Source organism: Lathyrus oleraceus, chromosome 6 (genome assembly GCF_024323335.1).
Source record: "Lathyrus oleraceus cultivar Zhongwan6 chromosome 6, CAAS_Psat_ZW6_1.0, whole genome shotgun sequence".
Lineage (NCBI taxonomy): Eukaryota > Viridiplantae > Streptophyta > Magnoliopsida > Fabales > Fabaceae > Lathyrus > Lathyrus oleraceus.
The window spans coordinates 355,786,142-355,858,230 of record NC_066584.1 but is presented as its reverse complement, the minus strand read 5'-3'; the positions used below and the strand labels follow the sequence as shown (position 1 = coordinate 355,858,230).

The 72,089-nt window shown below is 38.0% G+C and overlaps 4 protein-coding genes across 5 annotated transcripts; 2 read left to right on the top strand and 2 right to left on the bottom strand.

Annotated features, from left to right (window-relative positions):
* Window positions 1-13,334: 13,334 nt before the first annotated feature.
* LOC127097803 (beta-carotene isomerase D27, chloroplastic) lies at window positions 13,335-15,681 on the bottom strand. 2 transcript variants are annotated; one of them, XM_051036288.1, is made up of 8 exons: window positions 15,411-15,681; window positions 15,237-15,323; window positions 14,986-15,090; window positions 14,561-14,660; window positions 14,352-14,443; window positions 14,175-14,255; window positions 13,808-13,876; window positions 13,335-13,720 (listed from the first exon to the last, which is right to left on the bottom strand). In XM_051036288.1, the coding sequence occupies exons 1-8, from the start codon at window positions 15,522-15,524 to the stop codon at window positions 13,583-13,585; spliced, it is 786 nt and encodes a 261-aa protein (XP_050892245.1). In that variant the 5' UTR covers window positions 15,525-15,681; the 3' UTR covers window positions 13,335-13,582. The 2 variants fall into 2 exon arrangements, with proteins under 2 accessions (XP_050892245.1, XP_050892246.1); XM_051036289.1 differs by having other exon boundaries at window positions 13,335-13,715.
* A 9,928-nt stretch (window positions 15,682-25,609) lies between these two features.
* On the top strand, window positions 25,610-27,652 carry LOC127097802 (pentatricopeptide repeat-containing protein At1g02370, mitochondrial). The gene is made up of 2 exons (XM_051036287.1): window positions 25,610-25,999; window positions 26,168-27,652. Exons 1-2 carry the CDS (start codon window positions 25,739-25,741, stop codon window positions 27,350-27,352), a joined length of 1,446 nt encoding a protein of 481 aa, XP_050892244.1. The 5' UTR covers window positions 25,610-25,738; the 3' UTR covers window positions 27,353-27,652.
* Window positions 27,653-28,624: 972 nt separating this feature from the next.
* On the bottom strand, window positions 28,625-36,519 carry LOC127097801 (uncharacterized). Its single transcript, XM_051036286.1, has 8 exons — window positions 35,993-36,519; window positions 35,849-35,916; window positions 34,798-34,864; window positions 33,403-33,557; window positions 33,201-33,277; window positions 31,470-31,538; window positions 29,225-29,325; window positions 28,625-29,028 (listed from the first exon to the last, which is right to left on the bottom strand). The coding sequence occupies exons 1-8, from the start codon at window positions 36,251-36,253 to the stop codon at window positions 28,720-28,722; spliced, it is 1,107 nt and encodes a 368-aa protein (XP_050892243.1). The 5' UTR covers window positions 36,254-36,519; the 3' UTR covers window positions 28,625-28,719.
* A 28,460-nt stretch (window positions 36,520-64,979) lies between these two features.
* LOC127095612 (uncharacterized) lies at window positions 64,980-66,146 on the top strand. Its single transcript, XM_051034282.1, has 4 exons — window positions 64,980-65,177; window positions 65,273-65,302; window positions 65,574-65,626; window positions 65,750-66,146. The coding sequence occupies exons 1-4, from the start codon at window positions 64,980-64,982 to the stop codon at window positions 66,144-66,146; spliced, it is 678 nt and encodes a 225-aa protein (XP_050890239.1).
* The last annotated feature ends 5,943 nt before the right edge of the window (window positions 66,147-72,089 follow it).

The following is a 72,089-nucleotide window of genomic DNA, read 5'->3' as shown; positions in this document are numbered from 1 at the left end:
GGACAAAGAAAGAAAGTCCAGGCAAAAAAAAGGGGGCATCCCGGCGAACCAAGAGAAAAAGAAAAGAAAAAGGTTCGGGCAAAAGTTAGGGATAAAGAATAAAAATAATATGTACACCCGGTAAGTCGAAAACCTGCAAAGGCGACTTAGGCAAAAATGGGTATCCCAGTGGATTGAAAACCTGAAAAGGCGGTCCAGGCAAAAAAGGGATTAAAGCGAAGACTACAGTCTGAGTTATCTGTACTTCATCGCGTTTCAGCGTCTACCATCTTGAAGGATATGATCGGGCCAATCACTCTTCTCAGAAAGCAAAGAATTTGGAGGAAAGTGAAGATCTATGAGTCATAATAGAATTGGAAAATAGTGGAATGTCGTGTTCACATTGCTAATAGGATAGTCTATTTTCTCTTTTGGCGCAATTACCTCTTCCTAGGAATTTCTTCCTGATGTATTTGCCTTTATAGGCCACGTTCAATCAATAAAAGTCATTATTCAGTCAAATTGCTCTCTTGTTTTTTTATTTCTACTGTTTTGTTTGCAAAAACGTCCAAATTTTTGATAAACATTGCATCTAAAAACATGAAGGCTAGACAATGACGTGCGGAAGGATAAAACATCTGAAAATCATTTTGAATGTTGAGTACACTTGAGTATATTTTGTCCATACGATCCCCTGGGGCATGTATGTCTTGCCGTTTTGCAGGTTACTATCTTTGATTGATGGCTAAAGCAGATGAGCCAAAGTTTGTTCGAAGAAAGACCCTGTTGTTTCAACACTGTCCAGTCGTGTAAGAAGTTGGGTCGTCTAAGCTGAGTTCAGAATTCGTTTCCCCAGCATGGTCGAGAGGTTGGTGTTTTCCCAACAAGTGACTCCCCAGTTGAGTTGGTTTCTCTACCGTTCCGAGAATGTCAGATCAGTAAGTATCCTCAGCAGAATTGTTGTATATCCCCACAGAGTTGGAAGATCGAATCAGGAATTGTGTGCTCAATAAAGTGATCATTTGCTTTCCCAGCAGGAGTTTTCCTCCCTTTGTATCTTGCATGTAGTAATCATCATTTGCATTCGCATTCTCAAATCACGTAGCGTTTCCATTCAGTATGGAGCATTACGCCATGGAAAACTCAAACGTATGCATACATGTATTAAACCAGACTGGATCATATCCCCAGAAGAGACGAATCATTTTTCAACATCGGTGTAGCACATTTGCAGCAGTTGCTCTTGGCAACATTCAGAATCGATAATCCCAGTGAAATTTATTTTCTCACCAGTCCGTAAAAGGAAAGCTTGATTCTCTCCCCAGTGTAGTCACCAATAAGTGTCTGCCTTATTTTGGCCTGTGTAAATATCGTCCTTGCGATACTGGTAAGTGTCGTGTTGATCCCCGTAAATGTCCTTTCTTTTTTTGGTGTCGGTAAACATCATTGTTCGATGTCGGTAAACGTCGAATTCCAATCGTTGGCCATCAGTAAATGGCATGTCTCTCATAGTATCTACAAAAAAAAATCGTTCTGTCAACACCCGTGTGTGTCCTTTCCCTTTTTGGTGTCGGTAAACATCATCGTTCGATGTCAGTAAACATCAGCCGCTTGTTAACCATCGGTAAATGGTTTTGTCGTTTAAGATTCCCAAGCAGATTCGCTATCCGTAAATATCGAGTATTTCATTTTTTCCATCGGTAAATGGTGTCGTTTCATAAATGTATTCTTTTCTTGATGTCGGTAAACATCGAGTTCCTTCCCAGTCATCGGTAAGTGTCTGGTCTTGTTTCACTTATAAACATCTTTGTTCGATGTCGGTAAACATCGAGTTCCTTCCCAGTCATCGGTAAATGTCTGGTCGTGTAGCGCTTTCCTTGGTGTCGGTAAACATCATTGTTCGATGTCGGTAAACATCGAATTCCTTCCCAGTCATCGGTAAATGTCTGGTCTTGTTTCACTTGTAAACATCTTTTTCCTCCCCAGTGAAGCCGCCATCGGTAAATGGCCTCACTTTCCTTGATATCGGTAAATATCAAATTTTGTTTTGAAGCCGCCATCGGTAAATGGCCTCGCTTTCCTTGATATCGGTAAATATCAAATTTTGTTTTGAAGCCGCCATCGGGAAATGGCCTCGCTTTCCTTGATATCGGTAAATATCAAATTTTGTTTTGAAGCTGCCATCGGTAAATGGCCTCGCTTTCCTTGATATCGGTAAATATCAAATTTTGTTTTGAAGCCGCCATCGGTCAATGGCCTCGCTTTCCTTTATATCGGTAAATATCAACAAAAAAATTGAAGCCGCCATCGGTAAATGGCCGTGCTTTCCTCGCTTCGTCACCTACAGAGTGCAAATTCACTGGTTCTTTTGGTATTCATTCCCTGTTTACCTTGAAGGTCTGATAGCCGCTGCTTTCATCCGTTCAGGTTCACAGTTGATTGAATAGGGGCAGCTGTAGCACCTCAAGTTTGCCCCCTCATTCATGCATTCATTTTAGGTCATTTAACAATTCATATTGCATTTCATCATGTCAATCTGAATTAGCTCCAACAGTTTATCTTCCAAGAAGCTTGGATATCATCCAAGTCAATTGGTTTCATTTTCAGAGGTTTTCTTCAAAAGATCAAGCTTAACAGGCTCAATACAGTTCAAAATTCAACTACGAAATCGAAAGTCAACTATTGGTCAACTGAAAGTCAAATGGCTAGAGGATGACTTGAGTTACTTCCAACATGTTCAAATGAGGCCTATTCATCATTCGACATATTACTCTTGAAGGAACAAAGGTCCAACGCACAGGTTACAAATTTGGAAAGATGACTTGAACTGTCATGCTCGCTAGGCGAGCAGAATGGTTCGCCTAGCGAGCCACCAGAGTCTGAACTGTCATGCTCGCTAGACGAACCCCACGCGTTTTGAAAATAAAAATATATAACAGAAAAATCTTGGACTTAGACCTCTCTCATTTGAGCCCACCAAGCCACGAAAATCAGGTTATAAATTCTAAAAATTCAGTGGAAAAACCCTAGAGAGTGAGAACTAATTCAGAGCAGCCTCCAGAGACTGAAGGGAACTCATCTGCAAAGAACCCATTCCATCTCATATAAACCCTAAGATTGTTCTGCAAACCCAACCGTGCAATTGAATTTCATTCGATCTCTCCAATCAGGTTTGTCTTATTCCCATTACTTTATGCTTTCAATCTGAAATTTCTGAAGCATGAGGTGTTATGGTTGAATCCGGGAGAGTGGGTATAGTTAGGTTTTGCATGTGGGTTTAGATGTGTATGAATGTGTAGAACAATGCCTTGAATGTTTAATCCCTTCGCTTATGAAATGGGTACCATAGGGTTTAGGGTTTTCTGGAATTAGACATGTTATCAATGGAGAACTCAGAATCCCGCAGGCATTCGCTAGCCCCTCGCTAAGCGAACCTGTAGCGAAGCTTCGCTAAGCGAAGCAGTAGCGATCGTGACAGTAGTTGGTTTTTTTGTTTTTGCTCTCTGTTTTGTGTTTGTTCTGACATGCTTTCTATTGCATCCGTGCACTGTTTACCTGACACTGTTGTTGCTATGATTCTTTTGTTTAGTGCAACTCTTGATTGCTCCCCATCTTGTTATTCTAACCTGTTTGTTGAGTTTTTGTGAGGGCTCACATGACTCTTGAGGAGATAGCTTGCTTTGTATTCCATTTTATTTGTGGGATACCATTTGGAGATTTATTCTGATTGCTTTGTTGACTTGCTTTCTTTGATGGTGCTAGCTTGAGAGATCTCCGGGTTTCTTGTTTCTTTAGTTGCTGTTACTTCGGATCTTTATCCGTGTGATAGATCTCTTGATACCTTTTACATCTTTCCCGCATTTTACCGTTTTCTTAGCTGGAAGACCTCGGTAGGAGGCAATGTTCTTGTTTATTTACTTTTGTGCCCAAAGACCTCCAAGAGGAGGCACCAGTGCTAAAGACCTCCATGAAGAGGCAATTGACGGATAAAAGGGATTAGTAGTCAATCCCCCGTTATTCAGTGTGTCGTTCTTTAAGCTCACACTACGTGTCGATGCTTCAGAGCAAAAGCCCAAGATCTTTTGTCTGGTCAGTCAGTGGAGAGGGTTCCATCTTTCTGAACCCCCACGCTTTGTCAGGAGCTCACCCTGTCCAGGGTTAAGAGCTATGAGGTCTTATCCTCATTACCCTTTTGATCTGCTCACCATGACGTTCAATGTCAGTGGTTAAGAGCCCATTTGATTACCTTTCCATGGCTTGTTTGTCGAGGTTGATATGACCCCTCTTGGCTAAAGCCCTACCCACGTATGTTTGAGCCCCCTTGTTGGCGTGTTTACTTTATGCATGTTTGTTTTGTATGGCGTGATCGTCTCCCCATAGGATTGTTAGGCTTCGTATAGTCTCTCGTTTGCATGTCAATTAAGGTAGCACGGTTCCTTCGTCTAGGACTTCCTTTTTGCATGAGCATTCCTAAAACACAAACAAACATCTTTGATTTTTATTCTCCTAAGAACACGTTAACTCTTTCTACTACAGGTGAGTAAGTCTCCAAAGGTCGAGCATCCGGTAGATTGCGTAGTAACGTCGTTCATCTAAAAAACCCAAAACAAACAAATAGGTCAGCCGAGCTACGAAGACTCTGATTCTCATATTCAGATGAGATACGTATGCAGTGGATGCGACATCCGTGCGAGTCATTTTCTCTTGACCCCTCTTTTAGTAAACAGTACATTAGATAAACCCACACCCTTTAGACAAGAACAACAAGAGTGGATCCCGTAGAGTACTACGGATGCGTAGGGGTGCTAATACCTTCCCTTCGCATAATCGACTCCCGAACCCAAGATTTGGTTGCGAGACCTTGTCTTTTCCTTTCCTTTTTCCAGGTTTACTTCGAGCGTTTCCTTTCCCTTCTTTGAGATAAATAACGCACGGTGGCGACTCTTCTGTCATTTCCTTTTTTCGCCGGTTATTTTTTTCGCAGGTTGCGACAAACACATTCTACTCATGTAACTACTATACTACTTCGATCTGATTTATAAGCAAAAAATACAATTTTCACGTTTATTAAGAATAATAATTAAGTGTATTTAATTTTTTTGATTTCATGTAAAATAAATAACACAATTACTAATATAACATTAATTAAATTGTCATCCATAACAATATAAATTAATTAATACAGAGATAATTTTGGGATAAAGATATTAAATTCAACTAGATTTGTTGATATTTTCTTATATTTAAGGTCAATTTTTTTTGAAAACATGTGCTTATAAATAAGGTTGGAGGGAGCATTATTCCTTCCTTATTACATACTAATTAATTTTCCTATCATTTTGTAATATCCCGACTTGAAATACTGATTGGAAATCAACTTCGTTCATTAACTGGATTTAAAAGGCCTAATGGTAAAATAGTAATTTTACCACCAAAGCGTGTTACTGTAAAAATCCAATAGTATCACATTACATATTAAGTCAGGTAGAGACTTAATGTAGCAATAATCATGTTTAAAACTCAAATCAACTCATTAGAGCAAGAAGGATAAAACATATATTTCACAAGTCAAGTCAAGGGCATTATGGTCTTTAAGGGATTTGCATGACCTATTTGTATATTTATTTTTCTCTAGGAGGAATTACAAATTTATTCATCTCCTTTAAGATTAAAGGAACTCACGTAAGAGAGGGAGAAAATATCCCTCAAGTCCACTACCATCTTCACCCATTCTCACACCATACTTGAAAAGGAACAAAGAAATTCATCATGCTTCATCCTATAACTCAAAAATGGTAAGTTTTATGGTTCATCATCCTTATCTTCTCCTAGCTTCATTCCTCTAACAACTTATTTCCATCTCCATCGCATGATTAACCATTAATTAGAAGGGAAGCTCTCACCCAAGATTTGAAGGAGGTCAAGAAGAGTTGGATTGTAGGCTTGCATGTGGCTGGAAAAGGAAGGTGATTCATCATTCAAGTTCATCACCTTCATGTTTTTATAATATGTGGATTCTCCCCTCCCTTAAGATACGATTTTTCCTTATTCCATGAACCCTTGTTTAAATATTGTTCAGTGCATGTTGGCTCTTTCGAAATTTGATTGTAATATAATCAGTGTGGTAATGAAGTCAAATTTATGTCTAGTGAGTTAGATGAGGTTAGGAATTGGAAGTGAGCTGAGCTTTATTGTGAAATTATAAGAATTCACATGAGGTATTAGGCCTATTATGACTATAGCATGTGCTATGGCCTGGCTGTAATACTGCATGAATTTTGTACCAAGAAAGGGCAAGGCATGTTTTGGGGGTTGTAAGCCTATTACGACCATACCATGTGCTATGAATAGGCTATAATTCATCCACTAATGGGTTAAAAATCATTATTTTTCATGCTATATGCCCTAATTCATGTTGGCTCTTGATCCCTTAAATGTTAGGACAAGTTTTAGGCTTAAACATCATGAAGATTGGATTACAAACCTAAAGGTACATGTGTTTATCAAGTAGAGTGATTAAGTATATAACCGTGTGAAGATCAAGGGATGATAGGTTAGGATCCACTGAATATTCTTTGTTTAGGATTTAAACTAAGTGAAAAGAGACCAAGTGCAATATGTCATGGCGCAAAAAATACCAGGGCGTAACTAACGTGCCGCGAAAAATACCTGAGCGGATCGCACACTCAAAGATACAACAGAGTCCTCACTGAAATTTATTTATTCCAAAGAAAAAGGGAAATATCGATAAAACCCAAGGGGAAGAGAAATAAGGTAAGGAAGTCGGTTATGCAAGGGGGAGATATTAACACCCCTCATATCAGTTGTACTCAACGAGAGCCATTTTGATTGTTCTTTGCGCAGATGTGTGTTATTACCTAAAGGTTACTGTAGCGGTAAATTCATGACCACTGAGCTATTGGTTAGCTCAACGTTAATAAAACCAGAGTCGCCAAAGGAAAAGGGAAAAAGTACGAACAAAATCCAAAGATAAAAAGTTTTCAAATCAAAACTAAGAAAATGTCAGAGATTACATGTAAGGGGGTTGGTTACACAGAGGGGAGGTATTAGCACCCAAAGTATCCTAGGTATTCCTTGGAATCCCTTTTTGCTATGCTAATTGGATTTAAGGAACAAGTTACACTGGAAAGTCAATTGTTTAAAAAGTCAAAGTACCTTCAAATACTAAAAAAATACATTACAAAGGAATCGGAATTGAAATTACACACAAAGATCAAGTTTGACCAATAGTTGACTTTTTGTCAACTGTTGTCTTTTGGTCAAACAATTGACCAAAGTGAGACCTCTAACCCTAGACTTATTCTTATTCATTTTCATCATCTCCATGACCATTCTAATTTCCAAACTCCATGTCCAAACCTTCATACCATGCCAACTTCCATGTCCAAGCTTGAATTGCCAAACTTCATGCCAAACATGTCTAACTTGCATCATCATGATATGCTACTTGTACTTGCCAAACCTACATAACAAGCCTGCAACATCAAATAACATGAGCATCATGACAGTTCCAAGCATAGTACAAGCCAATGCAAAAATTAAACATACATAAGTCATCTCCATCATGAGTCTAATACAACATGTAATGCAAACTTGTTAACAAGCTTCAACTCAAATACAAACCACACAATACACATCATGTTATGCCATTCAAAACATACACAGTCCAAGCCAATGCAATGCATACATTATCACAACTATCATAACATTTTGACAACCAAGCTATGACATGAAATTTAAGCACACACCATGAACTCAATGCAATGATCCAAGTCATGCTATCCAAACATCAACTTTCACCAAGTCCAATCTTACATTATACCAACCATGAAAATACAACACATACATTATCCAAACCAGTTACAATTCATCATGTAAACCAAGAGCAAGACAAAACATCCTAACTGTCATGATAATGTTTAGTAGCATACACATAATCATCCACACATGACAGTTATGACAAACATACACTCTTCATAATTCAATCATACATGTACATCAATATAGCCATGCTTACATAACCATTCAAAACATTGTCCAACTGTAAAATTCAGTTAACCATTAATTACCTTGAACTAACCTTAACATTTAAAAAAACCTAACTACTAACATAACTAACTACCTCAAGTTATTTGCAAACTAATTTCCTAATTATCTCAAGTCAATTAGTTGTTAACACCCAAACTAATTCACAACTAACCTTGCAACAAATCTCAACTGCTCTAGAAAACTAAAAGTCATGTGTCCTAGATCAATTACTAAGTTCCCCCTAGGTAGTTATTTCCCTCCAAAGCTAGGTTTCAAATCCTAACAACCTAACCTCTAAACAAACACACTTTTTCATCCAATTTTCAACTAAATTCAGTGTAAAACAAACATAATCATCTCAAATTCCTCACGTCCAACTAAACCAAATTCTAACCAATTTTTGAGCAATCCTCAACCAATGATAAACCCTAGCCTAGGATCACTATCCAAGGGCTAAAAATTGAGTCAAGCCCTAACTAACTTTTCCCTCTCAAAATTTCACCAACACTTGTTCTATATAAACCTAGCTCATTGCTTCATCCTTAAGCTTCAAATATCCTAAGAAAACTCTGCCAAATTCTCATCCCAAACTTCTCAACACAACAATCGGAAGCTCAAGGAAAAATCAAAGAGGAAGAAATAAGAAGAAGGAATTTGAATCAGAAAGCAAGGAAGTAGGGAAATACATTACCTAGGAATCAAGAAGCTCTGGTTTTCTTTATTATCTTTTTTAACTCCTACTTTGACAAGAGTAATCCTTAGCTCTGTGAGTAAGCACGGTTCTTCATTTTTCTTACAAATTGTTGTTACCACCTTGTAGAGCTTGTCTTGATAAAGCATAACCCTAACGTCTCACTCTGAATTCATGAATGTTTGTCATTTAATTTTTGTTTAAATTTTCTAGGGTTCTATGTGATTAGGGTAGAACGAAGGGATTAGGTTGAGTTGCGGGATAATCAAGGTTTAGATTTTGAAAGAGGGAGATGAGACGAGTTTTATGGTGTTTGTATGGTTAGGTTCTGGGCTCCACCGCCACCGGAGGCGATTTCCGATGCGGCAGAGCAATTTCATGTGAACTTTAGAGGGTGAGAGAGAGATAGGATAGAGTCAGACTGAGTGAGTGAATGGAGTTCATCTCCCTTTCCCTCATTATGAGATTCTCTCTTAGGCTAGGAATCAAAGGCCCAAAGGCTTTGCTTCACACGCACCTTTGCATTATTGGTACACCATCATCAACAAAATAAAATAACTTTGGGCTTCACACTTGGGCCCAATGCCCCTTATACTTTCTACACATCATTTCCTTGTCACGCCCTTGGCAGAGTTTTCTTTTGTTTACTTATTTATTTTTAGTATTTTCTTTTAAATTTTTTTGTTATATCAAAATAACACTTCAAGTGGAAAATAGGCTTAGTCTTAATTAAAGGTTAATATGAAAATTTACTAATTAAAATTAGATTAGAATTAGTTACAAAATCAGGGTAACATATCACAAACTTTTGTTCTTTCATTTATTTGACCTTTCTTCATAATTTCATGGTTTTTTATGTATATAGTTCAACCTAATTTTTGCATGATCCCTATTTGTCTTGATTTAAATGATTGATTAAACTTATTTTGGTCAATTAATTGATTTAATAACTTTAGGACTATTTAGTTACTCCTTTGAAACAAATTAGATGATCCCTTAAGAACTTTTTCAATTAAATGATTAAAGATCCTTTGATCATTTAATTTGAATTAAAAAAATTTAGGACTTGTACCATACATGTTCCCTTTGGTCAAATACAATCCCTCATTCTAAAATCCTAGAAGATATGACAATCAATGCATGACAACATCAAGCTTCATTCCCCATCTTTGGTATCATATCTCATTCTTTCAATCATATCTCTCTCTTTGTCCATTCAACACTAAACCATTTTTTCAAATAAACTTGATTCAACATCAAGTCTAAACCATAAGACACTTAACAAATATGATATGAATTGTGCGTCACGAGCCTTAAGAAATGGAGAATAATTAGAGGGAGAATTCCTATCCTTATTCTGGATACCTTTGGATACGGGACGTATGACCCAGTTGTTCAAAGTGTTCATATCCATTCATAGACTTTAGTGCAATTCAAATTAAGACAATTTTCAACATTCGTCTTCAGACTAAAATCAATCTCTACCCGCATCAAAAATATTCCATAATCATTCTATCTTGGTTTAAACACCATTTCATTGGTTTTAACACCACTTCATTGGTTTAAACACCACTTCCTTGGTTAAGACACCACTTTCAATTCAATTCTTAGTTAAGACACCATTTTTACAATTTCCGTCCTTGGTTATGACACCACTTTTACAATTTATGTCCTTGGTTAAGACGCGACTTTCAATTCAGTTCTTGGTTAAGACGCCACTTTTACAATTTATGTACTTGGTTATGACACCATTTTACAATTTATGTCCTTGATTAAGACATCACTTTCAATTCAGTTCTTGGTTAAGACACCACATTAAATTCAGTTCTTGGTTTAGACACCACTTTTATAATTCATGTCCTTGATTCAGACACCACCTTTGCAATTATTTGTCCTTGGTTCAGACACCACCTTTTACAATTATTCGCCTGTCATTCAATCCAAACATCAATTTCTTTTCATAAAATAATTATTATAATCCATTCCTTAGAAGTTAGACTAACAACTTAGAGCATTTGAACCAGGATCAAACAGCTAACATCAAACACTTCTAGGATACAATTATAACACTTCTAGGATCAAACAGCTAACATCAAACACTTATAGGATACTATATACTACTGCACTATTATGTATGTCGGACTACATCTCCTCTTCCTCATCTGCCTCTTAGGGCTCCTCGGCCATCAATTCCCCCCGCCCCCGACGTTGTCTTAAGTACATCAATGCCCCACATGCCTTCATCGTGATGGCATCTAGGGACTGTCTCACATCATACCCATCAGGAAATATACCTATGTCAATATCTGCATATGCAATCTCTACAATATGACGGAATCTAGGCAAGACACCCTCAACATGATCTAATTATGACTGCTCCTCCTCTAGTATTTTCTGATGAGCTGGCCTTGGTGGGTCTCTTGGAACAGCATGCACCATATATGGATGTGACACCCTGAAGAACCACCTGATGTACCCGTCCACGTAACTCCATTCGCTCAGGGCTATGGTACTATGTGCTTCCTCCGATACCAGATGACTCTCATAATCATCAAACATGACATCCACATGTCTACGTGTCAAAGCAAGAGAAGTAGAGAACACATGGTGTCTAGGAATGGTCTGAGTATAGTTGAACTGTCGCATGACTCGCTCGGGAAGATGAGGAACAGTGAGACGTGATCCACATGCCAACCATCTATAGTATAGAATTATCTCGTCAAATGGTCGCGTCTCCCAGTGGTCGACACAGTTGTTGAAGTGTATGTCATCAATAACCAAGCGGTCAAGATACACTCTGAACAACTCAGTTGCCAGGTTCCTTATGAGCGGGGCAGATGCAGTAGCACGTGGCATATCCTTAGTGTAAATCGGTACACTCGTCCAACTGGAGATGCGCGGGAAGTACTGGAGGATCCAAGCCTAAAAAGCTTGGAACACACGAATCATAAGTAATGGCGTTGTAAAGATGAAATGTAAATGACATAGAAAGATTAAAAGACCAATAAATATTATCGTCGGTGGTGTGATACTTCCTGTGACCTACTTAGTTTTCCACCTACAGCCCTCTAATAACTTCCAGTACAAGTAGACCAAACAAGCGGTCACTCACTTGTACTCATTGATCCGCTCGAAATCCTAGAAGTACCGTAGGTAGACGATATTTGTATAAGTGGCACTCTTGTCCATAAAAATGACAGTGCCAACCAAATATAGCAGGTATTCTCTCACAGCATGGGCTCTGTGGAGTCCCACCTGCTCGTCATCACTTGTACCCTGATGTGCTCTCTGGAGCTCATATGTATATACCTTTTTTCAGGTATTCAAATCCATCATGAGCCCTTTGGTCCTATCCAACTCCTCATTCGCCTCCCCTGGGTCAGTCCCTAGATAGTCTACCATCATCTTGAGTGTCTCGTCTTAGGTAATCCTCTCATGATCTAGAAGTCTCCCCCTGATCGAAAGATGTAGCAAACACGACACATCGTCGAGAGTGATAGACATCTCACTAAGCGAAAGGTGAAATGACGAGGTCTCTGAGTGTCATCTTTCCATGAATGCATTAATCATCTCGTGGTTGACCGTAGTATAACCGATCATGCACAACTCTTTCATCCCAGATATGGACAAAGCTACCTGAAATCAATCCTCGTTTAGTTAAGGCAAGTCAGTAATCTTTTGCCCGTGGTTGATAAACTCCAGTGGATCACGGTCCTGCAGAATAGGTGAATCAGGTACCTCCGATACCACCGGTGAATCAGGTACCTCTAGCGCCTGAATAGATGAAACCTGGCGCCTGCGTGAGGGTGGAGGAAGTAATGCGTCCGTAGGTGAAACCAGTCTCCTATGGGAATAAGAAGATGGAGAAGCATGGGCCCCTAAAGTAGATGTCTCAGCATGGACAGAGGGAACATGAGCCTCTAAAACCTAACTATTCTCCTGCCGCATTGATGCATGAGCCCCAGATGTTGATTGAAGTTCCCTTGAGCTTGGTTGTTTGTTTTTGGACTTATTGATGAGAAAAAATTTGAGAGTTTGAAGTGTTTTTGAGAATTTCATAAATAAGGAAAGAGAAAGGTTCTGGTGTGATTTAAGCTCCAAAACATTCTAGAGATGCATCTCCCAAATATGTTCGAAGATGCATCTCCAAAATATTTTAACATTAACTGATACTTGGATGCGTCCGGAGACGCATCTTCGAAATCTTGAGTATTTAAGTATTTTCGCATGGTGGCTAAGAAACATATAGAGTGCATTAAGAAATTCCTCCAATTTTATTGTCCACTTATGGGTATGGATTTGACCTAATACATAAATTGTTTGCACCTAATAGAATTCAAATCTTAAATCTTTAGAAAAACACACTCTCTCAATGCCATGTCTTCACCACTAAGACAACCTCGGGTTTTTATTTGGTCCTGGTTAATGTGGGCTAGTAAGCCAAGCTTGTTTATGTGGTCAATGTGTATATTCCTCTCTAATGCTTGCCAAGAGCATGTCAAATCTGTCTAGCTCCGGTTGCCATTTCCAATGAGCGAGTGTTGACTCATTGACTATGACATAGATTCCCGCTCCCTGTTTGATAGTACAAAGCAATTCTGATGCTATCAATGTATACATTCAGAAAAAACATTCATAATTCATAAAAATATATAAGTCCAAAGTTAATTTAGCTATCTAATTACACAGATGAGTTACATTGATAATTTCAAATATGACCTTAGCCAAAACAGAATTATCTTTATGATGAAAGCTCGTGCATTCAGCTCCATCTCCAACCACAAGTTGGGGCTAAAAATGTGCAGGATGTAATGGAAAGTGTATATCAATACTCTCAAAGCTCTATGCCTAAGAAAAATATGTTCATGTCTTTGGGCAAGCAATGGCACCTATGTTTTTGGCAGCCATTCTTCGTTGGGAAGCAATTGGGCATGCTTCCAAGCAAGGCTCCTTCACGACCGCGTCATCTTCAGGTAGTGGGGGAAGCACTCCAAATCTGAACTGCAATTTGAAAACGTCAAAGAAAATAGTAACCGTAGCAACTTCATCGAACAAATTTAGACTCTCGAAGAGATTACTCGATATTACCTGACAGCTGTAATCAGCAAAGTTGGGCTCCATTAGTAAAGGAACTCCCATATGATCCTTGAAGAAGGTCTAAATTGAAAATAGAGTCAGAACCAATCATCCATAAATGCAATAGCTTTAAAGCTGGCACAATATTTTCAACTCTTATACTAACATGAAAACTAAGATCGGTCACAAGTGATTAATGAGATTTAGTTAATGACGAATTGTTCAGAAGAATCCGAGTTCAAATTCTGACTGAAACAATCATTGGCTGGAATACAGTTACACAATGGAACTCTAGTACCTTCCCTTGAAAACCGGCTGGCTATTAAGATTAAAAAGATAACATGAGAAGAAAATGATAGGAATTTGAAGAATCACTAACCTGTGTCGGAAACTTACAAGTGTTAATGCATATACCAACACACTTGCTTTCCTCTAGATACTTGCATCTTTCAACATACACCTAAAACATTTTATGAATATACATCACTCTCAAGAATACAATGATGTTACTATTTAGTCATACAGATCAAACACGGCGAAAGGTATAAGTGATCACCCCGCTATTGCAGGAGGTTCCATCTGGTAGGTCTACAGAATTGACTTTGCAGGGTCCCATGAGCCATTGGCATGTAAGTGCAGTAACCCTTGCTTCAAAACATAAATATTTTTAGGATATCTCCAAAAGAGTTTCTCACTAGCTTGTTACATTCAGGGGAACATCATCTTGAAGAATTGAAAAATGAGATGTAAAATTATCAAACTCACCAACCATTACAGCAGCAACTTTGCCTCCTCCTAGAGGAGCTATGAGCAATTTATAGAGCTCCAAAAGAAACGGAGGAAATAGAGACCTCAAAATTCGTACCTGTCACAACACCTCAGAGCTATCTAATTCTCTTGAAATCATGAAACTATAAATCACAAAGATTTTACCAAGCAATATATGTTGTTAAACTAAGGAGGAAAATAGTTTGAACATAAACATTTTGAAACCATGCTTTTTATTTGTGATAAACACTTGGGAAGAGAAATGTCAAGGTATGTTATAGAGATCAGGCCGTCTTTGAGAGCATACAAGGCAGCCTATGTCACGATTAAAACGTGGTTAATTAGAGCCTATGTGGAAAGCCTACACAGAGCCTCCAAAAACTCAAGACGACTCAGATAGATATTGTCAAAGAAGAAATTACCGTAGCTTCTATGGTATGGGAATTTGTAGTGCCTTTCATCATTAAACGGTTTGCAACTTCAATTAGTCCATCATATCCGGGTTTCTTCGAGTCCCATCCTACCTCCTAGCCACCACATTAACCAATATCCATATATTTTCCAAAACATCCAAAATAGTGATAACAATAAATAAATAAATAATGCAGCTATGCCATCAAAAACTAGAGAAAACAAACAGTGTTGATGAGGAGAAACTGGAGGGTTTGGTTACCTGTACCAATTTGTTGCGGAACAAATTGAGGAACAAATTATCCAAGACTCCGGGCTTGTATTCGATCTTCGGAGCGGTAACTCCCACCTGATTCAATCCACACAATTGAAGCAAACTTTTCATACTAATTAACTAGCAGCAAGAATAAGAAAAAGAAAATCAGAAAATACCAACAGTTTTGGGGCCTGATGGCGAAGTAGAAGCGAATGAAACAGACAATCGACGGTTACGAATTCCAGTGGAATAAAGGTTTGGGAGACCACCAACAGTAATACCTAACGCCTTCATTTCTTCCCAACAGTAACAACTAAACTGACTAACAACGGTTCACTTTAACTCTATGCATTCGGTAAGGTTACCGGTTACTGGTTATTTCAATTTTCAAGTGAAAGATAAAGAGAGATATTATTTTAACATTTTATTTTAAAACTGTACTTTAGGAGAATTGGGGTGGTGATTGTTTTTAGTTTTAATCTATCATATAAGAAAGAAAAAAAATGTTAGAAACTACCTTCCTACCCTTTCCTGCCACATGTTCTTTTTAAGGGGAAAAACAATCTAAAGTAATTATTTATCAACCAATTGTACCGTATGGTTTCAAATAAACCGAACAATTTGCATTGGATCTACTAAATTTATTATTTTTTATTATAATATCCTAAATTGGTATTTCAGTATACTTATTTTTTTTCAAAATACAGTTGAATCTTTTCCTCTTTTAATAAATTTTTATTTTTCATTTTTCATTTTTCAATTAAACAATGTCGCAGCATTATGTCTTTCTATTGTCGCCTATTGCACATTTCCTTCCATTTCTCTTCCTTTTGCAAATGCATCATATCTATGCTCTCACGGATCTCTTCCTTCTATCAACTTTGCTTTCAAACCCCATATCTCATCATTTTCGTCCAATTTTTCTTCAACATGCCAAGAACTTTTGAGATGATCAAGGACATTAATGGTCGTAAAGAACTTTGGAAGATTGTTGTCAAAGTCCACCACAAATGGAAGGTTATTTCTTATACAAAAGACCATTTTGAGCTTATTGTTATAGACAAATATGTGAATTGGTGTTGTCCCTGTTAGTTTGGTTTTACCTTTCGATGTCTGTTTCATTTTTATGGTTGTCTTTCTTTCCTTTTACCTATTTATGTTTCATTCATTTTTAGGATTGTGTATGTTTCGTGTTTTCTGGATTTTTCCATTTTTCCGTCTGAAAGTCATGGTTTTTAATGGTTTTTTCCTTGTATTCTATTTCGTTTTGGTTTTTACTGGTTTGTGATTTTTATGATAGATGTTTTTACAATTGATGTCGAGTTTATGGTTCACATTTTTTATGGTTTATAGTTTACCATCAAGGTTATTAGTGGTTTATGTTACACCTGTCAATACGTGAGGTTGCATCTGGTAATTTCTGGTTTAGGTTTTCGCATCAACTAATTTTTAGGGTTTACCATTTACAAGGTATTGATATTCATGTTATTGTTTCGATAATGTTTAAGCAAGCATTTGATTCAGTTTTATCGTTTAACAAGACTTGCATCATTACAAACTTCCAAGTTCAACTGAATGATTTAATGTTCAATGTGACTGATCATAAATATTTGTTGAAATTGATTGGTGGAACAACTGTAGGAGACAACAACAAACATGAAATCTCTGACAAAGTTATTAACTTCATCTCTTTTCCTAAGATGATTTTAGGCAAATGGAAGAAAAATCTCCTTATATGTGTACTTTTTAGGTCTCATTCTTTCAGATCCATGGATCACTTTGGCATATGCATTCTAATCATTGTTTCAAATATAAATACATATGTAATAAGGTTGGTTGACGAAATAGGATACACACGATCACATTTGGGGAGTAAGAAAACGCATGTTAATTTGGTCTTGAAAGATTTAGGGTATGTTATGTAACAACTTAACATTAATTTTGGTTCTCTTTCTTACTTTTGTTTGAATGACAGTGTTTTTTGTCTCCGTTTCTCGACACATAGAAACAACACCATCAACTATACCCTATGGGAGTCGTAGCAATTCTTCACTTACAAACAAAAACAGATAGATGCTTCTTTGCCAACTATTATTATATTGTAGTACGCCAATATCAAGGAAGAAGGTTGTTACATATATGATGATGGGATCCATTTTCCTTTCCTTAATGTTTTGACATCCATAACCATGTTAATTTATAATTATCGTACACAACTTAATGATATTTTATTTTTGCAGGTAAGTATCCACTTTCTATTTCAAACACTTACGATGTTACCAAAATGCATATCAATGAGGATTTACCTCAGATCGTCGATATATATATATATATATATATATATATATATATAATATATAATATATATATATATATATATATATATATATATATATATATATATAATATATATATATACACCATTATGATTTGAAATGTTATATACTTTTAGTCATATCTAATTCCTTCTTGATTCATGGTTTATAATTCCTAAGGACTATTTGGTAGAAACTTCGGGCCAAATTATGAGCATACAGTCCCATGTTTGGTTACATAACTCTTCGATATCTCAACTCACTCCTTATGACAAATTCCTGGCAAAGGCTATCCAATTTCCTCAGTTTCTCATTATAAAACTACCTGATGTGTATCAATCTTATTTCTTTATAATCAAATTCTCATTTTATGCTACTTTTTAGATTACATTCTGTAATACGGTCGCCACCACTGACAAACTCAGAACTTCACAATACGAATGGTATTCTAAAGAACATTGTCAATGCCCAAAGGTTGCTAAGGGGGAAAATTCACTCTTTATATACACATATGGGCATGCCACTGAAGTTGAAATATGGAGGTTGATTTTTCCTACCTTTCACATTGGAACACTTAACTTTTACTATACATTATACATCTAACATTTACGTTTAAATTGAAGGTTTAAAATTGAAATTGAAGTTGTTTAGTCTGGATGTCATTCTAACTTTGTCTTTTGGGACCGAGAATGTGTACATATTTTAGGAGTATTTGCTGCTCAACTACGCAACACAATGATTCAGATTATAAAACCAGTTTGTCCTTCATATGTTACTAACCAGTTTGTCCTATTATTTTTTTTGTTCTACTTATATATTTGGCTTTATTGTATTTAGTTATTAAGGCCAAATTTTATGATCCACTTGAATTTCCTTTAGCATTGGACTCATTGTTGGATTTGAAAATGGCATTTAAAGTCAAGTGGTGACCATGCTAGGGTAGTTCTTTTGTTGTCTCAATCCTTCAAGTTGAACACTTAATCAAACAAATTGAAAGTTTATATGAGTGTGATAAGGTAGTTGTTCTAATAACTATTTCAAATTTATATCATGATCCTACTGATGAATATGTTTTCTTCTTTTTATAAATAAAAGACTATTTCTCAGTCTGCTATCACACCACAAGTCTTGCAGGTAGATCAACAATAATATATTTGTCATTTTTCTTACTTCAAGTATTCAACAACTTTATGGCATTGTCTTAAATTGTAATATACTGTGTTTTGTAGAATAAGGAAAGCGTTGACGAGGAAAATGTTGTTGATGATTAGGAAGTTGACACAGTAATTTTACAAGATATAAATTTCATAAAAACGGGCTAATAATCGCACTTGCATTTCTTTTATCTAATTCCAACCAACTTTGTTCCAGGACCTAAAAATAACATTTAAGCACAACCCAGAACCGTGACACCAACCGCAAGTGTAAAAAGACTTGCTCCTGACAATTCAAATGAATCAACAATCTTGAAGGACTTATCTAATGGAGAACTGTGCTCAACCAAGCTAAACGAAATCATCAAATTAGAGAAAAAATAGTCATTTAGCTACAACATTGTTTCCGTTTATTTTGTTTTATTTTAGGTCAACTTTAATTATACCACTGTGAACAACCATTCACAATAATTAAGTTTTCTACAAATTATGGTTATGTAATGTAGGATATGGAATGACCACTTTAATTATTATAAAATTGAATTATCTCTATTGAACCTTGTTAAATATCTCATTATTTTCTTTTTACTCCAATACACTAATGTGGTGACAAAGTACAATCTTATTTTCATGTGGGCCTTATTAACATAAAATGAAAAAATTCAAACCCAAAATGACAGGCCCATTCTCATTACAAAGTTGTATACTTAATTGCTTTTATATCACTTATTATTAATTTCCTTCAAATTATATTACTACTCACGTTACTACTTCACACCTAACACCACAATAAACATATGAGATACATTAAATGGGAACTCCATTCATTATGGGAACTCCTTGGAGACAGACCATTGTTAGGTTCCTTTTCCACAATTGTTATTGCAAATGTTGTAAGATTAACATCTTCCTATGTTTTCCTAACTACACTTCTTGTCTTAAAATTTTTGCCCTATTTTTGATCCTTTATTTTTGTTTTTGTATAATGAATTGCGGATCTCCTTCCTCACTATCATTCTTTTTAGATTCTTTTTACAACCACATGCGAAAATTGACCCATCATTTATGCATGGACAAGGTCAATATTTCAGTATCCAGTGGAAGATCTATGATCGTATATATGAATTTTTGGTTGAGTAGAATGGAAGTCTTACAAATCCACTTATTATTATCGATTGGTCGGAATTTCTTAATTACATGTATTTACCGTACAAATTTCAACATGTTTTTCTACAATATTAGGATGACAATATGTTTTTCTTTTGAAATTGTGCTTTCTAGATATACAAATTGTGTTGGTTGTTGTGCTATGGTAATATACATCTTATTAACTTTCTTTTAATCTTCTTTTATAACAATTGCATTATTTTATATTGTTTACTCATCTTCATTTTTATTTGGACATGCTTCTGAAATTGAGAAAGATTAAACTACAACAATAACATCATAAATTTTCCATTCACAAATTTCCTTAATAATGGATACTACTGATGTTAATAACAATGAAATCCATGCTTCAATGACTAAAAAGAGAAGGAGATTAATGTTTATGAATAGGAAAAATATCAACAAGTCTTGCAACAAGGAAAATAATCAGAAGAAACGACATGCCCCTACATTTCCCATCTCAGTAACCTCTTCACAATGTTGTACACCGCTTTTAGCAAGATATTTCAAATGTAACTCACATTGCGCCTTTTTATCGTCATCAGAGTCAACATGACGGTTATAAAAGAGGAAGATTTGAAATGAAATCTAGAATTAATTTATTCAACTGTTTCAGTGACACAGTCACACGTCAAACCAACACACATGTGGTATATTCGTCACATTTCCCATTGCGTCGTAGTTGTATGTTGTTGATTTTGATATATATTATTACCCTTGTTATGTTTTGCACATCTAAATATTTAAGTGTATTCTCACCCTTTCTATTTGTTGTTGTGTAATATCTCATATCTTCTTAAATGTCATGTTCTTTGTCAGTTGGGACGAATTAAGCTCCTATATGTTATTTGTTGTCAGTTGAGACAAATAGAGTAATTAATAAATTCAGTTGATCTTAATTCTTACTCAATTTAATCAACCTTATTTTGGTAACATAAATGAATGGTCAATTATCCTCGAGAAGATAAATATCTTACTTTAAGATATTTTCCTCTCTCTTACCAACCACTTAATATTTGTAGTAAGTGAGAAATAAAAAGGTGGGTATAAAAGAGAAAGAGGAAAAAATTAAAGAAGAGAAAGAGGAAAGAAGAAAAGAAGAGAAGAGAAAGAGAATAAGAGGAGAAGGAAGAAGAGAGCTTGGAAGAAGAAGAATAGTCAACATCATCACCACCAAATCATATAAATATTCATCTATCAAAGGTGGGTTCCTAGATAGATTTGGCTTTGATGGGGAAAATGCATGAATTGAGAATTAGGGTTTGAGTGAAACATATTATATGTTATTAATTTGGGTGTTCATACATGTTATACTTCTTGTTTGTTCTTGTGTGTGATGAATCATGATGTTACTTGATGATACCTTGGTGTACTAAGTGCTATATGTTGTTATTGATGTTTCTTTTCCCTTCTTGCTGCATTTCTTCACTGGTTCTGATTTATCATCCTCTCCAGGCGAATGGATGTCTCCCCAAGAGGGAGTTCATATTATTGGGAAGAGAAGTTATGTCATGCTCGCCAGGCGAGAGGTCTCGCTAGAGGCTCATCAGGCCTCGTCAAGCGAGGTAGTAGAATTTTGTGAAAGGAGACATTATGTTTGATCTTGCTGGGAGTTTGATTGAGGCTCACAGAGAAAGGACTTGCTGGGAGGCTCCCTGAGTCTCTCCAGGCGAGAATGTCCTATTTTGCAGAAAATGTTTTGGTTCATTGTTTCCACCATAAAACGGGAATCGTGATTCTGATTGATACGAGACTCGAAGTATTAAAAATCTTGTTTAAAGCTCTATCGAATGGTGATGTTGGATGATACTTATTTTCATATTTTCTCTTGGTGAATGGATTATAACTTTATGTGGTTATGTGTGTCTTATGGCTTATGTTACAATATGTTTGCATTGAATGAATAATAATGGATTAAAACCTATAATGATGAGCGAGACTAAAACCTAGAGTTATAACTAGGTGAAAGGAATTAGAAAGATAACTTAGGTTATGGTAAATAACATAGATTAAGATACTCGAATGTAAGAGGTGTATATGCATGTATCCATGAGCGAGTAATCGCTAGAGTTGAGTCGTCCAATCCGCGAGAATGCCAGAGGCATAGATAGGGAAAAATTTCATAGATGCCATTCAACGAGCTTATATGGAACTTGTGATATTATATTGTGGTTATGATATAATCACATAGAATTGTGAGACAAATCGTGTATTCGGAGATACCCATATTCGTGCTTGTCCCGAGTTCAAGACTTATATAGAGTGGTAACTGGGAAGGAGGAATCAGTGAGACCTGTGATTGTAACCCTGTTAAGCGTATTCCATTCATTGGAGGCTAGGAGTGTCATTGGAAATATATGATGGATTATGTATCCCTTCAGTGGAGGCTAGGACTATTATTAGTCATATATGGTGGAAAGGGCTTTAGTGTATTCCATTTAGTAGAGGCTAGGAGTACTGTTGACCATATCTAATGGATTGTGTATCCATTTAGTGGAGGCTAGGAATATCGTTGGCCATATCTGATAGATTGAGTATTACCACATAGTGGAGGCTAGGAGTACCGGTGGCCATATCTGGTAGATAGTGTATTCTACACGGTGGAGTCTGGGTATTGTCGTTGGCCATATCTGGTGGTTAGCGTGTCAGTGCAATGGAGTGGAGGTCTAGTATACCCTTGACCATATCTGACTGATGGATTAGTAGATCTTTGTGATCGGTTTGGGATAATCACCCTTGTGTTATAGTTTACTTTCCCAACTAGTGATTCGTTGAGTTGTGTGAACTCATGTTGTATATTTCTATGTGAAGCGTAATTTCCTTAGACATTAAGTCCTCGTTCTATTGTGTAAGTGTACACAAGTAAGACAAAGATGAAAGTCGTAAGTCAAGAACTGACGAGAGATCCCTTTAGAGCTGAGTGGACCCATAGGATAGGGGAACTCACTGAGATTATTATCTCACTCCACTATTGTTGTTATTTCTCAGATAGTTCTTTGGAGGTTATAAACAAGGACAAGGTTGTCCGATGATGTTTCGAAGACTTTCGTTATCGTGATCTTTCACTGTGGATTATATACAATGAAGATATTATACATATAGCTTAGTTTTTATTTAGGCATTATTGTATGTCATGTGCCATGCTTTGTATCTTACGTTATAGGCATGTATATTATGATGTCTTTAGGAACTTGTGTTATATCAGTACTGATTAATATTTCGTATAATGTATTTTCTAGATGTATATTATACGAGGTGTTACAATTGGTATCAGAGCATGTTGATTCTCGACCCAACCTTGAATCATCATTAGTAATTGATTCCTACCTCATATGTGTGTTTTGCCAACATGATTCTTAATGTTATAGTGTATGGTATTGGGACTGATCATCTTAATCCTATATGCATGATAGTTAGAATCATGGATGAGCGACCACAAGGAAGTAGAAGGCCTAGAGACACTCCTACCCAAGGTGCTGAATTTGGTTAGCATGTTGGAGGTCAGGAGGATCGGTATACTCAGTTTATGCACCAACAACAACAATTTCAATTGCAAATGTAGCAATAACAACAAGAACTCATGGTGCAAATGATGCAGCATATGCAAAGCCAAGCGCAACCTCAACTCACTCCAGAAGATGTTGTAAGAGGAATTTTTTGGGAGTTCTACCGAATGAACCCTCTTGAATTATAGGATGGCCTTGATCCAGTTTTAGCTCATGATTGGCTTTCTGAGATAGAAAGAGTATTTCAAGTGGTACAATGCACCGAAGAAGACAAAGTTATTTTTGCCTCACATATGATGAAGGGCCTAGAAGCTATGTAGTGGGCTAGTGCCACAAACCGCATGGTGATTCTAGAAATACTAAAGGATTGGGAACACTTTAAGGAAGTATTCCTAGATAATTATTTCCCGAGCATCTTTAGACCGTAGAAGGAGTTCGAGTTTTAGAAACTTCGTCATGGTAGTATGTATGTAGCAGAGTATGCTGAAAGGTTTAAAGACATGGTTGCTTACTCTAGACAAGCTGCCTATGCACCAGATGGAAAATGGAAGATAAACTAATTTTTGTTCGGTCTTAGAGGAGAATTGAGCATACCGTATCCCAACGGGAGTTCGGTACTTATGCATAACTATAAAGGCAATGCTACATTGTCGTGAATAGTTTGAAGAAGGTTTATACTGAAAGAGAGCAAGCCATCCCGTTTTGGATAAATTTTAGTAGAGTTGTTAAGCATTTGAAACCAAGAGGATCGTCATCCAAAGGGAACTAAGTGCAGAGTGTTGGATCAGTGTCACCCCAGTAGTGCAACAATTGTAATAAGTTACATTTTGGAAAATGCAAAATAGGATCGTGGAAATGCTATCCTTGCAAGGAGAAATGCCACACAACAAGAGATTGTCCTAACCTAAAGGCTCGACAAATATCTGAAGCAGTAGATACATTTACACATTGAACACCAAAGCTGCAGGGTAGAACACCTTACTTCCCGACTCGACAATTAAATAATAAAAGTGAAAAAAATATGAATATACACCAAGTAGGATGTTACTCACAACTGTTAAACCAATTTGAAAATACATAATAAAGAAACACAACTCGTTAAATAAGCAACGAAATCACAAGACTTATGGATTACAAAACTAACAAGGCATGTATTGAGGCAAAAGATAAAGAATATATGAGGAATCATCTATATCCCCGTAATGTAACGAGTTTTACTAATTTATATAGTTTCGATTTCTTTACAACATGTAAAATATTTTATAAATATCACAATGTCTAATATGGTGTCACCAATGTTGTTGTTTTTATAAGCAAGAAAATATGGAATTAAAAAGAGGCACAAGTGGTGTTCGTCCTCTTACAACCAAAGAAAACAAAGGAAACAGAGAAAAAACGAAATCTTCCAACGATAAACCCCAACTAAGAAACGATGGCTGCCACCTACTCCAAACACGCCCTAGGGTTATTACTCCAATCCGACCAAAATATGTTCCTACCTTTTCTAGAGAAGGCATTGAACCACTCCTAAGATAGAATCTTAATCATACTCATAGTAGCCAAGTTCCTAAGGATGTTTCCTTTAAAAAGGACTGCGTTCCTACAAGACCAAATAGACCAATAAAAAACTAGACAAAAAACCAACAAGAAATTACAGAATTAAGACCATTGAGCCTATCCAACAAAGAACCCGTATGAAATACATCACCCACTCTAATCCACACACAAAATTTGGACCAAATGAGATTAGAAAAAGGACATGAGCCAAACAAATGCTCAACATCCTCTTTTTCCAAAAAGCATAAAGGACAAACCACATTGTGCACACCTTTGATAATACCACGCTTAGCCAACTCTATCCTCGTGGGAAAATTATTAAGAAGAAGACGTCACCTACAAATATGAACTTTACTCGAAACTTTAGATTTCCATAAACTAACTAAGATCTTAAAGGGATCGAAACAAGACACCACAACTGCAACTTCTAAGATCGTCTTGTAACGAACTTTAATCGAGTAGTCATTTTTATCCCTCCACCACACAAAACAATCCTTAACAAAATCAATATGATTCACATCATGCAAAATTTGCATTAAATCATTTAACGACAATCCTTCGTCTACGCTCAAATCCACCCATTAAGACCAAATTCTCACTTCCATGTGTCAATGTTGTGTTAATAAATAATATATCATTACTCTTTTTAAATATTCTCTCTCTCTCTTTCAATTAAATTAACATTTGTCCAAAGTGCAATTCTATAAACCCTAACATAATATTTTGGCCTTTGATAAACCCTAACATACCCCTCCAACAAATAACGAATAGCTAAAAGCACCACAAGAGGCTCGATCAGAGAAACGAGGATGAACTACGGCCGTCTAATTCCCGGCGGAGGAAGCCTTCTCCGGCGACTATGTACGGCGTCTCCAGTGTCTACGGTAGCTGAGCTTCCCAATAAGAAGTACAATCTTTACCAAAGACTATCGGAGCTAGAAAAGACCGGAGGGACCGTATCGCAGACGTTGAACCAGTATATCATGGAAGGCAAAGCCGTAGGGAAAGGAGAACTCGATAAATGCGTCCAAGAGCTTCGAAAGTATCGTAGAATTCATCACGCATTCGAGGTATCACAATTTTTCATCATTTTCCCTCTAAATTTCGATTCATATCAAGATTTATCATCACAATCCATAGATAGTGCAAAAGTAATTTCAATTCTATGTAAAAAAAAATAATTTTTCATTTGTTAGTGCTTTTATATAAAAAAAAAATTGATTTTTTGAATGCTACAGATAATGGAATGGATGATAATGAGGAAAATCAATTTTTCATGGGATAACTATGCAGTGCATTTAGATCTTGTGTCCAAAGTGAAAGGGTTGGTTGAAGCTGAGAATTACTTTAACAGTCTTCCGCCTCCGGCGAAGAACAAGTATACATATGGTTCTCTTCTGAACTGTTACTGCAAGGAACTAATGCTAGACAAGGCATTGTCGCATTTTGCGAAGATGGATGAATTAGGTTATGTAACTAGTTTGTCTTTCACAAATTTGATGGCTTTGTATATGAGGCTAGGTCAACCTGCGAAAGTTCCTCTGCTGGTTAATCATATGAAGCAGAGGAAGATTAGTATGACTGGATTTACGTATGTTGTTTGGATGAATAGCTGCGCTGCGTTGAATGATCTTGATGGGGTTGAGAGGGTTTACGAGGAGATGAAAAGGGAAGACGAAGAGAAAATTGATTGGAAGACTTATAGTAACGTTGCTGCTATCTATGTAAAAGCTGGACAATTTGAGAAAGCGGAGTTGATGCTTAAGAAGATGGAAGAGATAGTGAAGCCGCGGCAACGTGAAGCTTACCATTGCTTGTTGGGTCTTTATGGTGGGACTGGTAATGTTACAGAGGTTTATAGAGTGTGGAGGTCGCTGAAAATGGTCTCGCCGGTGACAAATCGGAGCTATCTTATTATGCTTTCTACGCTTAAAAGGCTTAATGATACGGAGGGGATAATAAAATGCTTTAAGGAGTGGGAATCTAAGCATGTGAATTATGATTCAAGGTTGGCTGGTGTTGCAGTGTATGCTTACTTGAGTCAGAACATGGATGAAGAAGCTGCGTTAATCTTTGAGGAGGCTCTTAGGAGGTGCAAAGGACCTTTCTTTAGGATTCGTGAAATGTTCATGACGTCTTTGTTGGAGAAACGTCAATTGGATGGTGCTATGAGCCACTTAGAGGCGGCGCTTTCAGATGTCACCAATGATAAATATCGTCCTTCGCCACAAGTTGTGAGGGCTTTTCTGAAGTATTATGAAGAAGAAACAGATCTTGATGGTGTTGATGAGTTAAGCAAGATTCTCAGAAGTCACAATTTTGATGAATCCTGTATTAAAACCTGCATTACTGCATCAGAGTCATCTCCTGAAATCGAGCCGGTATTGAAGGAAGATTCTTATGTCAACAACGAAAACTTGTGACTTAGAAGGGGATATTCAATATGAGAAGGCTCATTCCGGCTGCACAAAATTTCTGTCCAGAAGCATGCAGGCCTAGTTAGCTTCAAGCGTGATGATTTGACAATGAGAATTGATTGTGTTTCAATAAAATAAGTAATGGTTTGTCAGATCCTTTCAGAATTGAACAACTCAATAGGGTTAGGCGTTAAAAGTGGCTAGGAGTCTTGTTATTTGACAACTTATTTCTTATACACTATTTGCTCAAATTTGTACTTCACAATTGACGATGAAAACTCACTCGCAATGTCACAATTTCTGGAAGTGTTCATCTTGGGCTATATTTTTAGATTCCTTTACAGTTAAGCTAGCTAAAGTAAAAAAGAGACAATATTTAGATGTGCTAGAAGAAATTAGTCTCTAATTGTGAGAGTATGTAATGATTATTATTAACAAAAAAGAGAGTAAAGCAACCCTTGAGGGAGGTTTCCGTTAGAAGGTGATACAAAACAGTTTACTCTCAATGCCGACATCATAACATCAACCCTGAACTGATTTTCTCTTTTCCGTCAACAAAAGAATTTCCCTCCATTTTAATTTTAAACTGACTGTGGTTTTAACAAATAAAAATTATTTTAAAATGATTATAATTCTCACTATTCAATATAATTTTTTTCAATTATATACTGTAATTATTATTCTATATATTATTTTCAATACTTTAATAAGATTAATTTAATAAAAATATACTATATTATAATAACATTATTGCATTTTTCAATAATAATTTAGTTGTTTAGCCAGACTGTGTACAAGTGTAAAAAATGAGTTAGTACAACATAAATAGAGGACATAGCAGCTCAACAAGCCTCTCTCTAAATTGAAAATGTGTGGCACTCTATCTGATATCTTCTAATAGAAAGATATACATATTTCATACTAATAGTGTATCAAAATCAATATTTTGACAACCATAATGCATAGGTTAATCTGATTTATATCAGTTGACAAAAAGTATTGAATACTATTTATTAGACCTCTTTTTCTCTAATTTGCAATATATGTGATGAAACAGTAAAATATTTAATTATTTAAATACTTATATTACAATAACACCAACCATTGCATTACCTAATGCCTTTAATTCAGTTCAGCTATACATATTAGTATATATTATTAATCCAATTTTACTTTTTAAGCACAGGATGGAGCTCCATTATACTTGACTTTTGAACTTAACACTTTTCTGACACTAAGTAAAATAACTAAAGTTATGCTTAAAACAGAATTTAAAAATAAGGCAAGAGAAAGCACTAAACAGTACTACAAACCTATCTAGTACAATCACAAATGAATAGTACAATCCCAAACTCAAGCTGTTAATACAATATTTAAAGTTCCTCCATTGGAGTAAATTGAACACCCTTGGGATGTAAAACTCTATAACTCACAAACACAGACACACAAAGTGCTACTACTGAAAATATAAGTGAAAATGCACTTGCAATATTCCATGAGCTACTTGATGCTGTGTCTACTGACTTGCCACTCAAAGAAGCAGAACTGCTCTGAGATATATCGATTGCAACCCAATCGCAGTTAATCGAATAGTGTCCCGAACCGTGCCATGGTTGATTGTCTACTGGATACCAGAATGCGACAGACATCTTGCTTGATTCGCCAAGGGTAAATTGAACATCCTGTAAGTTGTAATTTTGTACCATTTTACTTGTTTGTAATACCGCGGGGATAGACATCACTACAGCACTTTTTAAGACAACAATGTACTTGAAACATTTTAACTATATCACTACAATTTGTTGAACTTCAAATAAATCCATAATCTCTAGTTAAATAAAACTTCAGAATGCGGCATATAGGTTTCTAAGTTCTAACCTGTTGCAGATGATCCATAGTCCTCAAGGGCCTGGAGAATTCAAAAAAATATGTACCCTTTTTTCCATTTTCTGCATATGGACTCTCATCCTGTACAAAACCTGTTATAGATAAATATATAAGTATTAATTTAATTTATAGCAAAATGATGCAGGATAACTAAATGATAGGGTAGAAAAACTGAGAGTTCATATTTTAAGTGATGCATCTGTGATCAATATTCATATCATCTACGGGTTTGCGCAACTTGCAATAGAATCCAAAGTATGCTTAAGCATAAAAAATAAAGTAAACCCCTAATACATGTGCCGTCGATTTAATCATAAGATGGATTTTGTCATCAATTAATCCCTTAATAATGCAGAGTTCTCCCTTGCCTACTTGTTCTTCCCTTTCCTCTTCTCCTTTCAAATTCAACATCTCCTTCTCTCCTCCTAATCCGAAACCTAAGCCAAACCCTCAGCCTGAACCAATTTCCCGACAACGGTCACCTCATGGCCTTGTGGATTGCCCGAGGTGAAGATGGCAACTTTTTGTCAGAATTGCTGCCTCTGTGCTGTAATACAGGTTTGGATCTGGCGGAGAGGGGAAAGGAGAGATCAGCCGTAAGGTTGCCATCAGAAATGGTGATGTGGATGACGAGATCAGCCGTAAGGTTGCCATCAGAAATGGTGATGTGGATGACGATGAGGTAGAGGGAACCGGATGTGCAGTGAAATTGGGAGAGAAGGATTTAGTATATAGTTAGTGCACCCTAATATTTGGTAGATCTCTTCGATCGGATGGTGAAAAAAACTTGTGCTATCATACAACACCTATTTGACTTATGTACATTAGAAAGAAACCTTTTAACATAAATTTAGCCTTTGAATAGTACAAAGTATCTATAATCTTTAAATAATACAAAATGTCATCAAATTAGTCTCTAAACTAGGGACCCAGATTTCCTGCAGTAAAAAAAACATGCATTCACATATTCAAGCGTAGCTGGCCATCCGATCAAAATCGGACTTCTGATTTAAAACTGGTAATATTGAGAAAATCAAATCTATTTTTTCTGAGCCGTGCAATCAAACGGTCAAAAACATTTTGACAGCGTGAATGCGGCAAAACCTAACTACTTGGGATTCAATTTCCTAAATTAGGGCTTCCTTATGCACTGCGCTTCTGCCCGTTTCCCCCTCCTATTGGAGGAGAGTGAAGGTTAGCATAATATTAGATTCCCTCAATCCAACCGTGAATAGCTAATTTAGAATATTTTGAAACTCTTAAAATTTAAGTTGGACCTAACTCAACCTTACAAAACCGACTTGTAAGGTGAGAGTTGCCAAAACTTTGTAAACACAACATTGGTCATATCTCTAAGCAATTCAACAACAACAACCAAGCCTTATCCCATAAAGTGAGGTCGGCTACATGAATCAACTTACGCCATAATGTTCTATTCAGGACCATGCTTCTATCCAAATTATTAATCTCGAGATCTTTCTTATTAACTTCTCTTATATTCTTTCTCGGTCTTCCTCTACCTATAATTGTTTGACTTCTCTCCATCTAATATACTCTCTTTACCACAAATCCTCAAGTCTTCATTCCACCATCTTTTCTATTATAGGTGTTACCTCAACACTCTAATATTTCATTTTTAATCTTATCATGTCTAGTTTTACCATACATCCAACACAACATCCTCATTTCTCTCCATCTGATCTACTCTCTTTACCACAGAATCTACAGGTCTTCTCTCTACATGTCCAAACCACCCATGTCTATTTTCCATCATTTTTCTACTATAGGTGCTACCCCAACACTCTAATATTTTTTATTTCTAGTCTTACCACACATCCAACGCAACATCTCCATCTCTACTACACTAATTTATTCTCGTGTTGATTCTTAATTGTCCAACATTCTTCATTGAATTTTCCAAGAATATGAAAAATCATAGAGAACAATTATAAAATATAGTTATGCTTTACATATATTTATTACAAGAAATTTATGAGTATTGCTCCCACTAAAAAAAATCCATGGGTTCATCATTGTTCACAGTTTGCATTTAGACATATAAGGTAGTATAATTTAAATGAAGATTTAAATTGTGGTTTTAGTCATGCCACTACTAAGAAAATATTGTTTCAGGACTCATTTCACCACCAACCAATATTTCAGGCTGAACTCAGCTTCCAACCATAGTTAATTGATAGGACAATCTACTTTGTTATTTGATCTATAAAAGAATTACCTGAGTGAACTGTAAAGCCGCTATGCCACCAAGCACCTTTCCAGTCATTCTGTGCACTAGAATCATTAACTGAAAACAGAACAGGGCCAATGCTTAATATATATCCCTAGAATAAAAATTACATAACAGCGTAGAAAATCATCAACAAATTATGGCAGTTGAAGACAAGACTAAATGTATAATCCACGTTGTAGGGTTAAAGCTTATAGACCTAATTGAATGGTCACAAGGTGAGAAGTATCTTCCTTTGAAGGCCTCTAACTCATTGAGAAGAGACACATTATCACTAGGGGTGGCAAAACGGGTCTGACCCGCCGGACCTGCCTGTTTTGCTGTTTCGCCCACATATTGGGCGGAGCAAAATTTTAGGCCTGGCCTTCTAATGTGTCCACTCCGCCCCGTTTTTTTGCGGTCATTTGCGAGCGAGTGCATAAACATAGTTTTTTTTATTTAGACTTTAGAGGTGCAATGCCTTCGAGCCCTCGAGGACCTACCCTAATTTTTTTCAGAGCGGACAAGATTTTAGGCTTGCACCCTCAACTATCTCCGCTCAGCCCCACCCTGTTTTTTTTCGGACTTTTGCAGGATGAACCTAAACGAGGCGGGCATAATGTCCATTTGCCACTCATAATTATCACCCTACTTCATAGGGGTGTTGTCAATGGCGGTCCATGGTTGAGAGCCAAAATAAAATACCGGCTGTTTTGCAACGTTGTTATAGCGGATTATAGTGGGAAAACCTGCAATATCAACCGGCATTTACCATTGCGGCGAGCCCAAAAAGCGCCATGTATATCCTTGTGAAAGTATGAAATAATGAGTTATTTTCTAAAATCCCAAATCATAAACATCAATGGCGCTACAAAAAGGCCAACAATTTTAATCACAAAACCTATATATGTAAATTCACAATTCTCATAGAGATCAAAGACAGAAGTTACTCAATGAAACGATGGTTTACAAAGAAAAAGAAAAGGAACAATCTTGTTTGGCATTATGGGGCTTATATTTTGTGTAGAACGTCAAATTTTGGCCACAAACCGAAAGAAGTGATTAAAAATTCACATTCAAACAAATAAAGGAAATGATGAAAAAGGAAAGTATGACTACTAATATGTTGAGAATCATGAAGTGTGGTCCCCAAGTCCCAACAAATGCACTTGTCAATTTTCTGTATGTCACTTTCAAAGATAACTATCCGCTTATCGTCTTTATCTAAGTTAGGCACTAATAAGTTGTATACGTAATCTTAGCATAAGCATTGAAACACCAAGTGGAAGAAGCAATCTTAAAGTAACTTAATACATCATGCTCATGCTCAAATCCAATCAGTGCTTAATCATTTCGGGATCCACTTTCATCTTGTTATGTTGCATCAATTTTAAATTGGATGTGTGGGACAAAGATAGTTTAATTTACAAAAGCTTGTATGAAAGAACTTTATTATAATGCAAAGTTAGAAAGGATTCATGTCAAGCACAAACCTTGATTTGACATGGCTAAGCTAAAGGAATAAAATAATTTACATTCTCATGCAAGGCTTAAAACAATATCTCGTTGTTTCTTATGCGGCTGAAGCATGTCAAAGATAACAATAAGCAAACTAATGTTATACTGATTGATTGAACCCGTCGATACTTCCACTTGGTGTTTTAATCCCATTCATTCTCCCTGTTTATTTTAATCATATAAACATATAATTCCAACAAAAGATGTTACGTTTATACATACCAAAATTCGCAGGGCCCATTCCATCCAAGTATCTGCAATGCGGATTCCAGGCATAAAGATCAACCAAATGGCCAAACCTGTATGGACGATAATAGGAAACTGAATGAACACATGTAGTGAAAAGATAGCCAAGTTATAGTTGGAATCATCTTTAAATTCTCAACTAATATGGTGGAAGTCAAGGAGATTTTCTATTAATCACCTGTCACCGCCATTTCCATCCCTATTGTTAATGGGATTCCCACCATAAAGCCGTCCTGGAATAGCATTTCCAATTGAAAAGTGCATAATGTCAACTTCATGACCTTTGCAGGTCTTACTTGTGCACGAGGTTGAATGTTCCTCACAGCCACCCATCTTATAACAATTAACACCTTTTTTTATCAATCAATGTTTCACAAAGATCTTTCAGTAAGATCAGGATAAGAGATGTGTTTAGAAGAAGTTATTTATGTTAATCTTCTAACAAAACAACTTACATAAGTGTTTAAAAGAACTTATGATATGTCCATAAATTGTTTCAACTTTTTTGATAAGCTCCTCATAATAGCTTATAAAAATATTTTATATAAAGCTTTTACAAAGTTTTCTCACATTCCTTCAATTTTGAAAACAGCTTATACAAAAATATGTTTACCATAAGCTGGAAGTGTTTAATTAAGGTCACAGTTGGATAAACAAATTAATTAAGCGCTTAAAACATAAAATTTTATCATATAAGTACTTATGTCTAAGCTATTTCTATAGCAAAAGATAAATAAAATTATTTTCACATAGTCCCGTTAGTCCAGCTCAGTTGTTAGCTGTGCAGGGACATCAAATTCAGAGGCGTGGGTTCAAACCCGCGACATCCCCCTTGTTCACCTTTAAAGGGTGGATTTCAACCACTAAACTACTTGAAAAAAAAATTATTTTCATATAAATTATAAACTATTTTCATAAGTTATCTTGTATAGCTTATGGAAAAAATCTATAACCATCTTACGGACATATATCATAAACTATTTCCATAAGTTTTTTCAAACAATCTCGGAGAGCTTATAAAAATAATTTGAATAAAGCTTATGAATACATCATAGGCTAAAGCTTATGAATACATCATAGGCTATTTTCATAAGCTCCGCCAAACAGTCTGAAGTGTTAATTTCAATAGATAAGTTCAAATAAGTCAATCAAACAAACTCTGAGGCTTTGTTGGCGAGTTAAGTTTTGGAAGAGGGGGGAGAGCAAGCTTTCTTATTGAAATTAAGGATATTATAAATGTTAAAATAAATTAAGTGAGATTGAAGTATAATATGATCGTTTATCATGTTCTTTCAATTAAACATTATCAAAATATGGACTTAGTCCTCCAAAACCCAACTCGCACTTAAGGGTCTCTTAGAGAGTTAAGGAGGTGAGATCTTGTGAAAAATATGAGGAAAGGGAAAGTAAGAAATGATAGACCCCAACTTCCATGGGGAGTTTACTTTTATTCATAATACAAAATCTCCTCCATACTCCTTAACCGAGGCTAAGATGTTTATCCAAACCCCTCATAGATTTAAAATACATGAAGTGAAGTTCAGAGAACACATTGTTGAAAACACCAACTTACATTATGATAGGAAGCATTAGCCCCAATTGGAAACATGAGTGCAACAGAGGGACATTTCCTGCTTTCACTGCATCACCAAAAAAACGCACCAACAAGTCTTATCATATAGTATTATGAGAAAGATTTTTTTGTCTTCCCTTATATCCAATCATGTTGGACCCTCAATACCATAATCATTTTTATAACTTTATAAGATAAATAAATCAAGCTAATTAACCAATCAAACATTTTAATTGACTACTCTAAAGTAAGGTTTTCAATTTGAGAATTATACAAAAATAACAACCAAGCCTTATCATACTAAGTGGAGTCGGTTACATGAATTAACTTTCGTCAAAATATTCTACCCAGAACCATGCTTCTATCCAAATCGTTACTCTCGAGATCTTTCTTAATTAGTTTTTCTAGGTCTTCCTCTTCCTCTAGTTGTTTGACTTCTCTCCATCTAATCTATACTCTTTATCACAGAATCTACCGGTCTTTTATCTACATGCCCAAACCACCTAAGTCTATTTCCTACCATCTTCCCTTCTATAGGTGCTACCCCAACACTCTCTCGAACATTTTCATTTCTAATCCAAATATGTCTAGTCTTACCACACATCCAACGCAACATTGATTTGGGAGGGAAGATCCAAATCCCACTAAGCATATGTTTCGTTGTGCGGTGATGAAAATCGATTTTAAATAAATTGATTTTGGTTAAAGATGATTTGAAGATAAAGTAAGTCATGTTTGAATAATTTTTTTTTTGCAAAAGTGGGTTGGACTGATGTTTAGACTCAAAAGCAACAAATCATAGCTTCGGGTAGAATCAATTTTGAAAAGCATAATAAATTCTACTTCAGAACAATCAAACATGTCAAAATCAATTCTACACATGATTCTTTGAATGCTCCAAACTTGAAACTAAACATACACTAAAGGTGGCTAGTTAGGTTTCTCCATAAAGATGAACCATCAGCAAATTGGTGTATAATTGGCACCAATATGATGTTACCGAAACAAAATCAGGCACAAGATTCAGTTTTCTTTGCATGAAACACCTTACCCACTAGAGTATGCGTAATCACTATCAACTTGCAGCAAAAAGAAAATATCACGGCCATCATGCACACTCTGAAACAAAACAGCAATGAGTATGATGAGAAAAAGAAACAAATTTGATGAATAACGAAAGGGAATAATAAAATACCTTAACGTTCATTTTTCCGCCATTGAATTCATTCTCAGCGTCAGGGTCGAGGGCGGGGAGAAGAGCGAACTGAGACCCTTCAATGTCCTTCCAATCGTCGGCGTGACCATCGAGTGTGATAACTCCGGGTTGAAAATCGGAGTCAATTCGGATCTCTGACCCGGAATCGCAGCTCCATGGACCCGACTCTTGGTGTGAATGGACACAAGAGAGTAAGAAGGGTAATAAGAAGAAAAGGAATACTAAGAGGTTAGGAAGCATTGTGGAGAAAACAGGAAAGTGTTACGTGTGTGTTTGTTGGAAACTGTGTGTTTAAGATTATTTGGAAGATAAAAAGGATTTAATTTTAATGGATTGGTGTTTTTGATAGTGGCGGCCAGATAGGGACTTGGGAAGGAAGGAAAGATCGCGATTTGAGTTGTGCTTGACTTTTTTGTTTCTTTCTATGAGCTTCAAAATTACGACGACGACGCCACTTTTTTTGACAGATCCACTTCAAAACTCAACTATACTACCAAAATACAACTAGTACATGACATGACTCTTTTGTGTGTCGTTAAGTAACTAAAGTACCCCACACATACATAATTTTATAAATATACTAATTTTATAAAGTTATTCTTGATTGTTATTGGTTACACATACATGATCATAAGTACATAGTGAAATTTAATGGTCGAGAGTAATGCAGACAATAATAATCATGGATAAAATTGTTACAAATGAATTAATATTGCATTGAAAAAGTAAAACGACACTTGTTTTACGATCTCTTAAGATTTCTAAGATAAACAAAGATAAAAAAATCTTAAGATCTTAGGCGATAACCGTTACTCTCTCTGTCTCATAAAAAATGTCTTATTTGAGCAATTCACGGTTCTTAAGAAAATGATTAGATGTGTAGGTTTTGATGATCAAACTAATACTACTATCATTTACTATAATACTCATATTAATTGTAGTTAAAAGAGTGATTGAATAAAATGAAAAGTTAATAAATAGGGGTATGATAATGGAAAAATAATAATAAATGTTGCATTGATATGGTAAAAAGATAATTATTTTTAGACACAAAAAAAGTGCAAATGAAATATTTTTTATGAGATGGATGAAGTACAAGAAATAACAGCTCAGAGTTATGCACAAGATCTTTCAATCTGTTGTGATGTTGTAACCTTTCTTTGAATCTCCAGCTTCCTTTTATAGAGGTTGAGAAAGAGTCGTTTGAGGGTTTGAACATAATAAACAAACTTGGTGAAGAAGCATACCAAGAGAGATGTTAGAGAATGCATCTAGTTTGAACATAATGACATTGTTCATAACACCTTTTGAAGTAATAGGTATCTACCAAAATGTAGAACAAACTAAAGATGTCACATCACAATTCTTTGAGTCTTGCAAAACGAAACCTTAATTGACTCTGTCCAGAAAGTTAGGGTTTTGATAAGACATGTCTGTTTTGGTACAATGTACGGATCAGAAGCTCTTTAACCTCTCAGAATCTGAGTTGTCATCAGAAGTTAGATCTTTCAGAGACTGATGAACTCATTTAAATTCTGATCAATCGAAGTCAGACTAATATTGATTATCCACATATGCTTTTAATTAGGATTAATTTTATGCTTGTGATCCTGCACACTCAAACATATGTTAGCATGCCCATTTGTTCTTTAAATACTTTATTATCATCAAAACCTAAGAGATATGAATAATCTTGTTCCAGTAGGTGTAACATCTTGGTTGAGAATGAAATCACCTTCCTTCATTTCTCTTTGGCCACTTTGGAATTGTATTACATGGCAACCCTTTGCTTTGTTGTGAATTCATGAATGTGGGAGATCTCTCTAGCCTCATCGATCATGTCAGACGTACATATGAGATCTGTTTCATTTTCTTCTTCATTGAAATGTTGACGCCTCTTTGAGGGTGTGTCAATTTCAACTAGTAACATCATTTTAGCGCCATAAACCATCTTGAATGACATTTCCTTAGCGGTGGGGTGGGGGGGATGTCGTATGTTATGACCACATATCCTTTGCATAAATTCATTAAATTGTATTTAAGTACAACTATACACCTTTAGATAGAAAATGTAAAGTAAATTTTAGTATAAAAAAAAAAGCAATATTCCTCGTGTAGAAGTTTGGCCCAAAAACCCTTGACATTATCTAAATTCTTTTTTATCCCGCAAAGAATTACTTTGTTGGCTGATTCTTCCTGTTCATTATCCTATGGGTGAACAAATGAGACAAACTTCATTTGAATTCCCAGTTTGTGGCAGAAATCCACCATAGTTGAGTTGGCGAACAAAGTTCCTTATTTGAGACAATACTTCTCGATAAACCAAACTTCCAAATAATTCACCTCTAATAAAAGCGCCACAAGTAGTTCACTCCCACAAGTAGAAACTTTAGTTTGTCTGGTGCTAACAGGAAAGAACTCAAAATATTCATACCATTCTCAGAAGCACTTAAACAAATTGTGGCATACGCTAGAATCTTGAAAGAGCTTATAAATAAGAAGAGGAAACTTTCGAATTATAATATAATAAATATGTTAGAAGGATGTAGTGAAATCATTCAACGTAAGCTTATGACTAAGCTACTAGATGTCGCAACCTGAAAAAGGAGATGCGAAAAAACAACCGGCGAGAAAAGGAATGACAGAAGAGTCACCACCGTGCGTTATTTATCCCAAAGGAGGGAAAGAAAATGCTCGAAGTAAACCTGGAAAAAGGAAAGGAAAAGACAAGGTCTCGCAACCAAATCTTGGGTTCGGGAGTCGATTATGCGAAGGGAAGGTATTAGCACCCCTACGTGTAACACCCTTCTAAAATACCCCAAATATTTAATCAAAATAACAAATATGTATCTATCAGAGTAAATATGCAATTAAGGGTGTCACACAATATTTCACACTATTCATCAAAGTAGCTTGTCATGCTCATTTATTTATCAAATAAAACAGTTGCATAATACGCAGCGGATAGAGATCAAATCGATCATTCAAAACATGCAACATACTACATGTAAACTGGTTCAACAATCATCAACAACACAATTAAAATGTTCCCTCCCGATGTTACATCTATCAGAGCATGACCCACTAAGGAGACTACACTAGACTCCAAGCATTAGCTTCTACTCAACTCATTGCTCGTTACCTGAAAAATAGTTGTAAGGGTGAGTTCCTCAATCGATATAGTAAGCATTATAAAATATCATGTCATGTTAAGTAATTTAACACATTAATCACCCTAATCATATCACACATTCAGTAACGGCACATCAACCCAATTATCATACTCAATACTACACAATTCATACTCATACTCAATGTCAACACAACCACACGTATAATATTGGAATACATCCATTCATATTATACGCCATACATACATTATGAAATGAGACTCCACACATGCGGTACCGACTATTCTTGAACATATAGTTCAAGCTCACCGATCAAATCCAGATACGGCTACTAAGCTCACTAGTCCCACTCATTTGAGATCTAGTGACTCACTCACTAATTCCTCACCATGGGAATTAGCTACAGCCCCAAAGGCTATGCTATGCACACTAATCACCTAGCATGCAAACATCAACAACGAATCCACAATGATTCACTCACTAATTCCTCACCATGGGAATTAGCTACAACCCCAAGGGCTATGCTATGCACGCTAATCATCTAGCAATGCAACATCAACAACAATCCACAATGGACATATGCTCACACTCTAAGCCATACAACAGTCCATTCACAAATACATGCATAATATATACATTCACAACATTATGCATATCATCATACATCATCAACACATGTATCAAACACCATATCATGTCAAATAATTAATCACAGTATTAGCACACTCTACTAATACCCTTACTACTCAAAACAACAGGAAATAATCCCTATTACATCATCCGCCAACATATGCCAACCATCAATTAAGTACACAACATTTAAAACACCAATTTTCCACTCTGCAACAGTGTTAACCGGTTAACGCCCTGGGTTAACCGGTTAACGCAGCACAAACACGCTTCCTGCCCAAAACTTAACAGTGTTAACCGGTTAACGCCCTGGGTTAACCGGTTAACGCAGACAGAACAGCAATATCTCAGCAATCACAACAGTGTTAACCGGTTAACACCCTGGGTTAACCGGTTAACGCAGACAAAACAACAATTTTACACAATACAACACAGTGTTAACCGGTTAACACCCTGGGTTAACCGGTTAACGCAAGACAGAAAGCTGTTCCTGCGCTAACACAAGGCAGAATGCAGAATTCTCCGCATTTTCCGCCGTTGGAGGACTTCCGGACCTCCGATTCCAATTCCGTAACAAGCTATACGTCCAGCAAATTACGACTCACACGACTATCGATTCAATTACAGTTTTTAACACAGTTTATCCAACATAATTTTCAGCATTCACAATCCCAATTAGGGTCAATTCAACGGTTTATCACTACCCATTACATGCTAATCCATAATACCCATTAAACGACGATAAACCCCCCTTACCTAAGTTAATCCGGCGAATCTTTTAGCTTCAAGCTCTTCCTTCTTCAACCTTCTTCCTCTTGTTCTGCCTCTTTGCCCTTTCTCCACTTTCCACTTTTCAGCCGCTTCTCTGTTTTTCACGTAAAAACCCTTTCTTTACCAAATGGACTCTTTTTCTTATTTCCAACTTATATATTTTCCAATAATTATTATTCCAATAATAATAATAATAATAATCTAATAATTCCAATTATTTAATTAAATTAATAAATATAATATTAACTTAAATTAAATAATTATCTTATTTTTATCGGGGTGTTACAACTCTCCCCCACTAAAAGAGTTTTCGTCCTCGAAAACATACCTCCAGCGAACAACTCCGGATAAGACTCCTTCATCTGACTCTCCAGTTCCCAAGTCACATTGCCACCTGCTGGTCCTCCCCAAGCTACCTTCACCAAGGCAATCTCTTTACCCCGCAACTGCTTCAACTCTCGATCCTCGATCCTCATAGGTGATGTTTCAACAGTCAGGTTATCTCTCATCTGTACATCATCTATTTGGACTACATGCGACGGATCATGAATGTACCTCTTCAACTGAGACGCATGAAAAACCTCATGCAAATTCGCAAGCGACGGCGGTAAAGCGATACGATAGGCTACCTCCCCTATCCTCTCCAAAATCTGATAAGGACCAATAAATCGAGGTGTCAACTTCCTTGACTTCAAAGCTCGACCAACCCCAGTTATCGGAGTAACACGAAGAAACACATGATCTCCCTCTTGGAACTCAAGTGACTTCCTCCTCTTGTCATGATAACTCTTCTGACGACTCTGAGCAATTCTCATCTTCTCCTGAATCATCTTAATCTTTTCCGTAGTCTGTTGAACAATCTCCGGTCCAACCACAGCACTCTCACCGGACTCATACCAACATAAAGGTGTCCGACATCTCCTACCATACAAAGCTTCAAACGGTGCCATACCAATGCTCGAATGAAAACTATTGTTGTAGGTAAACTCAATCAAAGGCAAATAACAATCCCAAGCACCTCCCTTTTCCAAAACACAAGCCCTCAAAAGATCCTCTAGTGACTGAATCGTCCTCTCAGTCTGACCATCAGTTTGTGGATGATATGCAGAACTCAATCTCAGCTTAGTTCCCACAGCCCTCTGCAAACCTTCCCAGAACTTCGATGTAAATCTAGGATCTCTGTCCGAAACAATACTCGACGGAATACCATGCAAACTTACAATCTTCTCAATATACAACTCAGCTAATTTCTCTAACGGATAATCCATTCTGATCGGAATGAAATGAGCCGACTTTGTCAATCTGTCAACAATCACCCAAATAGCTTCACAATTCTTATTTGTCCTCGGCAAACCGGACACAAAATCCATACTGATACTATCCCACTTCCACTCTGGAATAGTCAACGGTTGCATTAGCCCAGACGGCTTCTGATGCTCAATCTTTGACTTCTGACAAGTCAAATAGGAATAAACAAAACTCGCAATTTCTCTTTTCATTCCCGGCCACCAAAATAACTTTTTCAAATCATGATACATCTTCGTAGCTCCAGGATGAATACTCAGGCCACTACGATGTCCTTCCTCCAGAATACTCTTCTTAAGTTCGGTAACATCCGGAATACACACCCGATTACCAAATTTCAAAACACCATTCTCATCAACTCTGAATTCACCACCTTGACCTTGATTCACTAGAGTCAACTTATCAACCAAAAGCACATCGGATTTCTGACCCTCTCTAATCTCGTCCAGAATACCACTCGTTAATTTCAACATTCCCAATTTAACACTATTGTGAGTACTCTCACACACCAAACTCAAGTCTCTAAACTGCTCAATTAAATCCAATTCCCTAACCATTAACATAGACATATGCAATGATTTCCGACTCAATGCATCAGTCACTACGTTTGCTTTACCCGGATGGTAATTCAAACCAAAGTCATAATCCTTCAGAAATTCTAACCATCTCCTCTGTCTCATATTCAGCTCTTTCTGATCAAACAAATACTTTAAACTTTTATGGTCACTGAAAACCTCAAATCTTGATCCATACAAGTAATGCCTCCATAACTTCAGAACAAATACCACAGCTGCCAACTCTAAATCGTGTGTCGGATAGTTCCTCTCATGAACCCTCAGTTGTCTCGAAGCATAAGCTATAACCTGCTTATTCTGCATCAACACACCACCCAAACCCAACAATGAAGCATCACAGTAAACCTCAAATGGTTCCGACGGACTCGGTAATATCAGAATAGGAGCAATAGTTAACCTTCTCTTTAACTCTTGGAAACCTTCTTCACATTTTGAGTCCCAAACAAACGCTTGCCCCTTTCTGGTCAACATCGTCAACGGTAACGCCAACTTAGAAAATCCCTCAATGAACTTCCTATAATAACCAGCCAATCCAAGGAAACTTCGAATCTCCGCAACAGACTTCGGAGCCTCCCACTTAGACACCGCTTCTATCTTAGAAGGATCAACAGCAACACCACCTCTTGAAATTACATGACCAAGAAAACTAACCTCTTCTAACCAAAATTCACACTTAGACAGTTTAGCAAATAACTTCTTTTCTCGGAGAACTTCTAAAACCACTTTCAAATGTTCAGCATGCTCTTCTTCAGATTTCGAATACACCAAAATGTCGTCAATAAACACCACAACAAACTTATCTAGGTACGGATGGGAAATCCTATTCATATACTCCATAAATACTCCAGGCGCATTAGTCACACCAAAAGGCATTACAGAATACTCATAATGTCCATACCTTGTTCTGAAAGCAGTCTTCTGAATATCCTCAGTTTTCACACGTATCTGATGATACCCAGATCTCAAATCTATCTTGCTGAACACACTCGCACCAACCAATTGATCCATCAAATCATCAATCCTCGGCAAAGGATACCGATTCTTGATCGTCACTTTATTCAGTTGCCTATAGTCCACACACAACCTCATAGTACCTTCTTTCTTCTTAACCAATAACACTGGTGCACCCCACGGTGACACACTCGGACGAATAAATTTCTTATCCAACAGATCTTCCAACTGACTCTTCAATTCAGTTAACTCAACAGCAGACATACGGTACGGAGCCATCGATATCGGTCTAGTACCAGGTACCAAATCAATCGAGAACTCAACTTCACGCTCTGGCGGTAATTCATTCACTTCTTCTGGAAACACATCAGGAAAATCACACACCACTGCTAGATCACAAATCGCCAGTTTATCTTTAGCCTCCAAAGTCGCTAACAGCATAAACAACTCTGCCCCATCTGCTACTGCCTCATTCACCTGCCTCGCTGATAGAACCAAACTCTCTCCTTCCTCAATCTCAGGAAAGATCACAGTCTTATCAAAACAGTTGATAGAAACCCGGTTAGACACCAACCAGTTCATACCCAAGATAACGTCAATCTGCACTAGTGGAAGACACACAAGGTCCATCCCAAAGTCTCTACCAAAAATACTCAAAGAACAATTTAAACAAACTGAAGTAGTAGTCACTGAACCCTTCGCAGGAGTATCAATCACCATACTACCATGCATCTCAGATATCTCTAACTTAAGTTTCACAGCACAATCCAAAGATATAAAGGAATGAGTAGCACCTGTGTCGATAATAGCTACAAGAGGAAAGCCATTAATATAACACGTACCTCGGATCAAACGATCATCTGCAAAAGTCTCAGAACCCGATAAAGCAAAGACCTTGCCTCCTGACTGATTCTCTTTCTTCGGCTTAGGACACTGTGGACTGATATGACCCACCTCTCCACAGTTGAAACAAGTTACAGTCTTCAACCGGCACTCTGCAGCCAAATGACCACCTTTGCCACACTTGAAACACTTCATCTCAGCACTGGTACACTCATGGACACGATGTCCATCCCGACCACATCTATAACACTTAGCAGGGGCGCTAGAGTCTCCCCCACTAGGCCTCTTCATCCCACTCTGCTTCGGAAAACCTTTTCCAGCCGCATACGGTTTTCCACGATCATTCTGATTCTTGCCTTTCCTATCAACCCTTTGCTGATAGCTCTCTGCTCTGGCTTTGGAATCCTGTTCAAAAATCCTGCAACAGTCAACCAAGTCAGAAAACACTCTGATCCGTTGGTATCCAATAGCCTGCTTGATCTCGGGACGTAACCCGTTCTCAAACTTCACACATTTCGAAAATTCTCCAGCAGCCTCATTATAGGGAGTATAATACTTTGACAGCTCTGTGAATTTAGCAGCATACTCAGTAACAGACCTGTTACCCTGTTTCAATTCCAAGAACTCTATCTCTTTCTTTCCTCTGACATCCTCTGGAAAGTACTTCCTCAGAAATCTCTCTCTGAATACAGCCCAAGTGATCTCAGCATTCCCAGCAGTTTCCAACTCAGTGCGGGTAGCAACCCACCAAGCATCTGCTTCTTCTGACAGCATATGCGTACCGAACCTGACCTTCTGGTTATCGGCACACTCACTCACTCGGAATATTCTCTCTATCTCCTTCAACCACTTCTGAGCGCCATCTGGATCGTATGCTCCCTTGAACATTGGAGGATTGTTCTTCTGGAACTCACTCAATTGACGAGCAGCTCCCATTCCCACAACATTCGGATTCCCTCCAAGTACTCCAGCTAGCATACCCAGAGCCTCAGCAATCGCAGCATCGTCTCTACCTCTTCCAGCCATCTCTATTCTGAAACCCAACAAGCTAAAACAATAAGTACTGATAGGGTTACACAACACCTATCCCGTACAGGGGAAACAGAATAATTACGACTCGACTCGACCGACTATGCTCTGATACCACTAATGTAACACCCTTCTAAAATACCCCAAATATTTAATCAAAATAACAAATATGTATCTATCAGAGTAAATATGCAATTAAGGGTGTCACACAATATTTCACATTATTCATCAAAGTAGCTTGTCATGCTCATTTATTTATCAAATAAAACAGTTGCATAATACGCAGCGGATAGAGATCAAATCGATCATTCAAAACATGCAACATACTACATGTAAACTGGTTCAACAATCATCAACAACACAATTAAAATGTTCCCTCCCGATGTTACATCTATCAGAGCATGACCCACTAAGGAGACTACACTAGACTCCAAGCATTAGCTTCTACTCAACTCATTGCTCGTTACCTGAAAAATAGTTGTAAGGGTGAGTTCCTCAATCAATATAGTAAGCATTATAAAATATCATGTCATGTTAAGTAATTTAACACATTAATCACCCTAATCATATCACACATTCAGTAACGGCACATCAACCCAATTATCATACTCAATACTACACAATTCATACTCATACTCAATGTCAACACAACCACACGTATAATATTGGAATACATCCATTCATATTATACGCCATACATACATTATGAAATGAGACTCCACACATGCGGTACCGACTATTCTTGAACATATAGTTCAAGCTCACCGATCAAATCCAGATACGGCTACTAAGCTCACTAGTCCCACTCATTTGAGATCTAGTGACTCACTCACTAATTCCTCACCATGGGAATTAGCTACAGCCCCAAAGGCTATGCTATGCACACTAATCACCTAGCATGCAAACATCAACAACGAATCCACAATGATTCACTCACTAATTCCTCACCATGGGAATTAGCTACAACCCCAAGGGCTATGCTATGCACGCTAATCATCTAGCAATGCAACATCAACAACAATCCACAATGGACATATGCTCACACTCTAAGCCATACAACAGTCCATTCACAAATACATGCATAATATATACATTCACAACATTATGCATATCATCATACATCATCAACACATGTATCAAACACCATATCATGTCAAATAATTAATCACAGTATTAGCACACTCTACTAATACCCTTACTACTCAAAACAACAGGAAATAATCCCTATTACATCATCCGCCAACATATGCCAACCATCAATTAAGTACACAACATTTAAAACACCAATTTTCCACTCTGCAACAGTGTTAACCGGTTAACGCCCTGGGTTAACCGGTTAACGCAGCACAAACACGCTTCCTGCCCAAAACTTAACAGTGTTAACCGGTTAACGCCCTGGGTTAACCGGTTAACGCAGACAGAACAGCAATATCTCAGCAATCACAACAGTGTTAACCGGTTAACACCCTGGGTTAACCGGTTAACGCAGACAAAACAACAATTTTACACAATACAACACAGTGTTAACCGGTTAACACCCTGGGTTAACCGGTTAACGCAAGACAGAAAGCTGTTCCTGCGCTAACACAAGGCAGAATGCAGAATTCTCCGCATTTTCCGCCGTTGGAGGACTTCCGGACCTCCGATTCCAATTCCGTAACAAGCTATACGTCCAGCAAATTACGACTCACACGACTATCGATTCAATTACAGTTTTTAACACAGTTTATCCAACGTAATTTTCAGCATTCACAATCCCAATTAGGGTCAATTCAACGGTTTATCACTACCCATTACATGCTAATCCATAATACCCATTAAACGACGATAAACCCCCCTTACCTGAGTTAATCCGGCGAATCTTTTAGCTTCAAGCTCTTCCTTCTTCAACCTTCTTCCTCTTGTTCTGCCTCTTTGCCCTTTCTCCACTTTCCACTTTTCAGCCGCTTCTCTGTTTTTCACGTAAATACCCTTTCTTTACCAAATGGACTCTTTTTCTTATTTCCAACTTATATATTTTCCAATAATTATTATTCCAATAATAATAATTATAATAATCCAATAATTCAAATTATTTAATTAAATTAATAAATATAATATTAACTTAAATTAAATAATTATCTTATTTTTATCGGGGTGTTACACTACGCATCCGTAGTACTCTACGGGATCCACTCTTGTGGTTCTTGTATAAAGGGTGCGGGTTTATCTAATGTACTATTTACTAAAGGAGGGGTCAAAAGAAAATGACTCGCACGGATGTCGCATCCACTGCATACGTATCTCATCTGAATATGAGAATTAGAGTCTTCGTAGCTCGGCTGACCTATGGGTTAAGGAGAAGTGTGCTTGGTAAGACATCGCGTCTTATGCCTACGTATCTCATCTGGAATGAGAATTAGAGCGAACCGTAGTACGGCTAACTATTTTTGTTTGTTTTGTGTTTTTTAGGTGAACGACGTTACTACGCAATCTACCGGATGCTCGACCTTTGGAGACTTACTCGCCTGTAGTAGAAGGAGTTAACGTGTTCTTAGGAGAAGAAAAATCAATGAGTTGGTTTGTGGTTTAGGGATGCTCATGCAAAAAGGAAGTCCTAGACGAAGGAACAGTGCTACCTTAATTGACATGCAAACGAGAGACTATACGAAGTCTAGCAAACCTATGGGGAGACGATCGCACTATACAAAACAAACATGCATAAAGTAAACGCGCCAACAAGGGGGCTCAAACATATATAGGTAGGGCTTTAGTCAAGAGGGGTCATATCAACCTCGACAAACAAGCCATGGAGGGGTAATCAAATGGGTTCTTAACCACTGACATTGAACGTCAAGGTGAGCAGATCAAAAGGGTAATGAGGATAAGACCTCATAGCTCTTAACCCTGGACGGGGTGAGCTCATGACAAAAGTGGGGATTCAGAAAGGTGGAACCCTCTCCACTGACCGACCGGACAAAAGATCTTGGGCTTTTGTTTTGAAGCATCGACACGTAGTGTGAGCATAAAGAACGACACACTGAATAACAGGGGATTGATTACTAATCCCTTTTATCCGTCAATTGCCTCTTCGTGGAGGTCTTTAGCATAAAAGTAAATAAACAAAAGAACACATTGCCTCCTATTGAGGTCTTCCAACTAAGAAAGCGGTAAAATGCGGGAAAGATAAAGGATCAAGAGATCTACCACACGGATAAAGATCCGAAGTAATAACAGCTAAAGAAATAAGAAACCAAGAGATCTCTCGAGCTGGAACCATCAAAGAAAGCAAGTCAATACAGGTAATCAGAATAAATCTCCAAATGGCATCCCACAAATAAAGTGGAATGCCAAGCAAGCTATCCTTTTAGGAGTCATGTGAGCCCTCACAAAAAAACTCAACAAATAGGTTAGAGTGACAAGATAGGGTGCAATCAAGAGTTGCCCCAAATCAAAATGTAACCACATGAATCATGCCATTAAAATTCACAAAAAGAGCTCACAAAAAGCAACCAAGTGTAGGAGGCCTAAACCTCTTGTCAAACACATGCATCAAAAGGGTATCAAAATTCAAAGTCAGGGGGCAAGGATCCACACATCAAGACATGACATACATACTAAAACATGTGCCCACATGCAAAACCTAACGATACCCACTCTTCCAAATTCACCCATAATACCTCATACATTCAGAAATTTCAGGTTGAAAGTATAAAGTAGTGGAAATAGGGCATACCTGATTGGGGAGGATCGATTGAAATTGAATTGCACCGTTGGCTTTGCAGAACAATCTTAGGGTTTATATGAGAGGGAATTGGTTCTTTGCAGATGAGTTCCCTTCAGTCTCTGGAGGTTGCTCTAAATTAGTTAGAATCTCTCTAGGGTTTTTCCACTGAATTTTTTTGAATTTATAACCTGATTTTCGTGGCTTTGTGGGCTAAAATGAGAGAGGTCCAAGTCCAAGATTTTTCTGTTATATTTTATTTATTTATTTATTTATTTTTTATTTTTTTTCTGGTTTTTTTTTCTTTTTCAAAATGCGTGGGTTTCGTCTAGCGAGCATGACAGTTCAAGAAATTCCTCTGAGCGTAGGTGATTCTGGTGGCTTTTCTTGGGACTCGCTAGGCGATCCATTCTGCTCGCCTAGCGAGCATGACAGCTCATGAACAAACTTTTGCTCCTTCAAGAGTAACATTTTGACTGATGAATAGACCCCATTTGAACATGTTGGAAGTATCTCAAGCCATTCCCTTGTGTTGACTAATCACCCTGATAGGACCCACCAAGTGTCTTGGATGATATTCAAGTTTCTTGGATCTAATTCCGATTGACATGATGAAATGCAATATAAAATGTTAAATGACCTAAAAATGAATGCATGAATGAGGGGGACAAATTTTGAGGTATTACAGCTGCCCCTATTCAATCAGCTGGAGACCCGAAAAGAAGATAGCAGCGGTTTTTGCACTTTCGAGGTATCAAGGGATTGAATACAATAAAAGCCCGAAAATTTGCACTGAAGTGAAGTGAAGTAACAATGCCTGTCAGAATCGGCAAAGAGGTGGTCTTGAAAGAAGAATCCGTCTGGTACGGTGAGAGTCAGTCTGAATACCGAAAAAGAATGTTAACCTGGATACCAAAATAAATGGTAACACAGAAATAACCATGACCTGAATGTCGCTCATCAGTCTGAATATTGGAAATGACTTCGATCTAAACATCGGAAGATATGAGATTATTAATATCGGTCTGAACACCGAGAGGCTGGCCTGAATGCCATAAGTTGCATCGACCTGAACGTCGGAAACCTCTTCGATCTGAACATCGAAAAACTGGCCTGAACGTCACTTCGGTCTGAATACCGGAAACTGGCCTGAATGCCACTTCGGTCTGAATACCGGAAACCGGTCTGAATTCCACAAGTTGCATCGACCTGAATGTCGAAAACTTCTTCGATCTGAACATCGGAAAACTGGCATGAATGCTGCAAGTTACATCGACCTGAATGTCGGAAACTTCTTCGATCTGAACATCGGAAAATTGGCCTAAATGCCACTTCGGTCTGAATACCGGAAAAACTTCATGCCTGTCAGCATCGGTAGAAATAGGGAAAGATAATAGAGGCGGCGCATGGGCCAATGACACTTGCTGGGGATAATAAAGGTAAGTCATGAACAATCTTCAGTCTGAGTACTGGAAACAACTTTTGGCTTATCACTTGGGATACCGAGAACGTTTTATGCTTACATGCGTATGTTTGAATTTTTCAATGGCGTAATGCTCCATGAAAATGGAAATGCTACGCGATTTGGGAGGATGCAATGCAATATGATTCTACATGCAAGGATGCGAAATGCTGGGTAGAATGCCAAGCCGAGGCAAGGGAATCTGCTAGGGAAATGATCACCATCTTCTGGACCCTGACAAGGTTGTTGGAGATGCACAGCGCAAAGAACTATGTGGGGAAATGACCCGCCACACGGTGTTCTGGCAAATAACAAAATACCGAGGCTCTGACTTGGGAGAGAATGGCACTGAAAACTTGTTGTTGAGGAAAGCGACAGTGGTTCTGGAAACCATAATCTGCAAGAGAGACGACTCAGCAGGGGGAGCAAACACCGATACGGTACCGAGATTCTGCTTCAAGGAAAGAGACCATGGGTCTAGCGTCGAGATCATCAATCTGGCATCAAACTCTGAGGAGCAGCCGCTTCTGCTGGGAAGATACAATCTGGCACTGTCAACTCTAATGGGGATATACTGTAAGACACCATCGATTCTACTAGGGAGTGTGTAATCTGAAACAAATGCTTGGGGAGTACAACATTGAGAACCTGTTGGGGATCGAAGAATCCAATGCTCTGATCAGCTCTGCAGGGATAAGGTACCAAATTCCAACTGTTGAGGAAAAACATCCGCGATCACTTGGTGGGGACTTTAAGGAAATGCCCCGAGTGTACCTGTTCTGAATAGACGATCTAAAGCACTTAACATTTACAACAATTTTAAATGTTTATTAAGCATGTACCTGTAAAGCTCTTATGTTTCATGATGCAATGTTTATAAAAAATTCGGACGTCATTTTTGCAAACAAAACAGTAAAATGAAAATGAAAACAGAGATATACTGAATAACATGATTTTATTGATTGAATGGCCTTTGAATATGCATTTACATCAGGAAGCAATCCCTGGAAAGAGGTAATCGCACAAAAGATAAAAACAGAAATTAATCTAATGGCAATGTGAAATGGATTTCTATTGGGTTCCAATTCTGCTATGACTTGCTCGTCTTCAAGATCCTCCAGATGATCAGCTTTCTGAAAAGAGTGATTGGACTGTTTCCTATCCTTCAAAAGTTTCCAGTCATTGACACGAGATGAGATTCAGAACTACTAAGAATGCAGTCATTCGTTTAATCCCTAACTTTTGCCTGGATCGCCCTTTTCGGGTTTTCAATCCACCGGGATACCCATTTTTGCCTAAGTTGCCTTTTCAGGTTTTCAACTTACCGGGTGTACGATCTTTTCATTTTTAATCCATAATTTTTGCCCGAACCTTTTCATTTTCTTGGTTCGTCGGGATGCCCATTTTTGCCTGGACTATTCTTTTTACTGTCCAGCGGGTCTATTTTATGCGAAGTATTTTTTAACTGCGTCTGAGTTCACAGGGGAAGTGAAGTTTTCACCGTCCATAGTTGCAAGCATTAAGGCCCCACCATCAAAAACCTTGGTGACAATATACGATCCATCATAGTTAGGAGTCCACTTGCCCCTGTGATCTATCTGTGGAGGAAGGATCCTTTTCAACACTAAATCTCCAACTTGGAAACATCGAGGACGCACTTTCCGATCAAAGGCTCTCTTCATCCGACTTTGATACAACTGTCCATGACAAATGGCTGTCATTCGCTTCTCTTTGATAAGACTCAACTCATTGAACCTTGTCCGAATCCATTCAGCTTCGTCTAACTTGACATCCAACAGGACTCTTAGAGAAGGAATCTCCACTTCAACAGGTAGGACTGCTTCCATACCATACACAAGGGAGTAAGGGGTTTCCCCGGTCGACGTACGTACTGAAGTACGGTACCCATGCAAGGCGAAGGGTAGCATCTCATGCCAATCTCTGTATGTAACGACCATCTTCTGCACAATCTTCTTTATGTTCTTATTTGCCGCCTCAACAGCACCGTTCATCTTAGGGCGATAAGGGGAAGAATTGTGATGCTGAATGTTGAAGTTCTGGCACAACTCCTTCATCATTTTGTTATTGAGATTAGAACCATTATCAGTAATGATTCTTTCGGGAATCCCATAACGACAAATGATTTCTTTCTTAATGAATCGGGCAACCACATGTCTGGTGACATTCGCAAATGACGCTGCTTCGACCCATTTGGTGAAATAGTCGATGGCAACAAGGATGAAGCGATGCCCATTGGAGGCAGTCGGCTCAATCTTTCCAATCATATCGATGCCCCACATAGCAAAAGGCTACGACGAAGACATCACATTCAAAGGATTTGGCGGCACATGTACCTTATCAGCATAAATCTGGCATTTATGACACTTCCGAACATATTTGAAACAATCAGATTCCATGGTCATCCAGTAATAACCCGCTCTCAACAATTTCTTAGCCATTGCATGTCCGCCGGGATGAGTACCGAAGGAGCCTTCATGAACTTCCTGCATTAACATGTCTGCTTCGTGTCTATCCACGCATCTAAGCAAAACCATGTCGAAGTTCCTCTTATACAGCACATCGTCTTTGTTCAAGAAGAAACTGCCTGCCAATCTTCTCAAAGTCTTTCTATCATTGTTGGATGCCTCTGCAGGGTACTCTTGATTCTTCAGAAAGCACTTGATGTCGTGATACCAGGGCTTGTCGTTAACTACCAATTCAGCAGCAAACACATATGCAGCCCTGTCGAGGCGCATCACATTGATCCTGGGAGCGTGGTTCCACTGAATCACGTTGATCATAGGGGATAGAGTGGCAAGAGCATCTTCCATCTGGTTCTCATCACGAGGTATGTGATACAACTTTACTGTTGTGAAGAAAGTCAATAGTCTTCTCGTGTAATCTCTGTAAGGGACCAGATTGGGCTGGAGGGTGTTCCAATCACCATTCACTTGATTGATCACTGGAGCTGAATCTCCGAAGATGTCCAGAGTCTTGATTCTCAAATCAATGGCTTGCTCAATACCCAAGATACAGGCTTCATACTCAACTTCATTATTTGTGCACTCAAAAGTCAGACGAGCGGTGAAAGGCATGTGGGCACCTTTCGGAGTAGTAATGACAGTGCCAATTCCACTTCCTCTGGCATTGACAGCCCCATCAAACAACAAAGTCCACTTTTCGTCTGGATCAGGTCCCTCCTCAACAACTGGCTCTTCACAGTCTTTCATCTTGAGGAACATAATGTCTTCATCTGGAAAATCAAACTTCATCGGCTCATAATCATCAATCGGCTGCTGAGCAAGATAGTCTGACAGAATACTCCCTTTTATGGCTTTCTGGGATGTATACTGGATATCATACTCTGTCAGTACCATTTGCCAATGAGCAACCCTTCCTGTGAGAGTTGGCTTCTCGAATATGTATTTGACTGGATCCGTCTTGGAGATCAGTAAGGTTGTGTGAGACAGCATGTATTGTCTCAAACGCTTAGCAGCCTATGCAAGTGCACAACATGTCTTTTCAAGCATCGAGTATCTCGACTCGCAATCTGTGAATTTCTTACTCAGGTAGTAGATGGCATGCTCTTTTCTACCCGTCTCGTCGTGTTAACCGAGAACACAACCCATGGAATTGTCTAGTACTGTCAAATACATAATCAACGGTCTCCCTGGGACCGGAGACACAAGGATAGGAGGATTCTGCAAATACTCTTTTATTTTCTCGAAAGCCTTTTGACAATCTTCATTCCACCTAATAACCTGATCTTTCCTCAACAACTTGAATATTGGCTCACACGTGGCTGTTAGGTGAGAGATGAACCTTGCAATGTAGTTCAACCTCCCTAAGAAACCATGAACTTGTTTCTCTGTTCTTGGCTCAGGCATTTCCTGTATCGCTTTCACTTTGGCCGGATCCACCTCAATCCCTTTTTCACTAACAATAAAACCTAGCAGTTTCCCAGATCTCACCCCGAAAGTACACTTGTTCGGATTAAGCCTCAGCTTGAATTTCCTCAAACGCTCAAACAGTTTTTGCAGATTCACCAAATTTTCTTCTTCTGTCTGAGATTTGGCAATCATATCATCAACATAAACCTCGATTTCATGATGAATCATATCATGGAACAGAGTCACCATCGCTCGTTGATATGTTGCTCCAACATTTTTCAGACCAAACGACATCACCTTGTAGCAGAAGGTGCCCCATGGGGTTATGAATATTGTCTTCTCCATGTCTTCTGGTGCCATCTTAATTTGATTATAGCCAGAAAAGCCATCCATGAAGGAGAATACCGAGAACTGAGTTGTGTTATCTACCAAAACATCGATGTGAGGTAATGGGAAATCATCTTTAGGGCTAGCTCTGTTCAGATCCCGGTAGTCGACGCACATCCGTACCTTTCCATCCTTTTTAGGTACTGGAACGATATTTGCAACCCATGGCGGATAATTTGTAACCGCTAGAAACCCCGCATCTAACTGTTTTTACACTTCTTCCTTTATCTTGACAGCCATCTCTGGTCTTGTTCTTCTGAGCTTCTGCTTGACCGGAGGACAACCTTCTTTGAGAGGCAAACGGTGTACCACAATATCTGTGTCAAGCCTTGGCATGTCCTGATAAGACCAAGCGAAGATGTCAACATATTCTTGCAGCAATTCAATCAGCCCTTTCTTCACATTATCTTCCAAAGCAACCCCTATCTTGATTTCTCTCTTGGCGTCCTTGATGCCGAGATTAATCACTTCAACAGACTCTTGATGCGGTTGAATGACCCTTTCCTCCTGTTTTAATAACCTGGCAAGTTCTTCAGGGAGTTCACAGTCTTCATCACCCTCTTCTTCAGCTTGAAAGATTGGATTTTCAAAGTCGAAGCGAGTCATAGCAGAACCGTTATCAATAGGATCCGGTGATGTGCATCTGCATGAGCGATGGTATGTGCTTATGAGTGTGAACAAAGAGTAAAAACTAAACAAAACATTGCCAAATACTTTTTGATTTTCGAAAACTGCAAAAATAGAAAGACAGTGAACAAAATATTTGAGTGCAAAAAGACGTCCTTTATTGATGATAAAAAATGCAGGTATTCACATAGATGAGCCCTACAATGAGTCATTACGCCCTGGGCGGAACGTAAGACTTGGATATGCATGAATAAACAAAGAAAATTACTCCTTCAGAAAAGTGACTTGGACAATCTCCTCAGAAGACCAATTGTTGATGACTTCACCTGGGATCCTCGGACGCACCCAGTTATCGATGTCGCAATCGCTATCCCCATCTTCATCGTTGACCGTAGAGACCTGGCCATATTGGATGACGCCAGCGCTGGAGAAAGTAATCGGCCCCTGTCGAGTCTGAAGTGTTGAAGTTGTAGAAGTCAGAGTTGGCTGATACCCAATCCCGAACTTATCTTCTTTCATTGGTAACTCCAACAGATGTCCCCAACCAGGGGCAACGCCCGAATCTACCAAGGCCTGTGCCTGCTTGAAAGATGAGATAGAGGCACCCGCTTTACCCTCTTCCATCGGAGCTGCGTCCTTGATCTGAACTGCCTCAAAGGCCTGGCATAAGGTCTCATGAAATTCACCTTCTACCTCTACATACTTGAATGTAGACAGGTTACTGACCAGAATATCCTCCTCACCACAGACGGTGATAATCCTTCCATTGACTGGGAATTTAATCTTCTGATGTAAAGTTGAAGAGACTGCCCCAGCGTTGTGGATTCAAGGACGACCCAGCAGGCAACTATAGGAAGGCCTGATATCCATCACATAGAAGACGGTGTTGAAGGTTTGTGATCCAATCAGAATTGGCAATTCTACCTCTCCGAACACCGACCTCTTAGAACCATCAAAGGCTCTCACAATAAGATCTGAAGGCTTCAGGACCAAACCCTCTACTTCTAACCTTGACAGGGCTCTCTTGGGTAGCACATTGAGAGAGGAACCTGTATCCACTAGAACATGAGATAACACGGTGCCTTTGCATTCCATCGAGATGTGCAAAGCCTTGTTATGGTCGCGTCCAACTGGCGTTAAGTCATAATCAGTAAAACCTAACTCGTTGCTTGCATGAACATTTGCAACGATTCCTTCCGGTTGGTTCACTGAGATCTCCTGAGGCACATATGCAGCATTTAAGACTTTCAGCAGTGCCTCCCTGTGCGCCTCCGAACACAATAGGAGTGAGAGAATGGATATCTTGGACGGAGTCTGAATCAACTGATTGACTACCTTGTAGTCACTTTTCTTTATGATCCTCAAGAGCTCGTCCACATCCTTCGCGAAAGTGGGCTCAGAACCAGCCTGGGGTGTAGAGGCACCCTCATTCACGACTTGCTTGCCTTTGGCTTTCGCCGCATCATCAACACTATCAGTTTGGGTAACGGGTGGTGAGAACAGTCTACCACTCCTGGTGAATCGCCCGATTCCACCAACATTGTCCACTGCGGGCCTTTAACTTCAAGTTCAGTCTTCTGACCCTCTTCTACTTTTAGTGGTCGTTCTACCCCATGATCGTACGTGTACACGCTCCCCCCATAATGCCAAGGAATGGCCCTTTCGCTGGTGAAAGGTAAAGGACCAGGGGTCGTGATGGTCATAGTGGATGGTCGCGCTGGTGGCACCGGCTGCGCTTCTGGTACATTGATTTGATTAGTTGGGTAGAAAATGGTGATAGTAGCAACATCATAATCATACTCTGAAATCTCATTCATTGAAATGCAAGCATCCGAAACATCGGAATCAAGTTCAATTACATCGGAATCAACCACATTGGAAAAATTAAATACATCATCATGGATTACAGAATCAGTAGGAACAACATCTGCGAATTCATCAGTAGCATCTTCAAACACTTCTTTCTCAACCCCTTCCACAGACTCTTGGACAGACAAATCTTCAACCTGGAGGATACCTTTATCGAGAAAGGCCTGGATACCCTATTGTAGCTTCAAACAACCTACACTCTGAGTAGCACAATCCAAACAACCCTTCCCACAACCGGGGAAAACATCAGCCTTCAACAAGTAGCCCTTGATATCCAACAACGGAGTCTTCAGCTTCAACACATCTTTGACGGGTCTGGCTTCCCCTTCCATCATATTAACATTCGCACCACCATGCTGGGGCATGGGATTGTTGACGACATTCGGAGCCGGTGCAAGGTCGATGGCCTTTGAATCTATGAGGTCCTGAACTACGTGCTTAAAAGCTTTGCAGTTCTCAATATTGTGGCCAGGTGCCCCAGAGTGGAAGCTACACCTAGCGTTGGCGTCGTAACCCATCAGAGGTCTACCAACGGGAGGAGCCAGAGTGCGTAACTGCATAAGTTGTAGTTGTTGAAGACTAGAAAGTAGCTGAGCGTACGACATTGGAAGAGTGTCGAAACGCCGGTCCATCATCCTTGGCCTCTGTTGATAAGCGGGTCTATTACCCGGTTGTTGTGGTTGGTACTGAGCTGGTTGACGCTGGGGTTGTTGTTGTTGTAGTGGTGCTGCAGCTGGAATGGTCACAGCCGCAACATACGGTTGCTGATGATAGTTCTGAAAGTTATTCCTCCGGTTATCCCTGTTCTGATAAGAAGATATGGCACTTACATCCCCTTCTCTCCTCTTCTGTCCCTGAATGAACGACTTCTTCACCCCTGATGAGGATCCACCTCCACTCTGGATCTTGTATGTCTTCAAATAGTTCTCCACCCTCTCACCGGTAGAGACTAGATCAGTAAAGTTGGAGGCATTGCAACCCACCAGTCGCTCCAAATAGGGTCCGGGCAGAGTGTTCATGAACATGTTAGCCATTTCCTTTTCCAACATAGGAGGTTGAACACGGGAAACTGTTTCTCTCCAGCGTTGAGCATATTCCCTGAAGCACTCATTGCTTTTAAGATACAGATTCTGAAGTTGAGTTCTGTCCGGAGCCATGTCTGCATTATATTGATACTGCTTCACGAAAGCCTCCGCCAAATCCCTCCAGCAACGGATGTGGGCTCTATCCAGCCTCACGTACCATTCCAAGGATGCCCCAGCTAGGCTATCCTGGAAAAAGTACATAAGCAACTTCTCGTCATCGGAGTATGCAACCATCTTTCGAAAGTAGGCTTGCACATGGGTCTTCGGGCAAGAGTTGCCACTGTATTTGTCGAATATCGGGACCTTGAATTTCGGTGGCACCCTTACGCCTGGGACCAATCCCAAGTCAGCAACGTCTACTCCCAGAGGATTCTGTCCTTCCACTGCCTTCAACCTCTCTTCCAGTCTCCGAAACATAGGGTCCATACCATGACTCATACCAAAGTCCTCCTGAAGCAAGGGGAACTGATCCTCCTGATCATCATGGACGGGTTGCTGATCGGAGTTGACAAGTAGGATCGGGGTAGGCCCCGGTCCACTGGGTTCATTAACCTCTCCAGCTGGAGGATCAGTCAACGTCTCTGGTTGAGTAGTGGCGGGATTCCTCTGCATCATCTGCCTGAGCTCTTGCTGTCCCTGAGCCACCCCTTGAACCACATCCATGAACTGATTCATGTGAATCTTCATCTCGGCGAGCTCTGCTTGTAGGCTTTCCATTGCTCTCTGGTGGTTTCTGCGGGTACCGTACCGGTGAGTGCCTGGGTCAGCTATCCTGCTAGTGGAACACCAAATAATATGAGAACACCGCAGCGGTACCTGTTATGCAAGATATGCAAATGAACATGTAAATGCAATGATACGTTTATCGATTCCAAAGGGTATTCTACCCCCTTGATTCCAGTCTCACGCAAGAAGACCGAGTCGTAGATAAACTTCGAAGATCAATATGCAATAAGGAAAACCATCATATAAATGAGTTCGCGAAGGGAAACGGCCTTAGCCAATAGTACATCAAAAAGGATCTCCACAACAAGCCTGTGGATCATCACTACAATACAATAAGTAAAGAGAGGAACAAAAAATCAGGAATCAGCCTCCTGTATACAACCCATAAGGACTGCTCCTTACTTCAGCCAGTAGTGCCACTGTGTCAGGACAATATGGAGATTCTGTCAAACACCGGATAAGCAGATTCCTTTTGTGAATAACTCCATCCAACTCGTTGATGTGCTCTCTGTAGTAATTCCCATCATCTTCTCCGAATACCTCTTCAAGTCTGGATTTCTTCAAACCTGCCAGCACTTTGAGTTCCTCAATCTGTCCTTGAGCTTTATTGAACTGATATGTGATATAGCCATTGGTTGAACGGGCGCACAGCAGCTCATGGTTCTTCTCCCTCAGCAGGATCTTCAACTTCTCCATCTGACCAGTCAATTGGACCACCGTCTCCTCCTCTTTTGCCTTCCGAGAAGCTAAAAATGTATCCCATTGCTCTTGCCAACCAGCTAACTTACCATGAGCATCTGCTAACTGCTGTTTGACTCGCCTCAACTCAGAATTGGATGATCTCAAGGCTTCGTCTGTCTTCCTGAAGAAATCCACCTCCACAACTAATTTCCTCTCTGCTTCCCCTTGCAATCTGACGGCTTCCCTCTTCTGATATTCCGCCTTATGGAATTGATGCATACAGTCTTGCAGCTTCACACTTAACTCAGAGTTTTCAGATTGAAGCTCCTCCATGGCATTTTTCAATTTGTCATACTCTTCTCGATTCACCATTGTTGACTGCTCAGGAGTAGGTGGATACGAAGGTTCCTCAATAGGAAATGGCAGACCAAACTCTTCGACTCTTCCTTGATGCCAATCTTCATACTGAGGGTAAGTCTTGCAATCTCCTTTTCCAAGCACAGTCCTTCCTCTCTTGATCACCTTGATCCAAGCCTCAGTTGCCTTACGGGATACAGTCAGATCAAATGAAGAATGGAAAAACAGAGATTCTTCCACATCCTTTTCCAAAGGCGGAGTTCTTAAAGCATATCCAAACTGTCTGACTGCCAGAGAAGGATTGTAGTTGATACCTCCTCTTCTTCCTACCAACGGTACATTCGGGAAGTTCCCACAACTGTGAATAATATCCGCCCCAAGCAAGCCCCGGTCTGACCACCAAGAAATATCTTTAGCTCTTATCCCCATCAATCTCTTCGACCAACTCAACGAGTCCTTGACATCAACGAATGCTCCTGACTTGGGCAGGTGGGAACTGAACCACTTATAAAACAAAGGCGCACAACAATTCACCAATCCTCCCCTTCTTTTCTCATTCCTGTGATGCACTGAATGAAAGAAATCTCCCAACAAGGTCGGCACTGGATTTCCCAACACGAAGAGGCGTATGGCGTCTACGTCCACAAATTTCACCACATTAGAAAACAAGACGATCCCATACACACAAAGAGCCAGCACAGCATTGAAACCCCTCTGGTCACCCTCTTCAAGCTTCTTCTTAGCTTCCCCTACTAGGAAACTCAAATGAAAACCACTGACTCCTCCTTTCTGACATATATTAGACTGCAAGACTGACTTCCCCAGACATGTGGCCAAAGCAACCATGCTGAGATCGGGCAGAAACTCGGAACTGTAGAATAGCAACTGCGGCTTGATAGGAATTCTGAGAAAACTAGCAACCTCCTCCAAAGTAGGGACCAGAATGTAATCCGGGAATGTGAAACACCTCAATGGAGGATCATAGAACTGCAACAATGTAAAGAGAGCATCATGTTGATCTTTGGAGAGAACCGTGACGAAACTTAGAATCAAACCGTACTCCTTCCGGAATCCTTCTAGAGAATCAGGATCCATTAACTTCATCAGTTGTTGAATAGGCTCCAAGCAGACCACAGGAAACTTGTAGGCGACATGTCTCTTTCTGCCAATATCCATTTTAAGAGAACCAAGAAACCCCGACCGGAATCAAGAGGAAGATGTAAACCCCCCTAGAAATAGATAAACATGTGTTAAATGATATGAATGCAAAATGATGTGATGCAATGATGTGACATGGGAATCAGGATTGCTGTATCGGCTTGAACATCTGTCGGGTTGCACTGTCTGAAGAGAAACCCACTGAAGAATATAATACAAGATCAAAGCTCTGCTCCAGAAAACCGGGTTGGTTGGAGGTTAAGGTTTCCTGAATTTAGCCCGCCCCTCACTGGTAGGTTCTAAGAACAGAAGTTTGTCAACTTCGGCCCTTCGGTCGAGAATAATACGTTTACCACTGAAGGTTTGGCATTATTACAGGATAAAAGACCTCCACTGACTCCCCTCAATAGGACATCCTAATAGCAAGTTTCCAGTCTCGGTGTCCTCGGATTGAGCAGTGAGAATGCGCCCACCAGAGCTAACATAATCACGTCTCGGAGGAGAGGCCTCGACTGAGTTCTCGGGAAATGGTCACCAGAGTCGACGATTTCTAAAGGAACATCTGCCGTTATGGAACACCCATAGGACAGAATATATCCAAAAGAAACCTCGTCTGGATGTGGGTCTTCATGAACGACTTAACGTAGCAACACGCCACGCAAGCCTCATGACTATCCACTCTAAAACCTGTGTGTACACTCAAGCCTGGGTAATGGGCTTATCTCTCATAGGACACCCCATCCCAACAAACAAACAAACCAACCGCAGAGCCAACAGATGCATCAATGATATGTACACAATGCAATGAAGCAGGTAAATGCTGAAAAATAAATAACTATACAAAAGAATGAACACCCAATAAACAAACAACCTACAAAAGCTAGGAGGGACTCACTCAGGGAAACCAGGGTCCCCAGCAGAGTCGCCAGCTGTCGCAACCTGAAAAAGGAGATGCGAAAAAACAACCGGCGAGAAAAGGAATGACAGAAGAGTCGCCACCGTGCGTTATTTATCCCAAAGGAGGGAAAGGAAACGCTCGAAGTAAACCTGGAAAAAGGAAAGGAAAAGACAAGGTCTCGCAACCAAATCTTGGGTTCGGGAGTCGATTATGCGAAGGGAAGGTATTAGCACCCCTACGCATCCGTAGTACTCTACGGGATCCACTCTTGTGGTTCTTGTATAAAGGGTGTGGGTTTATCTAATGTATTATTTACTAAAGGAGGGGTCAAAAGAAAATGACTCGCACGGATGTCGCATCCACTGCATACGTATCTCATCTGAATATGAGAATCAGAGACTTCGTAGCTCGGCTGACCTATGGGTTAAGGAGAAGTGTGCTCGGTAAGACATCGCGTCTTATGCCTACGTATCTCATCTGGAATGAGAATTAGAGCGAACCGTAGTTCGGCTAACTATTTTTGTTTGGTTTGTGTTTTTTAGGTGAACGACGTTACTACGCAATCTACCGGATGTTCGACCTTTGGAGACTTACTCACCTGTAGTAGAAGGAGTTAACGTGTTCTTAGGAGAAGAAAAATCAATGAGTTTGTTTGTGTTTTAGGGATGCTCATGCAAAAAGGAAGTCCTAGACGAAGGAACAGTGCTACCTTAATTGACATGCAAACGAGAGACTATACGAAGTCTAGCAAACCTATGGGGAGACGATCGCACCATACAAAATAAACATGCATAAAGTAAACGCGCCAACAAGGGGGCTCAAACATATATAGGTAGGGCTTTAGTCAAGAGGGGTCATATCAACCTCGACAAACAAGCCATGGAGGGGTAATCAAATGGGCTCTTAACCACTGACATTGAACGTCAGGGTGAGCAGATCAAAAGGGTAATAAGGATAAGACCTCATAGCTCTTAACCCTGGACGGGGTGAGCTCATGACAAAAGTGGGGATTCAGAAAGGTGGAACCCTCTCCACTGACCGACCGGACAAAAGATCTTGGGCTTTTGTTTTGAAGCATCGACACGTAGTGTGAGCATAAAGAACGACACACTGAATAACAGGGGATTGACTACTAATCCCTTTTATCCGTCAATTGCCTCTTCGTGGAGGTCTTTAGCATAAAAGTAAATAAACAAAAGAACACATTGCCTCCTATTGAGGTCTTCCTGCTAAGAAAGCGGTAAAATGCGGGAAAGATAAAGGATCAAGAGATCTACCACATAGATAAAGATCCGAAGTAATAACATCTAAAGAAATAAGAAACCCAGAGATCTCTCGAGCTAGCACCATCAAAGAAAGCAAGTCAATACAGGTAATCAGAATAAATCTCCAAATGGCATCCCACAAATAAAGTGGAATGCCAAGCAAGCTATCCTTTTAGGAGTCATGTGAGCCCTCACAAAAAAACTCAACAAATAGGTTAGAGTGACAAGATGGGGTGCAATCAAGAGTTGCCCCAAATCAAAATGTAACCACATGAATCATGCCATTAAAATTCACAAAAAAAGCTCACAAAAAGCAACCAAGTGTAGGAGGCCTAAACCTCTTGTCAAACACATGCATCAAAAGGGTATCAAAATTCAAAGTCAGGGGGCAAGGATCCACACATCAAGACATGACATACATACTAAAACATGTGCCCACATGCAAAACCTAACGATACCCACTCTTCCAAATTCACCCATAATACCTCATACATTCAGAAATTTCAGGTTGAAAGTATAAAGTAGTGGAAATAGGGCATACCTGATTGGGGAGGATCGATTGAAATTGAATTGCACCGTTGGCTTTGCAGAACAATCTTAGGGTTTATATGAGAGGGAATTGGTTCTTTGCAGATGAGTTCCCTTCAGTCTCTGGAGGTTGCTCTGAATTAGTTAGAATCTCTCTAGGGTTTTTCCACTGAATTTTTTTTAGAATTTATAACCTGATTTTCATGGCTTTGTGGGCTCAAATGAGAGAGGTCCAAGTCCAAGATTTTTCTGTTATATTTTATTTATTTATTTATTTATTTCGTTTTTTTTTCTTTTCGGTTTTTTCAAATCGCGTGGGCTTCGCCTAGCGAGCATGACAGTTCAAGAAATATCTCTGAGCGTAGGTGATTCCGGTGGCTTTTCTTGGGACTCGCTAGGCGACCCATTCTGCTCGCCTAGCGAGCATGACAGCTCATGAACAAACTTTTGCTCCTTCAAGATTAACGTTTTGACTGATGAATAGACCCCATTTGAACATGTTGGAAGTATCTCAAGCCATTCCCTTGTGTTGACTGATCACCCAGATAGGACCCACAAAGTGTCTTGGATGATATTCAAGCTTCTTGGATCTAATTCCGATTGACATGATGAAATGCAATATGAAATGTTAAATGATCTAAAAATGAATGCATGAATGAGGGGGGCAAATTTTGAGGTATTACACTAGACCCAGGGAGTTTCAACATTGCATGTATCATAAGTTAATTGCAGATTCCTGGAGCTTTATGCAATTTATGGGCAATTATAAGTTTCATTACCAAGACAAATCGCCATACCATTAAAGATTGGTTATCATTTCGATTGCAGAAGCGCACAAATGAAGCTAAAAGATTACTCTACTCCAGGCGACTTTTCCAACAATTTTTGGTTGATGGGTATACAATGATGGAGTCAGAATGTCTTAATTGGTTGAGTAAGAATCAATCTAAATTAAGAGTTGGCAAATATCAAAATTTGCAGGAGTAATATGGCATTGCTCAGAACGACCAAAGGATCAAAGGAGGAAAGTGGGTCGTGTTGTCATCTACTTTTATGGGAATCAAGAGATATATGGACCAACTTTATTTTGATGGTATGGCTATTTCAAGTAAGTTAGGATTTCCTGATTTATTTTTAACATTTACCTGCAACCCTACTTGGCCTGAGATTACACGATTATTGTCCCCCAAGAATTTGAAGGCACATGATCTCCCTGATATTATTTCTAAACTCTTCAAAATCAAATTTGTTGAACTCATGAATGATATAACAAAACAACATGTACTTGGAAAGGTTTTGGCTTGTAGGTCTTCTACCTTCAAATAAAACTTTCAAATACTTCATGATTATATTTTTAATATTTCTATGAATCTTCCTTTATGTTTCAGTTATGTATACGATTAAGTTTCAAACAAAAGGTATGTCACATGCTCACATTTTTATATTTTTGCATCCTCAAAGTAAATATTCAACACCTTCTGACATATACAACATTATTTGTGATGAGATTCCAGACCCTCAACTTCATCCAACTTTGTACAACTTAGTTAAGGAACATATGATCCATGGTGCATGCAGTCTATCACGGTTATCATCTCCATGTATGAAAAATAGAAAATTCTCAAAATACTTTCCCAAGAAATTCGTTGAGGATACAATTATTGATGTTGATGGTTATCCACTATACAGAAGAAGATCCAAGCACACATTATTCACAAAAATGGTATTCAATTGGACAATCGGTATGCCATGCCATATAATACAAGGTTGCTATTGAAATACCAAGCTCATATAAATATGGAATGGTGCAACCAAAGTACCTCAATCAAATATATTTTCAAGTATATTCACAAATGGTGTGATAGAATTACTGCAAGCGTAATTAGTTCTAAAGGAGCATCATCGCATGATACTTACCATGTTAATGAGGCCAAACAATATCTATATTGTAGATATGTTTCTCCAAGTGAAGCATATTGGAGATTTTTTTCTTACAAGATTCATGGAAGGAAGACAGTTGTCAAACATATGTTTTTCCATCTTATTGGTGATAAAGTTGTGTACTACTTAGATTTTGACCGAATGGAAAATGTTTTAGAAAAAGAAAATGTTACTGAATCTATGTTCACTTGTTGGTTAGTTACAAATGGGAAATATGAAGAGGCCAAAGAATTAACATATGATCAATTTGCCACCAAGTTTGTTTATGAAAAGAGAAAAATAATATGGAAGCCGCAAAAGAGAGGCTTTACCTCCGCCTGATTTAACTATTGTTAAGGGACCTACAACTTATGAGAAAATCGTAAAGATTGGTGAAACTCAATATGATTCTTTTAGGGAAGCCTGCCTTGCAATAAGGTTCCTTAAAGATGATAGAGAATACATTGGGGATATTAAAGAAGCGAGTCAATAGGGTTTAAGACATTTCCTTAGAAAGCTTTTTATTGTTATCCTTCTGTCACACAAAGATAACTGACAAACAATTCAGGTCTGGAGCTCCAGTCATAACAATTTTGTTGTTATTTTTTCCATTCTATTTTATGACTCTTTTAACAAGTTTCGCACAAAGTTGATTCCTCTTTCATTTGTGACAATGTTATATCACTTTCATTTAATATTTATGTAATACTTAATTTGTTGCTTCCTCAACTTGTCGCTTCCTCATTTCTTGCAGCCTTGATTTTGAGTCAATCAAAATTACAAAATTTAACACTGGTTGCAATTGAAACACTACTTCAAGCAAACCGAAAAAGCATTAACGAATTCAAAACAATTCCATATACAAGTGGATATGTTCTTCAACAATTAGGAAATCTCCTCATTTTTTAAGAAAGGAGTTACGACGTGCAATCCATGAAGACCGAATTTTGTAATCTGTTAAGAGCTTTAACAAGTCATTTGTGGTTCAATTATTTATTTCAATTGCAACTTCTAATATACATATATGTGGCAAGTCTGACGGTATACTTTTTGGTGTTATATATTTAAGATGAGCAGGCCGAAATCTATGAGAAAATCATGTCAGTTGTTAACAGTAAAAAATGAGGTGTTTTCTTCCTACATGGTTATGGGGGTACCAGTAAAACATAGATATGGAGAACACTTGCAAGTTCTTTAAGGTCTAAACATGATATTTGTTTAACTATTGCAACAAGTGGAATAACATATCTATTATTACCTGGGGGGCAGAACCACACATTCTAATATCAAAATACCGGTACCAACTTTGGATAATTTAACTTGCAAGATTAATTATGATGATGACGTTGTGGAACTCCTTAGGCAAACAAAGTTGATTATTTGAGATGAGGCACCAATGGCGCACAAATATTGTTTTGAAGCACTTGACAAAACTTTAAAGGGTGTCATGTGTAGCTATAGCAATTCTGATGAAGTTTTTGGTAGAAAGGTTGTCGTATTTTGTGGTGATTTTAGACAGATTTTGCTTGTTGTATCTAGGGGAGTCGATATGATATTGTACACGCTACCATCAATGGATCATATACATGGCACTATGTACATGTCTTAACTTTAACCAAGAATATACATCTTACTTGTGGTCTGAGTGAACAAGGAAAAAAGGAAATTGCATAATTTTCCAATTGGTTGTTGAAAAATTGTGAAGGTAGAGTTTCATAACCAAATGATGGTTATGCGGAAATGGACATTCCCCATGAGATCTTGATTACAAAGTTTGATGATCTAATTGTTGCCATCGTAAATAGTACTTATCCCTAGTTCATCAGTAACTATCAATCTTACGACTACCTCAAAGTCGGGCAATCTTAGCATCAACAATAAAGATGGTTGATAAAATTAATAATCATCTGCTTTCCTTGATGCCTGGTATACTAATCTTAGTCTATATGAGTTTATATTTCATATTCATGGTTGTTTCTTTTAACTGTTAACTTCAAACTCTTTCTATAGGTGACATAAAAGATTATTATAGCTCAAATTATGTCGATAGATCAGAAATTCATGGCAACAACATGCTTGACGTTCAAAGTCCTGAATTTTCCAACTCATTAAAAATTATGGGTTGCCTAACTATCACATCAAATTAAAGGTAGGAACGCTCATTATGCTAATGAGAAACATCGATCAATCTAAAGGTTTATGTAATGGGATAAGACTCATTGTAACCAAAATGGCAACACATGTACTTGAAGCTGAAATTATGGGTGAAAAGGACATGGAAAAGTCATTTATATTCTCAGAATGGATATGTCCCCTTCTCAATCCCCTTGGCCATTTAAACTCAACCGGCGTCAATTCCCAATTATAATATCCTATGCAATGACCATTAACAAATCACAAGGACACTCATTGGATTGGGTGGCAATTTATATACCTAAGGATGTTTTTACTTATGGACATATATATGTGTACTTTCTAGGGTTACCAGGAAAAACTGAATAAAGATCTTGATACACGATGGAAAAAAAAAACAATGCCAAAACTTCTATAACAAACATTGTCTACAAAAGGTTTTCCACAACATATAAATGGTGTTTATAACTTCCATTTTTTAGCTTCTCAATTTGTTATCAGCATTATTCATCAATATCCCTATATATAGTATATTATTTGTATTCGGTTACATATCATTTCCAATGCAAACTATAAATGATACTTTTATACTTCTGGTACATATTTTACAGCACTGCATACAACAACAAATCTGGAAATTACTCATGTCTTAGTGTTGCATTTTTTTGGGAAGATACAACTTACATTTCTTATAAATGTCGTATATGTAAACTGTTGTTGACCATGAACACCATTATGTGTGTTTGGTTCTTTTTTTTTTCCACACCATTATGTTTTCTATGTTAATATGCAACATACATCTCAGTGTTAATGTAATATTACTAATTGATTTTCAAATTAAGTTATATATTTTACGATAATCTTAAAATAATATATTACTATCATTATTATAAAACAAATTTTACAACTCCCGGTTTAATAAACATGCCATATTTAATAATTCTATTATACTTATTATTACTAGGCCCATAAGCCAACATTCTATGACACACCCCTTTCTCAAAACTTGTTTAAATCATCATCAAGCAAAAAAAAAAATCGATTTCACTTACCTTAGCAAAGTGTTTTTTTACAACACCTTTTGCAAAGTGTCATTGTAAAGTCTCTTTGTTTAGACAATGTCATTTTATTGTCTCATTTGACAATCAAACCAGGTGCCAAATTAACTTGTATGCATTCACCTACATTACCAATCTCAATTCTGACTAACATCTAAATTATCAATTACAATGTCTTTACAATTATGCAGTGAGCCTACCAATTGAAGAACAAGATTGCAGTGTTAATTCATAAATAACAATACTCTACAATGCATTGCTTAAGGAAATACATTCATAAACATACTTTTGTCATTACATGCTACCTAATAGAAACTTAAACATCAGTACAAACTCATTACAGAAAACATCACAAGCATGAATTAAAACCAAATTTCCACCAACAAAATACAAGAAATAGAAATATAACATATTTTTGATTACTCCATATTGCATTGCTTAAACATAAAACATTATTCATAATACCTTTAACGTTACACGCATCATTTTCATATTATTACAACATTCAATAAAATATAGAAAATACCTAATAATAACTTAAACAACACTACCAATTTATTATAAAATACTACACAACCATTATTAGAACACATTATCCAACAACAACAAAACATATTCAGCAGGAACTTCAAAACATATTCAGCTGCACCATCTTTCACATTTGCGATAATTTTCAGTTTACCATTAACTTCAAAACATATTCCACACTCTTCAACCAACCGCAACCAAGTCCACTTCAACGGTTTAAAACTGAAACAAATAGACGATCTGGAGGATCACGTATCGTAAAACCAAGTTTGTCTTCTCATTCGAGCCTATTCTTTTTTGCATACTCATACCAACCTTTTCCAATGAAAATCTCTAATTTCACCACCTTTTTGTTCCTTTTTGCACAATGAACTTCTAAAATATACATATCACCATTGTCCGTATCTATTAGCTCAATGACTTTTTGGTTTCAATAGAGACATTTCTTGCTCACAATCTCCGGAAAGTGCTGCGCAACAAAAAAAAAACATCACAAATGCTTAACTGCAAATTCCAACCTTGTAAATGTTTCAACTATTTTCAAGATAAACGTACCAGAACATTTTTCTTCACTTTATATCCAGAACATTTTTCTTGCAGTTTTTTATTTTTAAATTCTAAATTATTTTACTATATTTTTTAATTACCCTTCTTCTTTAAAAGTATTTACTAATATATTAATTTAACTTAAGTATTTTTAATTTTTTACGACTTTTTCTCATTAAATATATTTATTTCGCATAATAATCATTTTTATTTTCTTTTGTTTTATCAATTTTCTAAAAGTTGGTAACAATTTCGCACACGTGACTTGCACATGGGTATCCCTCTAGTTTTGGTTAGAAAATGTCTGTCGAAAGCTTTATGAATTTGTATTCAAATTCATAGTTAAAGGAATTCGTCATATTACAAGATGATATTGTAACAATCACAAGGTGTGCAACATTAAAATGGAAGAAAACTCAGTGGACATTGCAATGAGACTGGAAGTAAATTGCTAGCGAGGATGAAATAATTAAACCAATATAAAAATCTGGGTTCATCTCACTTTCCTTAATTTTTTAGTTTTCCTGAACTAATTCTTGAGTGATGTTGAATGTAGTGACTTTAATTTTGAATTATCTTTCATAAATTTTCTTAACAAAGCTATTTCAAAAAAAGTTTGATATTAGGTTTAGAACAATTGTATCATATTTTAGCAAATCTCTTTTTTTTCTCGATTCACATTTTGTTAAAGAATTAATTGTGTAGTAGTATGTTGATTAGTTTTAATCATTTATCTTAGATTTGGTTTTTGATTGTTTAGGATAAAGTCCAATTAGTTTGTATTGATGTTATAAACGAATTTTATCAGCATAATCAATATCACCAATAATAAGAACAACAACTTCTGAAACAATTGGCATGTTATAAACACGGTCATCCCCGGGTCTATCGAAAATAAGTTTCAACCTCAAGTCCTATATGTTTTGTCTTTCAACATATCCCTTGACATTCTAAAAGCTTTTGCGCGGACATTATTCGTATCTAACATTATCTTCAGTTTGGAAACGATTTCCTTGTCAATATTTTTATTATTTTTGCGTCATGAATTACATATCCGATGTGAATAAGTATCAGTAGAACATGAGCTCATCATGGATGAAAGATAGAACAGTTGGTTATGCATCAAGAAGTTAGTTATGCATCAAGAAGGAAAAGAAGAAAGTGGTTACATCCAAGAAGAAGAAGGAAAGGAAAAATACTGTTCCATTCAATGATAGATAATGAGTTATAATGTTGTTTATATATACAAGAAGAAGGAGTATTGTAAGCTAAAATGGAAATGCTGTACAAAATAATCTGTTAATTCTAATATCCCCCCTCAAGATGGACTTTGGATATTACAAAGGCCAAGCTTGGATAGAGAGAAGTGAAGAGTGAAGAATGTAAAGGCTTAGTGAACACATCTGCCAGTTGTTCTTTAGTAGAGATAGGCATCAAGTGAATGAGTTTGGACACAATCTTTTCTCTAATGACATGACAGTCCAACTCAATGTGCTTACTCCTTTCATGAAATGTAGGATTGTGAGCAAGATACACTGCGGATTTGCTGTCACAGTAAACAGAAGCAGCCTGAGGAAATTCAATGAGGAAATCACGAAAAAGAAATTGAAGCCATTGCAGTTCACAAGATAAGGAGGCCAATGCTCTGTATTCTGCTTCAGTGGAAGAATGAGAAACGGTGTTTTGTTTCTTAGATTTCTAGCAAATGAGTGAGGATCCAAAGATAACACAAAAACCTATGATGGATTTTCGAGTTTCTGGACATCTGGCCCAATATGAATCTGCAAAACCATAGAGTTTGATAGAGCTAGCAGCAGAAAAGAAAACACCCTTGGCAGGTGCAGACTTGAGGTATCTTAATATTCTAGTGGCAGCTTGGTAATGAGGGGTAAGAGGCTTTGCAACATATTGGCTCAAATGTTGTACATCATAAGATATATCAGGTCTCCTGTTAGTAAGATAGATTAGTCGACCAATAAGTCTCCTGTAAGATGATGGATCAACAATAGGTTGGCCAACT

Bases quoted from the DNA above. Each gene is read 5' to 3' on its own strand.
- LOC127095612 (XM_051034282.1), top strand. From the start codon at position 64,980: ATGGCTATTTCAAGTAAGTTAGGATTTCCTGATTTATTTTTAACATTT. The intron at 65,303-65,573 runs GTATGTCACATG...TCCACTATACAG, and splicing joins GATTAAGTTTCAAACAAAAG to AAGAAGATCCAAGCACACAT. The intron at 65,627-65,749 runs GTATGCCATGCC...ATGGTGTGATAG, and splicing joins GGTATTCAATTGGACAATCG to AATTACTGCAAGCGTAATTA.
- LOC127097801 (XM_051036286.1), bottom strand. From the start codon at position 36,253: ATGCTTCCTAACCTCTTAGTATTCCTTTTCTTCTTATTACCCTTCTTA. The intron at 35,917-35,992 runs GTATTTTATTAT...GTTTTGTTTCAG, and splicing joins GCGGAAAAATGAACGTTAAG to AGTGTGCATGATGGCCGTGA. The intron at 33,278-33,402 runs GTGATTAATAGA...TCGTCCATACAG, and splicing joins GATGGAAATGGCGGTGACAG to GTTTGGCCATTTGGTTGATC.
- LOC127097802 (XM_051036287.1), top strand. From the start codon at position 25,739: ATGAACTACGGCCGTCTAATTCCCGGCGGAGGAAGCCTTCTCCGGCGA. The intron at 26,000-26,167 runs GTATCACAATTT...TGAATGCTACAG, and splicing joins GAATTCATCACGCATTCGAG to ATAATGGAATGGATGATAAT.
- LOC127097803 (XM_051036288.1), bottom strand. From the start codon at position 15,524: ATGAAGGCGTTAGGTATTACTGTTGGTGGTCTCCCAAACCTTTATTCC. The intron at 15,324-15,410 runs GTTGGTATTTTC...GGATTGAATCAG, and splicing joins CGCCATCAGGCCCCAAAACT to GTGGGAGTTACCGCTCCGAA. The intron at 15,091-15,236 runs GTAACCAAACCC...TGTGGTGGCTAG, and splicing joins TCCGCAACAAATTGGTACAG to GAGGTAGGATGGGACTCGAA.